General features: G+C 43.7%; 2 protein-coding genes across 4 annotated transcripts; both read left to right on the top strand.

Annotated features, from left to right (window-relative positions):
- Nucleotides 1–29,933: 29,933 nt before the first annotated feature.
- On the top strand, nt 29,934–35,240 carry LOC125540314 (uncharacterized). 3 transcript variants are annotated; one of them, XM_048703920.2, is made up of 12 exons: nt 29,934–30,084; nt 30,905–30,997; nt 31,113–31,290; nt 31,405–31,596; nt 32,269–32,346; nt 32,756–33,156; nt 33,277–33,387; nt 33,469–33,959; nt 34,042–34,210; nt 34,393–34,632; nt 34,725–34,859; nt 34,947–35,240. In XM_048703920.2, exons 2-12 carry the CDS (start codon nt 30,995–30,997, stop codon nt 35,097–35,099), a joined length of 2,151 nt encoding a protein of 716 aa, XP_048559877.1. In that variant the 5' UTR covers nt 29,934–30,084; nt 30,905–30,994; the 3' UTR covers nt 35,100–35,240. The 3 variants fall into 3 exon arrangements, with proteins under 3 accessions (XP_048559877.1, XP_087401541.1, XP_087401542.1); XM_087545415.1 differs by having other exon boundaries at nt 34,725–35,240; XM_087545416.1 differs by lacking the exons at nt 29,934–30,084; nt 30,905–30,997; nt 31,113–31,290 and having other exon boundaries at nt 31,458–31,596; nt 32,221–32,346; nt 34,725–35,240.
- A 1,191-nt stretch (nt 35,241–36,431) lies between these two features.
- On the top strand, nt 36,432–36,812 carry LOC147987644 (ethylene-responsive transcription factor ERF056-like). Its single transcript, XM_087542465.1, has one exon. The coding sequence runs from the start codon at nt 36,432–36,434 to the stop codon at nt 36,810–36,812; it is 381 nt and encodes a 126-aa protein (XP_087398591.1).
- The last annotated feature ends 35,277 nt before the right edge of the window (nt 36,813–72,089 follow it).

The following is a 72,089-nucleotide window of genomic DNA, read 5'->3' as shown; positions in this document are numbered from 1 at the left end:
TCTCGGTAATGCACATCACATAAGCCTTGCAAGCATTGCAATTAATGAGTTAGTTGTGAGATGATGTATTACGGAACGAGTAAAGAGACTTGCCGGTAACGAGATCGAACTAGGTATTAAGATACCGACGATCGAATCTCGGGCAAGTAACATACCAATGACAAAGGGAACAACGTATGTTGTTATGTGGTCTGACCGATAAAGATCTTCGTAGAATATGTGGGAGCCAATATGAGCATCCAGGTTCCGCTATTGGTTATTGACCGGAGATGTGTCTCGGTCATGTCTACATTGTTCTCGAACCCGTAGGGTCCGCACGCTTAAGGTTTCGATGACAATTATACTATGAGTTTATGAGTTTTGATGTACCGAAGTTAGTTCGGAGTCCCGGATGTGATCACGGACATGACGAGGAGTCTCGAAATGGTCGAGACATAAAGATTGATATATTGGAAGCCTATGTTTGGACATCGGAAGTGTTCCGGGTGAAATCGGCATTTTACCGGAGTACCGGGAGGTTACCGGAACCCCCCTGTAACCTAATGGGCCTTAATGGGCCTAGTGGAGGAAGAGGAGAGGAGGCCTAGGGGCTGCCACGCGCCCCTCCCCCCCCCCAAGTCCGAATTGGACAAGGAGGGGGGCGGCGCCCCCCCCCCTTTCCTTTCTTCCCTCTCCTCCTTCCCCCCCAAGTCCTAATCCAACTAGGGAAAGGGAGGGGAGTCCTACTCCCGGTAGGAGTAGGACTCCTCCTGCGCGCCTCCTCCTAGGGCCGGCCTCACCCCCCTTGGCTCCTTTATATACGGGGGCAGGGGCACCCCTAGACACACAAGTTGATCTCTAAGATCGTTCTCTTAACCGTGTGCGATGCCCCCTTCCACCATAGTCCTCGATAATATTGTAGTGGTGCTTAGGCGAAGCCCTGCAACAGTTGAACATCAAGATCGTCACCACGCCGTCGTGGTGACGGAACTCTTCCCCGACACTTTGCTGGATCGGAGTCCGGGGATCATCATCGAGCTGAACGTGTGCTAGAACTCGGAGGTGTCGTAGTTTCGATGCTTGATCGGTCGGGCCGTGAAGACGTACGACTACATCAACCGCGTTGTCACAACGCTTCCGCTGTCAGTCTACGAGGGTACGTAGATTATACTCTCCCCTCTCGTTGCTATGCATCACCATGATCTTGCGTGTGCGTAGGAAAATTTTGAAATTACTACGTTCCCCAACATGCAACACAACAACGGTAAGGTATTTTCCTTAGTGATGACACCAAGGTTATCGAACCAGTAGGAGAACCATGCAACACTAAGTAAACGGTACCTACACACAAATAACAACCACTTGCAACATGACGCGTTAAAGGGGTTGTCAATCCCTTTCGGGTAGCGATGCCAAAAAGTAACGTAAGGATAGGATAAAATTGTAGTAGAGTGATAGATGCAAATAAAAGCAAATAAAACGCACCAAGGTATTTTTGGGTTTTTGATAATATAGATCTGAAAATAAAAGAAGCAAATAAAAGAAATGGCAAATGGAAATATAGATCTGAAAGTATATGATACGAAATAGACCCGAGGGCCGTAGATTTCACTAGTGGCTTCTCTCGAGAAAATAGAAAAGCAAATAATTATGACGACATCCAAGACAATGATCATGTGTATAGGCATCACGTCCAAGATTAGTAGACCGACTCCTGCCTGCATCTACTACTATTACTCCACACATCGACTGCTATCCAACATGCATCTAGTGTATTAAGTTCATGGAAAACGGAGTAATGCAATAAGAATGGTGACATGATGTAGACAAGATCTATTCATGTAGGAACAGACCCCATCTTTTTATCCTTAATAGCAACGATACATGCGTGCCTTGCTGCCCCTTTTGTCACTGGGGAAGGACACCGCAAGATCGAACCCATTACAAAGCACCTCTTCACATTGCAAGATAAATAGATAAAGTTAGCCAAACAAAAACCCAAATATCGGAGAATAAATACGGGGATATAATAATCAAGATTGGATATAAAATCAAGGCAAATCTGATCATAAACTCACAATTCATCAGATCCCAACAAACACACTGCAAAAAGTCATTACATCAAATAGATCTCCAAGTGACCGTTGTATTGAGATAATAAGAGAGAAGAAGCCATCTAGCTACTGCCTAGGGACCCATAGGTCTGTGGTAAACTACTCACGCATCATCAGAGAGGCACCAATGAGGATGATGAACCCCTCCGATCGTGTTCCCCTCCGACAGAGTGCCGGAAAAGGGCTATAGCTTGGATCTCGTGGTTCTGTAACTTGCAGTGGCCGGAACAAAATTTCGTCGACTCCCCTAGGGTTTCTGGAGGTAGGAGGTATTTATAGAGCGAAGAGGCAGTGCGGAAGGCCACCGAGGTGGGCACAACCCACCTGGGCGCACCTGGGGGCCCAGGCGCGCCCTGGTGGGTTGTGCCCCCCTCGGGGCACCCCCTAGGTGCTTCTCTGGCCCATCTGATGTCTTCTGGTCCAAAAAATTCCACAAAAAGTTTTGCTGCATTTGGACTCCGTTTGATATTGATTTTCTGCGATGTAAAAAACAAGCAGAAAACAACAAATGGCACTTGGCACTATGTCAATAGGTTAGTCCCAAAAAATGATGTAAAATGACTATAAAATGATTGAAAAACATCCAAGAATGATAATATAACAACACGGAACAATCAAAAATTATAGATACGTTGGAGATGTATCAGCATCCCTGAGCTTAATTCCTCCCTGTCCTTGAGTAGGTAAATGATAAAAACAGAATTTTTGATGTGGAATGCTGCCTATCATGTTCATCACATATTCCTTTCTTTATAACATGGACAATTGGACTTTTATATGGTTCAAAGCAATAGTCTACTTTTGACATGAGGACTTTAATACTCGAGCATATCAACAAACAACTATGTCTTTTCAAAATATCAATACTAATGCAAGTTATCTCTAGCCCATCATGCTCAATCATTGATCCACTCATGCAACAGATCCAAATATTAGCTACATACAATGCTCAAGTGTGATAATAGTGTTCCGTAGTTGGTGCTTTATAAGAGAAGATGGAGACTCAAAATAAAAATTGCATAAAGTAAAACATAGGCCCTTCGCAGAGAGAAGTAGGGATTTGTAGAGGTGCCAGAGTTCAAAGTTTAAATTGAGAGATAAAATTATTTTGGGTGGCATGCTTTTCCTGTCAATGAGAATGACTTAGAGTTCCCAACACTTTCCATGCTAGATATATCATAGGCGGTTCCCAAACATAAAATAAAGTTTATTCCTTTTTTCCACCAAACTTTCACAAGCCATGGCTAGCCGTATCCACGGTTGCCCTCCATACCAACACTTTCCAAGGAATTTATTATTTAACAACATAAAGTAAATTTCCTTTTTCATTTGGGGACTGGGAATCCCTATTATCCACATACTCCCGTGCGATGACAAGTGAATAAACACTCATCTTGAGAATAACACATCTAGCATGAAAAATATTAGCCACCCCTCGCTGCTTCATGAGCGGTACATGCACACAAAAGAGAAATTTATTTTGAATACAAATTTTCTTAGAACGGCATGGAAATACCGAATATAGGTAGGTATGTGATAAGTCTCCGTCGTATCTATAATTTTTGATTGTTCCATGCCAATATTATACAACTTTCATATACTTTTGGCAACTTTTTATACTATTTTTGGGACTAACATATTAATCAAGTGCCCAGTGCCAGTTCCTGTTTATTGCACGTTTTTTGTTTCGCAGAAAATCCATATCAAATGGAGTCCAAACGGGATAAAAATTGACGGAGATTTTTTTTGGAATATATATGAATTTTGGGAAGTGAAATCAATGCGAGTCGATGCTCGAGGGGCCCATGAGGCAGGGGGCATGCCCCAGGGGGCAGGCGCACCCCTGACCCTCGTGGCCACCCCGTAAGGCGGTTGGTGCCCTTCTTTCGCCGCAAGAAAGCTAATATCCGGATAAAAATCGTGTCCAAAATTCAGCCCAATCGGAGTTACGGATCTCCGGAAATATAAGAAATGGTGAAAGGGCAGAATCTGAAGCGCAGAAACAGAGAGAGACAGAGAGACAGATCCAATGTCGGAGGGGCTCTCGCCCCTCCGCCGCCATGGAGGCCATGGACCAGAGGGGAAACCCTTCTCCCATCTAGGGGGAAGGTCAAGGAAGAAGAAGAAGGGGGGCTCTCTCCCCCTCTCTCCCGGTGGCGCCGGAACGCCGCCGGGGCCATCATCGCAACAACGATCTACACCAACAACTTCACCACCGTCATCACCAACTCTTTCCCCCTCTATGCAGCGGTGTAACCCCTCTTTTACCCGCTGTAATCTCTACTTAAACATGGTGCTCAATGCTGTATATTATTTCTCAATGATGTGTGGCTATCCTATGATGTTTGAGTAGATCCATTTTGTCCTATGGGTTAATTGATGATCGTGATTGGTTTGATTTGCATGTTTTATTATTGGTGTTGTCCTATGGTGCTCTCCGTGTCACGCAAGCGTGAGGGATCCCCACTGTAGGGTTTTCAATATGTTCATGATTTGCTTATGGTGGGTAGCGTGAGTGATAGAAACACAGACCCGAGTAAGTAGGTTGTTTGCGTATGGGAATAAAGAGGACTTGGTGCCTTATAATGCTATGGTTGGGTTTTACCTTAATGATCTTTAGTAGTTGTGGATGCTTGCTAGAGTTCCAATCATAAGTGCATATGATCCAAGAATAGAAAGTATGTTAGCTTATGCCTCTCCCTCAAATAAAATTGCAATAATGATTACCGGTCTAGTTATCGATTGCCTGGGGACAAATAACTTTCTTGTGACAAAAAGCTCTCTACTGAAACTAATTTAGTTGTGTCTTTATCTAAACAGCCCCTACTTTTTATTTACGTGCTCTTTATATTCTTGCAAACCTATCCCTTTACACCTACAAAGTACTTCTAGTTTTTTTGAAAACTGATGACATTGAGTTTCTCTCACTGCCTAGTACTTCTAGTTTTATACTTGTTCTAGGTAAAGCGAACGTTAAGCGTGCGTAGAGTTGTATCGGTGGTCGATAGAACTTGAGGGAATATTTTTTTCTACCTTTAGCTCCTCGTTGGGTTTGACACTCTTACTTATCAAAAGAGGCTACAATTGATCCCCTATACTTGTGGGTTATCAAGACCTTTTTTTGGCGCCGTTGCCGGGGAGTTATAGCGTGGGGTGAATATTCTCATGTGTGCTTGTTTTCTTTATCACTAAGTAATTTTTATTTGTTGTTCTAAGTTGTTCTCTATCTTTAGTTATGGATATGGAACACGAAATACCAAAAAAATTAGGTTTACTTGCTACTCATGGAGATGGGGAACCTCCTAAAACCCTCGATGCTCATTATGTGAAAGATATTATGTACTACTTTGATAATCCTGAGAAAACCCCATTCAACTTTATAATGGGAGTAACGTTGGATCAACGTGAATACTTTAGGGATTATCTCTTGACTCAAAAAGGGAAACTATTATGGGATCAAATTTATATGTTGCATTGGTATGCTCGGCAACTATGCTTGAGACATGATTATACTTGTTGCTCTAGGATGAAGGCTCCTCACCTTCCCTTTTCATGTGAATTTAATGATGATGAAACCTTGGCTTCTTATGCTAATGGTATATATGATTATTATTATGTGGAACAAATAGAAGAATTCGTTGCTTTTATGGGTGCTTATGAAATTGAATCTTTGTTTAAAGAGTTTGAAGATTTTGATGATTCAGTTTATAGACCTGAAAATTTAGCTATCCTTAAATATTTCTATGAGAATTATAAATACAATTATGATATTGATGAATTTATTGAGAAAGTCTCCGCTATCCGAGAAGAGACTAATATTTTGCAGGACTCTATGGAGGAAGAAATTGATGAAACTGTGAGCTCATTGGATGGAAAAGATGATGAGGAGAGCGAAGAACAAAAGGAGGAAGAGCGTATTAGCTACCCGTGCCCACCTTCTAATGAGAGTAACTCGTCAACTCATACATTGTTTAATTTCCCTTCGTGCTTACCGAATGATGATTGCTATGATGATTGTTATGATCCCATTGATTCTTTTGAAATATCCCTTTTTGATGATGCTTGATATGCTTGTGGCCAAGATGCCAATATGAATTATGCTTATGGAGATGAACTTGCTATAGTTCCTTATGTTGAACATGAAATTGTTGCTATTGCACCCACGCATGATAGTCCTATTATTTTTTTGAATTCTCCCGACTACACTATATCGGAGAAGTTTGCCCTTATTAAGGATTATATTAATGGGTTGCGTTTTACTACTACACATGATGATTTTGATAGATATAATATGCATGTGCTTTCTGCTCCTACTTGCAATTATTATGAGAGAGGAACTACATCTCCGCATCTTTATGTTTCCAACATGATAGAATTGCAAGAAACTGCTTATGCTATGCATTGGTCTTTACTTGATGTGCATGAATTGTTCTTGTATGACATGCCGATGCATAGGAAGAGAGTTAGACTTCGTCATTACATGATATATGTTGCTTTGTGCTCACTACTAAATCAAAAATCATTGTTAATTAAAATTGGCTTTGATATACCTTGGGATCCGGGTGGATCCATTACTTGAGCACTATATGCCTAGCTTAATGGCTTTAAAGAAAGCGCTGCCAGGGAGACAACCCAGAAGTTTTAGAGAGTCATTTATTTCTATTATGTGCTTTTATAAAGTTTAAAAATAAAAATAATGTGCCAGAATTTGCCTTTAGGATGTTTACATTGCTTGTTGGTTTGTGCGGTGCAAAACAGAAACTTTGGCTGTAGTGCGCAATTTTACATTTTTTTCCTGGAACATCAAACGGTTCTGAAACTTTTTGGACTGTCTTTCTATACAAAATTTTTATTTTTCCTAATTTTTTCAGAATTTTTGGAGTACCAGAAATATGGTGAATGTTCAGATTACTACAGACTGTCCTGTTTAAGACAGGTTCTGTTTTTGATGCATAGTTTGCTTGTTTTGATGAAACTATCGATTTATATCAGTGGATTAAGCCATGGAAAAGTTATATTACAGTAGCTACAATGCAAAAACAAAATATGAATTGGTTTGCAATAGTACTTAGAGTAGTGATTTGCTTTATTATTCTAATGGATCTTACCGAACTTTCCGTTAAGTTTTGTGTGATTGAAGTTTTTAAGTTTTGGGAGAGATCATGATGGATGAAGGAATAAGGAGTGGCAAGAGCCTAAGCTTGGGGATGCCCGAGGCACCCCAAGGAAATATTCAAGGACTCCCAAGCAACCAAGCTTGGGGATGCCCCGGAAGGCATCCCCTCTTTCTTCTAACGATCATCGGTAATTTCACTTGGAGCTATATTTTTATTCGTCACATGATATGCGTAAATCTTGGAGTGTCTTTTGCATTTAGTTTTCACTTTTCTTTGATGCACCATGCTGGTATGAGATAGTACTTGGTTGATTTATAGAATGCTCATTACACTTCACTTATATCTTTTGAGTATGGCTTTATAGAATGCTTCATGTGCTTCACTTATATCTTTTGAGGTTTGGATTGCCTGTTTCTCTCCACATAGAAAACCGCCATTTGTAGAATGCTCTTTTGCTTCACTTATATTTGTTAGAGCGTGGGCATATCTTTTGTAGAAAGGATTAAACTCTCTTGCTTCACTTATATCTATTTATAGATGACAGGAACTGGTCATTCACATGGTTAGTCATAAAATCCTACATAAAACTTGTAGATCACTGAATATGGTATGTTTGATTCCTTGCAATAGTTTTGTGATATAAATATGGTGATATTAGAGTCATGCTAGTGGTTAGTTGTGGATTGTAGAAATACTTGTGTTGAAGTTTGTGATCCCCGTAGCATGCACGTATGGTGAACCGTTATGTAACGAGGTTGGGCATGAGGTATTTATTGATTGTTTTCCTTATGAGTGGCGGTCGGGGACGAGCGATGGTCTTTTCCTACCAATCTATCCCCCTAGGAGCATGCGCGTAGTACTTTATTTCAATGACTAATAGATTTTTGCAATAAGTATGTGAGTTCTTTATGACTAATGTTGAGTCCATGGATTATACGCACACTCACCCTTCCATCATTGATAGCCTATTCGGTATCGTGCATTGCCCTTTCTCACCTCGAGAGTTGGTGCAAACTTCGCCGGTGCATCCAAACCTCGTGATACGATATGCTCTATCACACATAACCCTCCTTATATCTTCCTCAAAACAGCCACCATACCTACCTATCATGGCATTTCCATAGCCATTCCGAGATATATTGCCATGCAACTTCCATCATCATCATATACATAACTTGAGCATTCATTTTTATATTGCTTTGCATGATCGTAAGATAGCTAGCATGATGTTTTCATGGCTTGTCCATTTTTTGATGACATTGCTACGCTAGATCATTGCACATCCCGGTACACCGCCGGAGGCATTCATATAGAGTCATATCTTTGTTCTAGTATCAAGTTGTAATATTTGATAACGGGAAAATGGCGGGCGTGAGAACACGCGTCCACGTTATTGATACAGACTGAAATTTAAATGCATACAATAAAAATAGGATCAAACATTGCAGGTACTTTATTTCCAGAACTCTTACATTTACATAAAAATTCTGTTAATTACATCTCCGAAGAGAAAACCCCTGATTAAGAATTCCAACATATCTATTACATAAGATTGCAACACATTCCTATTACAATATGCTACAAGAAAAATCCTCCTCGCGATCTTCGATGCACTCCTGCTTGGGTACTTGAAGTTTGCTTTCATGCAAGTACTTCTCCATGATTTCATGTTTGATATGTTGGAGTATATATTTTCCTAACATGCAACAAATTTATTTGTGTTCAACCTCATTTATATGATGGTGCAGAATGAAGGTTGGTTTTGGCTAGGCTTAGTTTTATCCTACGTTTGGCACATAGGATATGGGTATGTATTTTCCTTTAGGATTTTTATATGACCTCTTTGGTTTTGGTGGCATGCATATATCTGACATGCCAATTTTAATAAGTTTTGCATCATCACATTACTACTATCACCGCGCGACACTGATGTGGTGCCCGCGTGTAGCGTAACGGACTGAAGCTTTCTGACACAATATTGATGATTTTTATGGTGCATGTGATTTTAGGATTTTTATATGACCTCTTTGGTTTTGGTGGCATGTATATATGTGACATGCCAATTTTAATAAGTTTTGCGTCATCACATTACTACTATCACCACGCGACACTGATGTGGTCCCCGCGTGTAGCGTAACAGACTGAAGCTTTCTGACACAATATTGATGCTTTTTATGGTGCATATGATATGTGCCATATTTTGTTGACTCTGAATCCGCCCAGTATCAAGCCTAACCTGAGTAGAATTTGCTTATGATATTTTTTGTTTGTTTAAAGCCTATGTGGGCTACATGGAATATGCCTTATCATGTATTTTGCATGAATTTTGTATGCATATGTAGATGTGGAGTGAACTTATTTTTTATTAAGTTCTGTTTTACTCGTATTACTGCTAACACCGCGTAGCACTAAGATAATGCCCGCGTGTAGCGTAACCAAGCAAAGGTTTGTGGATCAATTATGGTGTTGCATGAGTCATCTGACATTTATCATTTTTGTTTATGTTTGTACCTCACATGGTATTAGCACTAACTCCACATAGCATCATTTCATTGGCGCTAGTGTGTAGCATAACCCAAGTAAAGTGAGTTTGTGATATCCATTTATGATGATGCTAATAGTTTAGGCTCTTATAGCATTGGAGCATTTCATGCCATATTTTATTTAACTTTGGACCAAATATGTGGCCTGAATATTTTATTTAATTTTCTCTCACTTGTATTACTACTAGCACCGTGTGGCATTAAGATAATGCCCGCGTGCAGCATAACCAAGTAAGATTGGTTTTTATGATGCAACATGTTTTATAATTCATCTTGCATGATTTTGATTTCTAGGTGTGTATCATGAACACATGTTTTAATTAAGTTTTGCCCTGCTCGTATTACTACTAACACCACGTGGCATTAAGATAATGCCCGTGTGCAGCGTAAGCAAGTGAGGGAATATATTTTTATGCTCTTTTTTGTATTGCAACTAGTGTGACACATAATGCCCATAGCGCAACCAAACAAAAGGTTATCATGAGTTCAGTTTAGCGTGTTCGTAGTTTCATTCCAACTTAGTCATATCCATTTTTTTATGATGACCAAATTAGTGCAATTTTTATGAGGTATTCGCACTTATGACACTCTCTTGGTTTGTATCCACGTATAGAGACCAAACCAAGGAACGAGGCGTTCATCTTGGTTTGTATCGCTAAGGGGACTGAACCAAGACGGAGATCAATAGGACGAAGCGCACGCAACATTTAAAGGAACCGTGCTTACAAGAACCATGCATGCTCCTTGACTCTTACCGCGATGGTCGAGCCGAAGGTGAAAGTTTGGGGTAGATATAACATGCTCCTTGGTTTGTACCGTGATGGCCGAACCAAGGACAAAAATTTGGGATGAATGCAACATGCTCTTTAGTCTGTACCAAAATGGCCAAACCAAAGACAAAATTTTGAGATAGATTAAACCATGCACCTTAGTCTATACCGCAATGGCCGAATTAAGGGCAAGAATTCTAGGAAGATGAAACATGCTCCTTGATTTGTACCATGATGGCCAAACCAAGGGTTAGAGGTTTGGGAGAGGAGGAAGAAGAAAGCTCCCTGATCTGTACCACAATGGCCAAATCAGGGGCTAGGGGAGAACCATGAATCTCACCTTCAAACTCCTAGCAAGCACGGCGCCTTCCTGCTTCTTTCTCTTCTTTTCTTTGTGTGTGTATTCTAGCAGCAAATGGGAGACAAAATATGAAGAACCCAGAGATGAAAATGAGACCCACCTGTTTGTGCGCTTGGTGACCATGTATTTATAGCGAGGGAGAGCAGCGGAGAGATGTGGCTGCATGCGCGCGCCCACGTCCTGTGATCGTGCGATCGTGAGATCGTGCGAACGTGGCGCTGCTCCTTTCCTTTTCTCTATTTCTTTATTGCTAATTAACCGGCAACGTCCCATCACCCCGTATGGGCTTAATTAGGCTATGTTTTAGTCCCATTTACTTGTATGTGTGAGTGGGCTGATGGCTGAGGCTACACATGCATATGTACGTGTGTAAGTGAAGTACGTGGCCAATTTGTTTAAAAAGGCTAAGCCTAATTAGTTGAAATGGCTAACTAAGGCTTTTACTTCCTTAGCGTGGCACAAAATAAATGAATGAAAATATATTATTTCAATCAAAATTATATGCCAATATTTCAATAACAGTATGACATTTTTTATATGTCGTCGCACCGGACATTTTTCCCTTTTTATATGTGTTGTGTGATATTATGTTAACAGTGCTGGAATAATGTCCAATTTTACTCTGTGATCCAATATTTTAGTAATATCAACACTGCCTTTGAAAATTTAAATTTATATGAACATTAGAATTCCGCCGCTGGTGATGGCGTATATGTAGGCGAGCCATGTGTTGGTGCGCGTACCTATAAACCCTACGTCCTCCATTTTTCCATAGGAGAAAACTTAACAATTGTTTATTTGTTTCGTCATATCTTATAATTGTCGGTTTAATGCGTGCATAATCGACATTCAGAAATATATCATATGCCTATCTTTTCAATCCTCAATTTGAGCGGTCAATTATATTTTTAATTAATATTTTTTCTTCATGATAAAACAGATTTTTTGCCGTTTTGTATTTATATTTTAATATTTTATATGGTTTATGCATTTCATTTTATCTTGGTCAAAATCCATGTCAACAGATGCCCCTCGAGGTCTGGGTTCGAAGAGAATTTTTTTTTGACTCGGGCCCAGAGCTCGAAACTTGATTATACTTATTTCTTGTGTTTATAGCATTGCCCGTGAGTATATGGGCTCGTGATTTTTTAGTCAATCGTGTGCCAGCTAAGTGGTTGTGCAATTTTATCCACACAATGCATTTTTTAATTTCAATTTAGTCTCGGAACTTTTTTTGGAGCGCACAACTTAACACTTCGGAGTTTAAACCCATGATGGTTTAATCAAATTTAATATTATTAAAACATGCTTACAATTTAGCATCATATAGCATTAGTGCATTTTTATGTGTGTTCAAAGTTTCACACGACGCTTGTAGTTTAGGCTCATGTAGCATTGGAGCATTATATCTCTTTCTTTTTATATATGGCTACTAGTTTATACTCGTATAGCCTGTGAGCTTATAGTTTCCATATGAAGGATACACATATCATGCTTTTGTAGTCATGTTGCCAGCGAATCATGCTTTGTGTAACATCAAAGTATTTTTTTGTCTATGTGTTTGCATGGTGCCAATAATTTATGTTGGAGTATCTTTTTTTGTTCATTTTTGTTGTAACTCTGACTGTTTGTAGTCATGGCTCATTCAATGGAATGATTTCGATGAGCAACTTTTTCTTCATCGTTTCCTATGTCGGTGGCTTTCAGGGCCAAGTCCTCAAAAGCGATTGGTCACACCCCTTGTAAGTGCCAACACACTTGGTAGGAGACTATCCACCGACATCCATATTGTGGAAACCTCAATGAATTGTTGTTCACACTAAGGCTTAAATTTTCCACCTAATAATAACTTAGAAAGCAATTTTGTTCAGCTTTTTCTTTGTATAGGCCAATTTGGGGAAACATGCGAAAAAAAAATTGTGTTACAAAATATCAGAGAAGGAAATCTTGCATTTTTTCGAGTCCTGATCGAGCATGGTTGTAACTATTTTTTTGTTCCAAGGAGACAATTAGTCCCGATGAAATTTGAACAATTGTCGAAAGAATATAGCTTTGCTACATGTCGAATCTTGGTACGACAACTATATGAGCTATATGATAACATTCGATTGGAAAAGGAGTCAAACCACCATATGGAGGGTATGGTTTGCCATACCTTGGCCAGTTGGCATGCTATGTCTCCATATATTGAGTCTTGGCTTGCTGGGAAATCACCTATTTTATTATCTCAAGAGTGACACAAGGAGATACATAATTTTCTTTGCTTGAGGATGTGTTATTTATTACCAAGGTATGGATATTCCTCCTAGTTTTAATGGAATAAAACATTTAACTGAGATAACTGCTCCTCAACAGAAGTCACTCCTCAACCCGCAGAATTTGTTCTGCATGAAAATTGGCATAACTATATGTAACCTGAAGCTCACTGGGTTTGATGTCTGGTTGCACTACAATGCACCATTAGCATTCTATACCACATGAAAGATCATGGTATGAGCTCAGCCACAACTTTTTCGTTGAGAAATTCAGAAGCATGTGTGTTGACATATATATAATTATTTTCCAGAATTTTTGAGGGGTTTGCCTCCAGTATTTTAGGATATGGCAAGATTGGATTTATCGTCAACTTGTTGGGAGGAATTTTGTTTTGCACTAGAGATGGGTTTGCCTCCAGTATTTTAGGATATGGCAAGATTGGATTTATCGTCAACTTGTTGGGAGGAATTTTGTTTTGCACTAGAGATGGGTTTGCCTCCAGTATTTTAGGATATGGCAACATTGGATTTATCGCCAACCTGTTGGGAAGAATTTTGTTTTGCACTAGATATTGAGTGTGCATTTTCCTTATGTGCCATTGGATACACATGTAGCATCCTTGGATGATGGTGCCCCTGTTCCAATGCTCTTGATTTACCACCATATTTTAATGGTATCCCTTTTGTATGTATTTGTTAATTTGATCATATTTATTGACTATTATTTTTTGTTAATTCACGCCACCTTTTTTGAAAAGATGATGCTATTAGTTTGGTTTGTCGCAAGACTCATGAAAGAGTGGGATTTTTTCTATAAAGAGAATATCCATGCTTATACTTTTATCTTGTTAAGCATTAGAGAGTTATTTTGATGACCTTGCTTATGTTGATATGGCATTGGATCATATGTTTGAAATTGACTGTTCTTCGACTTACTACGATTTCACAGAAGATATTGTTTATTGTTAACATATTTCCGTTCAAAAAAACAAAGGAGCGTAATTGACCCTTTTTCTGTTTCGGTGGTACTCCCGGGTGGGCTTTAGCCACTTGATTATGAGTGCTTCTGCTATTTTCTAGAAACACTTCTGAAATTTAGATCAATCATTATGTAGGCTGACAATACAATGATTTTTTACGCATAATTGCATTTCCAGTTTGAGCCTGTGAGGCAAGTTTTGGCGAAATATGATTGATCTTGCACCTTTTGCTCGAGAGAACAATGTATGCTCGCAGTTTTGTCTCTTGCAGCATTGGAGCCGTTTTAGACATATGGTTATTTAATATGATGTTAGGAGTATTTACTCCCAGATGCACACATTGGAACTTCAATTTTTTGATGAATATTTGATTTCCGTCGATTTATTGCAGCACAGTTTATACTCTTAAGATGTTGGAGTATTTTTTTTGTCTTCCCTAGTTTATACTCATGAGGATGTGGAGTAGATATTTTTTTTGGGTGCCCCAGTTTAAACTCGTGAAGCTATGGAGTATTTTTTATTTTATTTGCCCCAGTTTATACTCGTGAGGGTATGGAGTAGATATATTTTTTGGGGTGCCCCAGTTTAGACTCATGAGGGTATGGAGTATTTTTATTTTATGTGCCTCAATTTATATTCATGAGGGTATGGAGTAATTTTTTTTCTATCACAGATTAGATTCGTAAGTTTATTGGAGTGTATTTTTTTCGGTGCCCCAGTTTAGACTCGTGAGGGTATGGAGTGCACTTGATGATTTCTTTTCTTTGCATCACAGTTTATAATCGTAAGTCGTTGGAGTAATTAATTGTTTTGTGCCCCAGTTTAGACTCCTGAGGGTATGGAGTAATATTTTTGGGAGCCCTAGTTTATACTTATGAGGGTATGGAGTAATATTTTTTATCACAGTTTAGACTCGCAAGTTTATTGGAGTGTTTTTTTTGGGTGCCCCAGTTTAGACTCGTGAGGCTATGGAGTGATTTTTTGTGAGCCCCATTTTATACTCATGAGGGTATGGAGTATGTTTGATGATTTTTTTGCATCGCAGTTTATACTCGTAAGTTCTTGGAGTAATATATGTTTTATACCACAGTTTATACTCGTGAGGTATTGGAGTATGTTTGATGATTTTTTTGCATCACGGTTTATACTCATAAGTTCTTGGAGTAATATATGTTTTATACCACAATTTATACTTGTGAGGTATTGGAGTATGTTCCCTTTTTCTGCATCACAATTTAGACTCATAAGTTGTTGGAGTAATATATGTTTTATACCACAGTTTATACTTGTGAGGTATTGGAGTATGTTCCCTTTTTCTGCATCACAGTTTAGACTCATAAGTTGTTGGAGTAATATATGTTTCATACCACAGTTTATACTCGTGAGGTATTGGAGTATGTTCCCTTTTTCTGCATCACAGTTTAGACTCATAAGTTGTTGGAGTAATATATGTTTTATACCACAGTTTATACTCGTGAGGTATTGGAGTATGTTCCCTTTTTCTGCATCACAGTTTAGACTCATAAGTTGTTGGAGTATTTTTGTGTGTGATTTTTTTTAATTAGGTGCACATAATGAAGCAACATTTGTATTGCAGGCATTAATGCAAAATATATGTCATTTCCCTTCAGATTCACTTGTCTTCTATGAGAACAGAATTATGATGATACAACATTTTCTTCCCTGCATCATCGTATTAAAAAATGGACCTAGTGAAATAGTCGTAACCATAATATAAAGAAACAATGGTCATGTACATCCTTTTCGTTGATAAAGACTGAACAACCTTTTTCTTACATATTTCACCTAGGAACAAACATTTCAACATGCACTAAGATAACCGGTTACATATTTCACTCAGGAACAAACATTTTAGCGGGTCCTAAGATAACCAGTTATGTTGGAATGTCGCCTATAAACCTCGAAGCTCGCATAGGCATCCAGGCATGCATACTTGATCTGGTCATGGTCCAGGTTGGACTTTTCCCACTGACTAACAGTGATGCTTTTGTCCTTGTTAAGACTTATGTTTGCAACCTTCTTTGCTAGCTTCTCCAATGAAGCCAAATTGCCTGCTTTTTGGTTAGGAACCTTGATACCCAGTCCCTGAACATCGACAGGTTTTTTGATACCCAAGTTATAGAACTTGAGTTTTTCTATGTCATTGCCAATGGCGGCACCCGCAAATTCGACTGTTTCATTGTCAAGGAAGTTGCGCAGAAGTAGAGGGATAAAACTCCTGGCACGAGCCTGGTATAGCTGGTAAATTAGGCAATGCTTGCCCACACAAAGCTGCAAGACAGCAGCACCTTGTGGATCTTGATTAGAGAGAGAAAGTTGTTGCTCAACTGGAAGCTTCTTACACTCTTTGCTGTGGACATATCTAGTGTATTCACCGTCGAGGCCGACAACACGGCACTTGGCATGATTAAGATACTTTTTCCAGATGAACCTGATGAAGGCAACAACTGTTGAAGGGTTTCTAGTCACCATAGTATGAATTCTTATACCACCCTTGCTGATATGAAAAAGGCGGTCTGGATGGTTGTTGTCCACGCTCTTTGGGAATTGGATACGGACTTTCCCGACCTTAACATTGTGAAGGTTGACCTGGCGAACATTTCTTTGTTGAGGTTGATGGCACACCGAATCCAACAAAATCAGAGAGGAATCATATGCAACGGGTGTTGATGACGACAAGGAACTTGACAATGTTGATGTTGGGTTCACATGACATGTTTCATAGCCATGGGAATTTGGGTGATTTTTATTGCATTCAAGGGGAGAGTTGAGAACTGTCTCAGAGCATTCTCCAATGGATTTATCGGCCAGCGGAAGAATAGCCTCTGAAGCATCAACTTGACCTTTATTCTGAACCTCTGACGTCCTTCCATGCAGAAACGATGAGGAGGGAAATATAACCATGGTATTGCCCCCATTCATAGGTTGCTCATAGTGGAGTTTGTCCATTGTCTTCCCTTTTCCTTCTTTGTCTGCCCTCATACTTCCCCCAAACTTGAGTGGAGAGAAGACTTCCATTCCTTGGTCACGTTCAGTTGGTGATGCAGTCATATTATCCAGATGCTGATTTGTTGAATCCACACATGGACCAACTGGCACATCAAGCCAAATGTCTCCAATGCGGAGCGTGACTGACCGCGGCACTTGACCATCCATACCTTCGAATAAAGAAAACTTTATATCAGTTTTCTTTGAGTATATTTACCATACTAAATGTTTATATACTTCATGTAATTCATATGTTGCAATCCTATGTTGGAATTTGAAGATGAGGGGAGAAATATGTCCCACTGGGCGTGCCAGAATCTGATGATGGGAAAATGGCGGGCGTGAGAACACGCGTCCACGTCATTGATACAGAATGAAATTTAAATGCATACAATAAAAATAGGATCAAACATTGCAGGTACTTTATTTCCAGAACTCTTACATTTACATAAAAATTCTGTTAATTACATCTCCGAAGAGAAAACCCCTGATTAAGAATTCCAATATATCTATTACATAAGATTGCAACACATTCCTATTACAATATGCTACAAGAAAAATCCTCCTCGCGATCTTCGATGCACTCCTGCTTGGGTACTTGAAGTTTGCTTTCATGCAAGTACTTCTCCATGATTTCATGTTTGATATGTTGGAGTATATATTTTCCTAACATGCAACAAATTTATTTGTGTTCAACCTCATTTATATGATGGTGCAGAATGAAGGTTGGTTTTGGCTAGGCTTAGTTTTATCCTACGTTTGACACATAGGATATGGGTATGTATTTTCCTTTAGGATTTTTATATGACCTCTTTGGTTTTGGTGGCATGCATATATGTGACATGCCAATTTTAATAAGTTTTGCATCATCACATTACTACTATCACCGCGCGACACTGATGTGGTGTCCGCGTGTAGCGTAACGGACTGAAGCTTTCTGACACAATATTGATGATTTTTATGGTGCATATGATTTTAGGATTTTTATATGACCTCTTTGGTTTTGGTGGCATGTATATATGTGACATGCCAATTTTAATAAGTTTTGCGTCTTCACATTACTACTATCACCGCGCGACACTGATGTGGTGCCCGCGTGTAGCGTAACAGACTGAAGCTTTCTGACACAATATTGATGCTTTTTATGGTGCATATGATATGTGCCATATTTTGTTGACTCTGAATCCGCCCAGTATCAAGCCTAACCTGAGTAGAATTTGCTTATGATATTTTTTGTTTGTTTAAAGCCTATGTGGGCTACATGGAATATGCCTTATCATGTATTTTGCATGAATTTTGTATGCATATGTAGATGTGGAGTGAACTTATTTTTTATTAAGTTCTGTTTTACTCGTATTACTGCTAACACCGCGTAGCACTAAGATAATGCCCGCGTGTAGCGTAACCAAGCAAAGGTTTGTGGAGCAATTATGGTGTTGCATGAATCATCTGACATTTATCATTTTTGTTTATGTTTGTACCTCACATGGTATTAGCACTAACTCCACATAGCGTCATTTCATTGGCGCTAGTGTATAGCATAACCCAAGTAAAGTGAGTTTGTGATATCCATTTATGATGATGCTAATAGTTTAGGCTCTTATAGCATTGGAGCATTTCATGCCATATTTTATTTAACTTTGGACCAAATATATGGCCTGAATATTTTATTTAATTTTCTCTCACTTGTATTACTACTAGCACCGTGTGGCATTAAGATAATGCCCGCGTGCAGCATAACCAAGTAAGATTGGTTTTTATGATGCAACATGTTTTATAATTCATCTTGCATGATTTTGATTTCTAGGTGTGTATCATGAACACATGTTTTAATTAAGTTTTGCCCTGCTCGTATTACTACTAACACCACGTGGCATTAAGATAATGCCCGTGTGCAGCGTAAGCAAGTGAGGGAATATATTTTTATGCTCTTGTTTGTATTGCAACTAGTGTGACACATAATGCCCATAGCGCAACCAAACAAAAGGTTATCATGAGTTCAGTTTAACGTGTTCGTAGTTTCATTCCAACTTAGTCATATCCATTTTTTTATGATGACCAAATTAGTGCAATTTTTATGAGGTTTTCGCACTTATCACACTCTCTTGGTTTGTATCCACGTATAGAGACCAAACCAAGGAACGGGGCGTTCATCTTGGTTTGTATCGCTAAGGGGACTGAACCAAGACGGAGATCAATAGGACGAAGCGCACGCAACATTTAAAGGAACCGTGCTTACAAGAACCATGCATGCTCCTTGACTCTTACCGCGATGGCCGAGCCGAAGGCGAAAGTTTGGGGTAGATATAACATGCTCCTTGGTTTGTACCGTGATGGCCGAACCAAGGACAAAAATTTGGGATGAATGCAACATGCTCTTTAGTCTGTACCAAAATGGCCAAACCAAAGACAAAATTTTGAGATAGATCAAACCATGCACCTTAGTCTATACCGCAATGGCCGGATTAAAGGCAAGAATTCTGGGAAGATGAAACATGCTCCTTGATTTGTACAATGATGGCCAAACCAAGGGTCAGAGGTTTGGAAGAGGAGGAAGAAGAAAGCTCCCTGATCTGTACCACAATAGCCAAATCAGGGGCTAGGGGAGAACCATGAATCTCACCTTCAAACTCCTAGCAAGCACGGCGCCTGCCTGCTTCTTTCTCTTCTTTCCTTTGTGTGTGTATTCTAGCAGCAGATGGGAGACAAAATATGAAGAACCGAGAGATGAAAATGAGACCCACCTCTTTGTGCGCTTGGTGACCATGTATTTATAGCGAGGGAGAGCAGCGGAGAGATGTGGCTGCATGCGCGCGCCCACGTCATGTGATCGTGCGATCGTGAGATCGTGCGAACGTGGCGCTGCTCCTTTCCTTTTCTCTATTTCTTTATTGCTAATTAACCGGCAACGTCCCATCACCCCGTATGGGCTTAATTAGGCTATGTTTTAGTCCCATTTACTTGTATGTGTGAGTGGGCTGATGGCTGAGGCTACACATGCATATGTACGTGTGTAAGTGAAGTACGTGGCCAATTTGTTTAAAAAGGCTAAGCCTAATTAGTTGAAATGGCTAACTAAGGCTTTTACTTCCTTAGCGTGGCACAAAATAAATGAATGAAAATATATTATTTCAATCAAAATTATATGCCAATATTTCGATAACAGTATGACATTTTTATATGTCGTCGCACCGGACATTTTTCCCTTTTTATATGTGTCGTGTGATATTATGTTAACAGTGCTGGAATAATGTCCAATTTTACTCTGTGATCCAATATTTTAGTAATATCAACACTGCCTTTGAAAATTTAAATTTATATGAACATTAGAATTCCGCCGCTGGTGATGGCGTATATGTAGGCGAGCCATGTGTCGGTGCGCGTACATATAAACCATGCGTCCTCCATTTTTTCATAGGAGAAAACTTAACAACTATTTATTTGTTTCGTCATATCTTATAATTGTCGGTTTAATGTGTGCATAATCGACATTCAGAAATATATCATATGCCTATCTTTTCAGTCCTCAATTTGAGCGGTCAATTATATTTTTAATTAATATTTTTTCTTCATGATAAAACAGATTTTTTGCCGTTTTGTATTTATATTTTAATATTTTATATGGTTTATGCATTTCATTTTATCTTGGTCAAAATCCCTGTCAACAATATTGAGTTGTAAGTAAATAAAAGTGTGATGATCATCATTATTAAATCATTGTCCCATGATAAAAGTGGCCAAAGAAGCCCCCCCCCCACACCCAAAAAAAAGATACAGGCCAAAGAAGCCTACAAAAAAGAGAAAAAAAGAAGAAAGAGAGAGAGAGAGAAGGGACAATGATTCAGACTAGCACCATGTTCTTCATATAAAGAGTCTCTTGAGTTATCACTTTCATATACTAGTGGAAATTTTTATTATAGAACTTGGCTTGTATATTTCAACGATGGGCTTCCTCAAATGTCCTAAGTCTTCATGAGCAAGCAAGTTGGATGCACACCCACTTAGTTTCAGTTTGAGCTTTCATACACTTATAGCTCTTAGTGCATCCGTTGCATGGCAATCCCTACTCCTCGCATTGACATCAATTGATGGGCATCTCCATAGCCCGTTGATTAGTCGTGTCGATGTGAGACTTTCTTCTTTTTTGTCTTCTCCACACAACCTTCACCATCATATTCTATTCCACCTATAGTGTTATGTCCATGGCTCACGCTCATGTATTGTGTGAAAGTTGAAAAGGTTTGAGAACGTCAAAAATATGAAACAATTGCTTGGCTTGTCATCGGGGTTGTGCATGATTTGAATATTTTGTGTGGTGAAGATGGAGCATAGCTAGACCATATGATCTTGTAGGGATAACTTTCTTTGGCCATGTTATTTTGAAAAGACATGATTGCTTTATTAGTATGCTTGAAGTATTATTGTCTTAATGTCAAAAGATAGACTATTGCTTTGAATCACTCGTATCTTAATATTCATGTCATGATTAGATTACATGATCAAGGTTATGCTAGATAGCATTCCACATCAAAAATTATCTTTTTTATCATTTACCTACTCGAGGACGAGCAGGAATTAAGCTTGGGGATGCTGATACGTCTCCGTCGTATCTATAATTTTTGATTGTTCCATGTCAATATTATACAATTTTGATATACTTTTGACAACTTTTTATACTATTTTTGGGAATAACAAATTGATCAAGTACCTAGCGCCAGTTCCTGTTTGTTGCATGTTTTTTGTTTCGCAGAAAATCCATATCAACCGGAGTCCAAACGGGATAAAAACTAACGGATTTTTTTTTGGAATATATGTGAATTTTGGGAAGTGAAGAAGCCCAAGTCTGGACCTAATCCTAAAATTGAGTGCTTCTACTGCAAAGGGACTGGTCACTGGAAGCGGAACTGCCCCACGTATTTGGCGGATAAGAAGGATGGCAAAATGAAAGGTATATTTGATATACATGTTATTGATGTGTACTTTACTAATGCTCGTAGTAGCGCCTATGTATTTGATACTGGTTTTGTTGCTCATATTTGCAACTCTAAATAGGGGCTACGGATTAAACGAAGATTGATTAGTCATGAAAATCTAACCCAGATGAACGCCTCAAACGAACCTCAAATGCCCGGGCTGATCGGTACCCCTCATATCCAGCCCAAATATGGGGCGGATATAGGGCGCCTGGGCACGCCCGTCACGTCGGACTAATAGCAGGGTCCCACGTGGAGACGCACGGAACCTCTCCGAACCGCATGAGGTAGTTGCCCATCATACGGCTCACCAACTTCACTTGCCTCTAAGGGGGGCTCGCTCCAGGCAGGTTCGGATCACTTACTATACACGGCCCTACGAAGGGGTTAGGAGCATTTTCAACATGATTCTTTCTTTGTCGAGATGAAAAAGGTACCCATCTTTTCGATTGAAAAATGTGAGTCTGTTTTGCCCACTTTATCCATCCCCTCTATCAAAATGATCAAAAAGGCATTTCAAATGCTTCTTATTCCCGTGTTTGATCTTATCCATCTCTGCCCCGCTTCCATGTGGGCAGAGACCCCTGTAGAGAATGAAGAGGGGCCAAGGATCTTACTCTCAAGAGTGCTTCGATAGGCTCCACTCTCTCCCTTGAATAAGTCAGGCTCCGTTAGCCTAGGCTAAGATGGGGATAACGAGTCAATGATTGAAGCCCCCAACGTTCTGCCAGACACTGGATAGGGGTAAGCTCTGTAAATGTGTAGAGCCAAGTGTAGTGTGGTGTAGTAGTAGGCACTTCTAGGCCCCTTCCCGGCTACTGGATCACTCCAGTGCTTCGGGTACTACGGACCCTCTGCCATCCATTGCAGCAGAGCCGTTTCATGAGTGGGGGGGGGGGGGGCTAAGCGCAATTCTTTGAATCAAAGGTTTCATGAAATCGAAATCGATTCTTTTTTAGATATCTGGATAGATGGATGGATCTATCTTTCTATTCAGATATCTTTTGCAATCAGCCCCAAATCCTTGATTTGGCCAGGAAACAAAGCACTGCTTTGGGCCCAGGAAGGGAAGGGAATGAGCTCGGCTGCTTCTCCCCCACACTTCTTTATTTCTCCGTGCCCCTTCCGCATGCGCTTCGCGCGCCATTGGCGCTTTGATCTCCTCTTATTTCTTCATTGGAGGGTTCGGATGGACTTCACCGTTCTTTCCCAACGAAAATGGAAAGGGATGTATCACATCGAGATGTCGATTTGTTTTCCGCCCCAAATGAGATGGGGAATTAGTCACCTCTGTCCCTTCATCTTTTTGAAAGGAATCGAGGCCCGGCCCGGCTCGCGTCGTTCCAACAACCGACGGGGAGCACCTCAGTATACGATCGCGCGCAGTAACTGGGAGTCCTATTACACCTAAGGCCAACTTCCATTCACCAAACCCAGGTTCATCTCGTGTAGTGATTGTGGACTCGTACAAGGATATCACTACTAGGGAAAAGCCTATACACAGAATCTTACCAACAGCGCGCTATAAAATCAGGCGCTGCTGCTAAGTAGCAGGAGCGCGGGCTGTGGAAACTCGCTGCTGAAACAAGTTTATCAGTAGCGCGCGCACTCCAAGCGGCGCTACTGCTAAAATTCCCACGACGCCGCCACGAGGCCAGTTATAGCAGCAGCGCATTAAAATAGACATCGCTACTGCTACGTAACGTAGTAGCAGCGCATTCAGGCAATAATCGCTACTGCTAAATTAACTACAGATCTCACTAGCCTCATCCACAGATCACACTCACACACACTCACGGTCTCCTCCTCACCCCCCGCGCCGCCGGTCCTCCCCCGTCGCCCCTTCCCTGTCGCCCCTCCCCCGATCTGCGCCGCTGTCGCCTCATCCTCCTCGCTAGACTCGGTACCGGCCTCCTCCTCCGTCCTCCCTCCACTCGCCGCTGGCCGCCCCCTCCTTGCTCCGCCTTCCTCCTCAATCCGTCCTCCCTCCACTCGCCGCCGGCCGGCCCCTCCTCGCTCCGCCTTCCTCCTCCGTCCTACTATCTTCTCCCTCCTCGAGTCACCCCTCCTTGTCCCTCCTCCCTGATACATTTTGATTTAGTAGGCTTTCATATGTAACATTTTGATTTAGTTGATTTAGTATGCTAGTGGATTTAGTATGCTAGTTGATTTAGTATGCTAGTTGATTTAGTCGATTTAGTTGATATGATTCAGTTGATTTAGTAGGCTAGTTGATTTAGTTGATTTAGAACATTTTGATTTAGTTTATTTAGTAGGCTAATTGATTTAGTTGATTTAGTAGGCTAGTTGATTTAGAACATTTTGATTTAGTTGATTTAGTAAAATGGCGCCACCACCAGCACCACTATGTCGACTGTGCAAGTCAAGGTGCGCCAGCAGCCTTGCAACTGGCAAGCTGTTCGGCATCTACTTCCATCCGAGTTTTCGTCATGCGGCGGTAAGAAATTAGATGAAATGTAACAACTATTTTATTTTTAGTGTTGGCATTACTGCATTGTGTCATTTTGCTTTTCTTACACAGATCGTCCCATGCAATGTGAGGTTGAAATTCAACAAGCTGACAGGAGACACTGTGACATTTGAGGCTCCTGGGGGGCCGTATACTATGGAGGTCGAGAAAGGACGCAATATGTCGCAGATTGGAGGAGATGGATGGGCCCGTTTCCTCGCTCGCATGCGTCTTACTGGTGGTGAGTTGATCAGATTCTCCTTCAAAACAGAAAGACCCAAGCTGGTTGTCATTTATATCAACCTGGTGGAAGATGATGAAGATGACGAAGATGATGAAGATAATGAGGACCCACTCAATGAAGATGATGAGAACCCACTTCATGAAGCCATCATAGCTCAAAGAATGAGGCTGAGCGAGGAGGAGGTGTGCAACCTATGGGACATAATTCCGCCACGTGATGACTTTGTCGGGGTGCCATTCGTGACCCGCCTGACAAGTACCATGGTCGATCGGCATGAAATGGTATGTTATACGTACTACATGTAGTAATTTGATGATATATATATGCTTTATTGTTATACTTACAAATGCAAATTATCCGATTATATGCTTAGTGAATCCGATGATATGCTTAGTGTAGAGTCCAATGATATGCTTTGTGGAATCTAGTCGATGATATACTTTAGTGTAGAGTCTGATCACATGCTTAGGCTATTTATTAATTGATATGTTTTTCTTATTCGGAGATTGCCAAAAAACCTATCTGTGAGTTGTGGTATCGGGCCTGATGAAGAAGGCTTAGTTGGACTACGCCTTACCGCAAGGGGCTCCGTCACCACATGTACTTACTGCATGGGCACAGATGGTCGCACACACTTGAACTCGGTTGGGTGAAAGAGATTCCTCGTTGGCAAGAATCTTCGTGCTGGACAGGCCATCCTAATTACTATCAGGAACACCCACCGCCCAGGCTTGAGGATGATGATCGTCGTCGATATCATCTAGAACTACATATGTGTATGTGGCTATATCATCTGGAACTACATATGATGATCGTCGTCGATATCATGTAGAACTACATATGATGATCGTCGTCGATATCATCTAGAACTAAATATGATGATTGTCGTCGATGTCACCTTGTACTGCTTGAGGATGCATGTTGAGTATATATGAAATTGTTATCTAGTACTCCCTCGGTTCCAAATTACTCGTCGTGGTTTGAGTTCAAATTTGAACTAAAACCACGACGAGTAATTTCGAACCGAGGGAGTACTACCTAGTACCTATAATGCTTTATGAAATTGATATCTAGTAGTACCTAGTATCTGGAAATTGCAGTTTATCGAAGCCGGAATGGGGAAATGGTGAAAGATATAACAGTAGCGCTGGACCGGGAAATCGCTACAGCTAAGTAATAGCAGCGCGTTCCTGAAAAGCGATGCTGCTATAGTCAATAGTGGTAGCGCAGGTACAGGCAGCACTACTACTAAGAGTTAGCTGTAACGCCTTATTGGTAGCGCGGGCACCCGCGCTGCTGATAGGCCTAAAACCCGCGCTGCTGCTAGCCTTTTCCCTAGTAGTGTATGGAGTCGACGGTTGATGTATCAGACTCGACCCTGTCTTTCGTAGCGGAGAAGGAGTTGGAAGAGGAGGAGGAGGTGGTGGTGGAGGACGAGGATGAGGACGAGGAGGAGGTGGAGGACGAGGATGAAGACGAGGAGGAGGAGGTGGAGGACGAGGAGGAGGATGTGAGGGACGCTGGCGAATCGGATCTGCAGCCGTCCTTGACTCTCTCTGGTCGGAATCGGCTGAGGAGGCCAGACGCTGTCGCCGGTAAGAGATTGAGGCGTAACAGGTCGTGAAGGAGGCGGAGAGCCGGAGACGGTCGCCTACATGGATGAGCAAGAGAACGAGGAGCTGGAGCCCTCCTACCAGCCCGTCCAGCCGGCGCCCGGCACCGTTGTCATGGACATCTCCGATGACGAAGATTAGTTAGGGTACTACGTAGTATGTAATACATAGGACTTTTTTGTATGCTTTCTATAGATCTAGGGGTTAAAATATAAGAGACTCAGATGCAGAGTGGCCAATTTAAGGCGTGATCGGTCACTGTCTGCGGACCTGGTCGCATCAGCGGCATTTGAGGGGCCGGATTTGCAAAGTCTGGCTGTAGATGCTCTAAGAAACTACTTGTATTCTGATTGCAAGGTTGCTTGAGACCTTCTACAAATTGATAAACTTTATGTCATCCTGGTGAAGAAAATTGACGTTGTTCTACAATCATCTGCGCTTGGAGGCCTGACAAAATTACAAGAATAGAAGTGCAGTAGACATCAGTTGTCATTACGATGTTCTCCCACGGTTTTGGATAATTAACTAGGTAGCTCTACATCTTCTTAATTAATGAATTCTAAAACATTTTTGTCTTCGTCTCAAAATAATTATAATACGCAGGCTGCACACCGAGCTGCCTGGTGTCTAGAGAATTCGATGTCCAAGTCGTAGAACCTAACTTTAAGCAGACGTCGTTTTGGACACGTGACATGACTATTCATGGAGCTGTAGGAGGCCCTACTGGCGTCCGGGTCGAGCTTTACCGTGTTGGCCCTTCCCTTAGGTAGTTAGGTTCGCCCTCAGCCTGATTTCCATGGCCATCGGCTCCATCACAGTCGTGGCGACGTCCCCGGCGTCGTCATCATAATAAGACACAGTCCTCGCTAATCAGTAATCACTCAGGAGCACTTTGTGGGAAGCCTAGAGCATTTTTTGTGTATTGGAACACACACGTACAAAGATGTGGCAGTCGCTTTGGTTTACTCCAACCTCTCAACTACAACCGCGAAAGTTTTCTCCAGGAGATTGGGTTCCCATGGCAAGAACCAGAGGAAAATACCTGTTGAGATTATATAGAGGGAGCATGCAAGCGTAAAATGCATGACATGCAAACTGCTTCACTTCCCATCTACTCTTGGATTCATCTTATTACCATGATTAAGGGGTGCTCATCTTTTCCATGCTAAGAGCATCTACAGCCGGACTTAGCAAATCCGGTCCCACAAACGCCCGCGGACACTGAGCGGACACCCCTTAAATGTTGCGACGTACATCCACATACCACAAATTTTGATCCTCAAATCTATGCAATCCATGCACGCCGATCAAACGGTACAAACTGTCTGAATGCCAAAGTTTGAAACAAATCAAAGCAAATCATAGTTCAACAAACCGGACATGGCAAAATGAAATAAATGTCCGAGCGTCACGGATGGCCTCGGATCACTAGCTCAGCGCATGCTCCGAGCGGAATGCGTCCTCCTCTAGGCGGAATGCGGCCTGCTCGTCCTGCTCCGCCTGCAGCCAGGCTGCCTCCTCCTCCTGCTTCCTGGCCGTAGTTTCCCTCGCCGTCTCGTACTCTCTACGGTTGTTGATCCCCGTCCTCTTGCTCGCGAGCCACTTTTTGGCATGCTCATCCAAATGGGTTTCGTCCGCCAACATGATTCTCACATCATCCGCGGCCCGTGCAAGATGCAATCTCTCCTTCTCAAGCTCAATATCCTCAAATGTCTTCGCCTTCTCGAGTTCCCATTTTATTGCCGCTTGTTGCTTCTCCAACTCAATATTCTCGAGTTCAATTGTGAGCTTCTTCTCCGCCCTCTTCCGATCCAATTCCATCCTCTCCTTTTGCGCATCCAACATGAGCATGTACCTCTCCTCCTTGTTCTCCCTCACCGAAAAAATGCCTGTCCATGTTGACGACATTTTGGTAGTCGCGGCATCATGCGCGGCACGTGCCTTCTCCCACTTGTTTCCGATGACTTGACGGTTGTCCTTTGGCAATGTAGTTTTTCCATTCTAGACGACAACATCGTCCTCTTCGTCGAACCCAATTGATTGGTTGGAGCTTGAGCCATCATTCCTCTTCTTTGTGCCCTTGAGCTCGGCCACAACTTGGTTCCACTTTGGCTTGCCATTCAGTAAGAGCCAACAATGGCTAAAAGAAAATGGCTTCTTCTCCAGCTCGTGATACATAGTGGCCGCCACCGCCATCTAGCAAACAACATATGCATGAGCACGAGAATGCAAACACAAAAAACATATGCAATGGACAACAAGATGGGGCAATTGATCCTACATGAGTTGCGACTCCCATCCCACTTTGAGGGTGTTTGGTCAGTTGTGAGTAGTAGCCGACGTCTTGTTCACTCCCATCCCATTTGAGGGCACTCGCAGGGAAGGGGTGCGGGGATCCGGGCGCGGCGGAGGAGATAGCTGCTCCACCCCGTCCGAACCTCCCTGCGACGCCGCCAGCCCCTCCCTCTCTCGCTATCGGCGCCGACGCAACTTGCGGGCGACGTTCTCCGCCTTGCAAGTCGCCGCCGACGAAATCTTGCCTCCGACGGACGAGGCGGACTGCGTCTCCATCGTGAAGGTGTGGCTCGGGCTGGACGCCATCTCCGGTGGTGGATCGGGACCGGAGGTGAGGATTGGGAGCAAGGATGGAGGCCGGCGAGGGTCCGGGCGTGGGAATGGTTGGAGGACGGCAGGAGGAGGAGGAATGGTTTGGTGGATTTGATGCAATTTAGGGTGGGGTCGGGCTGTCGGATCCGACGTGGCGGGCGTGCCCGAGCTCCCCCTTATCTGCCCTATATTTGGGTTGGATATGGGCGGTGCCGGTCAGCCCGGATGTTTGAGGGCCGTTTGAGAGACCCGTTTGGATCAAAAAATCATGACGGGGCAGTGACCAGGCGGCCCGCCTGAGCGTATGAGGCGGGTTTGAGATGTCCGGTTGTAGATGCTCTAAACAGCGTGCATTGGTGAATCAGCTGCACACTCATCTTCGAAGCATGAGGGGAGGACTATTTTGTGTAATAGACCATTCTTAACTAATGTGTTATCCCTACAAAATGTTATACTACCTAGAGTGACCAACATATAAAACCCCATCAAAAGCTTACTGCATTGATGATAACGCATGCTATAAGGTGTGCACCATTACCTGTGGTGTGCTCATCACCCACTCACATTACTGAGATGTGTTGTCTAAAATCTATACATACCGTAAGGTCACGAAACCGGAAAGGCTCTGTTTGCGGGTATGTGGTTAGTGAAATGTGTGGTGTTAAATTTATTTTTTAATCAGATGAGAAAGAAGACTTTACAACTGATTGATTTAGCAAAATGGTAAATAGACAAAGGCAAATAGGTGGACACTTTATTTTTTCTCGAAAAAGGCAACATGGGCCAAACTTGTTTTTCTGGGGAACGCGCCAAGCTTGGGCTCAGCGGGTGGCATGGCTGTGGGCTGGGCCAACGGGTCGCTTCGGCTTCGGGATTGCCCAGTCAGATCCAACAGAGAGCACCGAGCGAGCAAAAAAAAAAACGATCCCTTCGTCTCTTCTCTTCCCCACTCTCCTCAAGCACCCAACCTCCCCCGCAAAAAAAAAAAAAGCACCCAACCTCGGATTCGGCGCCCTGCCGCCCCGGCGGACCCTGCTCGGCCGGAGCCGGTAAGCGCCCCGCTCCCCGGAAACCCCTTCCGTCACCATTCCTCTCGTATCGTGCGCGGGATGCTGCGTGGGGGCTCCGGTTAGCGGGGCGTGCGACGGAGACGCCCCGCCGATTCGGGCTCAGACGCGTGGTTTTGTGGTGGCTGTGAACGGAGCTCGCGGGGCAGGAGGGGGGCGCCGCGGTTATTAGCTCTGGGTTAGGTTTTGGCTTGGCGCTGGGCTCCTGGGCAGCGGCGTCTGGGCGAGTTCCTCTGGAGCAGTTTGCGATGATGCTCGGAGGCTGGCTGTTTGGGCGTGGCCAGGCCAGTTTCGACGCTCGGTTCTCGTGCCACCTTCGCTCCATTTTGTCAATTTTGGTTTCAACACCCACGATAGCTATTGGGCTCACTGTCTGACAGTGTTCATTCTTCAGTCATCCATGTTAACAGTAGTTCCTGACTTCTGATTTCTGAGTCCCCTGTGACCCATTCAGCCAATCTTTTCTAGGGCTGCTGCATATAACTATGGGCTATTTGGCTCATTGTCCGATAGTGTTTCATTCATTCTTCAGCTATCGATGTTAACGGTAGTTCCGGGTCGTGACCCCCTTTTTTGCCAATATGTTTGGACATTGGAAGGGCTGTTGGTGGATGGTGCATTTGTGTGTTGTTTGATCATAAGGCAGAACTGTTAGCATTATCGTGGTTGCTTTCCTTGGGACTGATTCGGTCCCCCGGGAGCAAATTATTAGCTTACTGTTTATAATCTATCATTTATCACATTGTGTTTCTGCATTTATAAGCTGTGGTTAGGCTTATGTTTCTTGCTGTTTCCTAACCAGGACGTGCCTCGTGTGGTTGTATAAACCCGCACTCTGATGGTACGTGTGGCGACCATAGCGACAGTAGCATCGTCCTTCTGGAAATAAGAGATGGTAAGTTACCACATTGCCTGATTGGCTTTTTTTTCACAACAATGAAAAGTATTTTCATATAAACAGCTTGTCAGGGGATTGGTAGTTACTCACTAACTTGGTAGCTCCTCTTCAGTTTGTTCCTAAAACAGATAACCAATCTGACCTTGAGGGGCCACATAGAAATTCTGGGCCATGGCTGTGCTCCATTTGCTCTCAGCAAAATGATACGAGTTGTATATCTTGTGAGGTATGCGGCGTTCTTCGGGATTTGTCGCTGTATTTCAGTAACGCCAATGAAGCTGAAAGTGGAGGTACGTAATGTAGTTCTCATTACATTGTCTGCCTTCCTGTTTTGTTCCTGTGGTACAGTATAACTGTTGTTGTTTAGCCTGTTAATTTAGTTGAGTTTCTCTCCTGAAATCTAGCCAAGCGCAGAAACAAGCATTCTGGTGTATCTGTACTGGCAAGATCTCTTTTCACACCATCCGGTCCAAAATTGAAAGCTGTTGTTTTTCCGGATGGATTTCAAGGCAACAAAAACGCAGCAGGGCACATGCAGGCTTCCTTGGGTACTCTGCACAAGACATACATGGCATGTAAGCAGCGCCGTGACATAGGTACATTGCACCTCCACACCAAGCAAGTATTTACTCTGCACAGCTTGTCATCCATATTCTTGCAGCTTTATGTTCCATCTAATATGTACAGGAATCGATGTGTATTCATCACCAGACATGTCATTAGCTAGTTTAATCCTCAATGTAGGCAATATAACTTGCCAGACAGTTAGTTTGCTTCACCATATCTTATAATGGTAAACAAATGTTACCATCATTATGGTTTTAGTCAACCTATCTTATAGCTAGCAGCTTAAGCCAGACTTTCTTACTTGTTTTACACATGAGTCATCGCAAGAAAGTGGGTTTTGGATATGGGTCTTTTAAGTCTTTTGATTTGGATTTGCTAACACTTTTTCGAAGGGTACACAGTAACTTGGCAGATTGAACGTACGAGCTTTATGTCTAATACACAGCTTATGAAATATGCTTCATCTAGGCCTTAAGAATACAAATTTCAACATCAATGTGGATGTTTAGTTCTGTTGCTTGGAATTTTAAACATTCATATAATGGACTAGCTGTTCTTTCATAGGACGTCCATATCTTATAGTTCTATAATGTGTGCTAGGATATACTTAATTATTATCCTGTTTGCTTCATATTGTTCTATTTCCTGGTTAGATTAGTGGAGACACCTGGAACATGACTACATTATGTTGATGATGACAGTGCCTTTCAAGTTTGATGTACCATCTCCTGATGACATGGTCTCTGCAGGCTTAAAATCGTCCAGACATTTGAGAAAAGGTAGTCTTTATAGCATTTCCTCTTATTCATTGAACTACTTAGAAGGGATGCGTCTGAACATTTAGTTCGAGCGGAACTTTATTTTGTATCTTTTTGTTTGCAAGGTCATGTGGAAGTTTCTAAGTTAACAAGGATTTGATTAATCTTACGTCTTTAAGCATAACCAGCTTTATCATATAGCGAACAACTGTGTGCCAGTGTTATTAAAGAACCTTGGACTGATCCATGGACCTTGGTACAAATACTGTTTGATCCAATGTTTCTATCAGCGTGTCAATGAAAGTTATGCTACAGTTGTGAATCTGCTTTTAATATTCTTCTAAATTGAACTTAATTTCCACAGTGCAATTTTTTGTGTTTATTTTTATTACTTGGCAGTGTTGCATATTGACTCGTTTCATACCCGCAGCTGCTCCATCTGTAGATTTCACCCGGAAGGAGGTGATGGGTGATGATGATCATGTAGCTGTGAAGGATACAAGTACAGACCCAAGTTCATCAGTTAAGTTGGGTGGAATTGGTGGAACTAGTAGCGGATTTGCCACTGATTACTGCATCATGGGAAAGAAGGTGATGGATGATAATGATATTTTAGTTGAGAAGGACACAAGTACAGACCCAAGTTCTTCAGTGAAGTTGGATGAGACTCTTATTTTGGACAATGAGCTACAACATTTGAGTATAGAAAGGAAGCCAAAAAACAGTAAAGCAAAGATTAAGAAGCCAGTACCTGTTTTGCAGTACAAGCCAGAACCGTGGATGCTACAGGGCAAAGATCTAGAAATGCCTAGACAACTAAATCTTGCTATTGTAAGTGACCATCTATGTATTACATACTTGCTGTTCCAGTGTTTTTTTTTCTAAAGGTATTTAGTTGGTCTTTGCCCTGTGCTTTCTTTTTGAACGCGCTAAATTGGAATTTATTGCTAGGTTGGTCATGTTGATTCTGGCAAATCAACATTATGTGGTCGTTTACTGCATGCCCTGGGGAGAATTTCAAAAAAGCAAATGCATAAGAATGAGAAAGAAGCGAAAGAAAAGGTCAGTTTAATGATCAATATTTCCAGCCTTTGTTTTCTAATGCATCTTGACACATGTGTGTTTATTACCTTTCTTTTTCAGGGAAAAGGGTCATTTGCATATGCTTGGGCTATGGATGAGAGTGCTGACGAAAGGGCACGTGGCATTACAATGAATGTTGGCGTAGCATACTTTGACACCAAAAATTACCAAGTTGTTATGCTCGACTCCCCTGGTCACAAAGATTTCGTTCCTAACATGATATCTGGAGTGACGCAAGCTGATGCAGCTGTCCTAGTTGTTGATGCCTCTCTAGGATCATTCGAGTCGGGTATGGGCGTTAATGGGGTTGGACAGACAAAGGAGCACTCACAGCTTATTCGAAGCTTTGGTGTTGAGAACTTGATAGTTGCTGTTAATAAGATGGATTCAGTGGAATATTCGGTGGAGCGCTTCAATTATGTGAAATCACAACTTGGCATTTTTCTCCGATCATGTGGCTATAAAGAGTCGGCGATAACCTGGGTTCCTTTGAGTGCAATGGAAAATGAAAATCTGGTGACAGCAGCTTCAGATACTCGTCTCTCATCATGGTAATAAAATATTCCGCATGGAAGCAATTATCTCTAATTCGCCAACTTATGGTCATCAGTATAATCAATATATGTTTGTCAGGTTTCATGGGACTTGCCTTCTGGAAGCAATTGACTCGTCAGCAGCACCTCATCGTGATGTTTCGAAGCCGCTACGGCTTCCAATTTGTGATGTCATTTCATCCCATGTGCTGGGGCAAGTGGCGGTTTGTGGTAAAGTAGTGTGTGGAGCAATCCGAAGTGATTCCAAGGTAAAACTCTGTTTTATGACCTTGCTGTTATGATTTCCATCACTTTTGTTTCGAAGCAGAATACCTGCTAGACAATATCAATATGCGCTGCCAAACGAAACTACTGTTCTTAATAATTGCAGTTAGTTATCTTGCTTTGTCTGCTTGAGCTGTTGTGTGAGCTGAAAAGACTCTTGTTTCAGGTTCTTGTGATGCCTTCTGGAGAGCTAGCTACGGTGAAAATCATCGAGCGGGACTCCTCTCGTCTCAGCTCGGCAAGAGCCGGCGACAACGTTGCGATTGGGCTGCAAGGGATCGACCCCATCCATGTGATGTCTGGTGGAGTTCTCTGTCATCCAGATTATCCCGTGTCAGTGGCGTCTTCCCTGGAACTCAAAATCCTGGTACTAGACATCATCGTGCCTATACTGCCTGGCCTTCAGGTTAGTAGCGAGTGACCATACATTGTGAGAGATATTGCAGAGTTACCAATCCCATCACACAAAACGTTGACGATGTATTGGTTGGTACCCAGTTTGAGCTCCACGCACACCATGCGAAGGTGTCGGCGTCCCTGGTGAGGATCGTGTCGCTGCTGGACCAGAAGACCGGCAAGGCCTCGGCGAAGAAGCCGCGGATGCTGACCGCGAGACAGGCCGCCATCATCGAGGTACATTATGTTTCTTATGAGCTCTTACAGCAGATGAGATTGAATATGTGCCTAGTGGTGATCGTCCCTGGTGTCTGTTTTGTTCAGGTGAAGCTGGAGAGGGAGGTGTGCGTGGAGGAGTTTGGAACACTCAAGGCCCTGGGCCGGGCGTTCCTGCGGTCGCAGGGGAGCACCGTCGCCGTGGGCGTCGTGACCCGCGTCGTGCAGGCACCGGAGGAGCGAGCAGAGCAGGCTTCTTAGGGCGCGTTGGTTAGGTCCATCCTGTAGGAGCAGAGTTGTACATACAGACATATACATACTCGTCGTCGTTATGTCAGGGGTGCGTGGCGTGAACCTGAATGTTTTTGGCGGAGCAGACCAGTTTACTTGGTTGGAGGATCTGGTCGAACTCGTAGCAGCGGCATCGTCCACTCGCTCACTGTTCGCGCACTGCCGCTCCCGTGAGCGCGCGCGCGCGTGGACGGCGGCGGATTTATGGGCGCCACGCGCGGGAGGTGACCCTCGCCCGACGGGCCGGCGCCGTGGCCCGTGCGGCTTGCTTTTGGGTCGGTGTTTCTGCCGGACGCGGCCGTGCGGTGCGGCCGGACGAGGTGGTGGTTGGCGCGTCGCAATCGGGGAATCCGATGTGCCTCCGTCCGCGTCGCCGCACTGATGAGTTGGGCGTTGGCGCTGCCGCCGCGTCCGCATCTCCTGTAGGCAGGCGCTGATGAATTCCTCCTGTTGCTGTTGGGCGTGGACCGCGTGGCAGGTCGCGCGTTGCGATCCTCCTCGGCGGCTGCGCGCGCACCGACACACGTCGCCGTACGTGCACTACAGTACCAGCGCGACGCAGTGCAATGCAAACGATTCTTCCGTCCCTGTAACATGATTCAGTCAGTGGATGATTCAACGACATGTCTTCTTTCTTCACAAGCGTATGGCACTTGTGACTTGTGACTGCTGAACGATTGAGCGCTGGACTGAGGATATTTATGTTTGTCGGAGGGCCATGGCTCACATGGGTTTTCACGACAGACACAATCATGGGTAACCGTCGCCGGGCATGTGACGCAGCCACCATTATGCAGCTAAGCTTAGCTGCTGCTACATCCATATACTTATCTATCTCTATCTCTAATCTCTATATACATTTAATAAAGGGTCGATGAGAGCTAGAGCTCCAAATAATTGACCCGTACCAGTGGCGGAGCCAGCATTTTTGTGAAGCCTAGGCGAGTTTAAGCCTAAGAGCAACTCCAATGGGTCGACCCAAACGGACGGCGTTTTTGTCCGTTTTTTGTTCGTTTGAGTCGGCCGCTTGCCCGCCGTCCGCCCTCTTTTAGTTTTGGGTCGGAAGTGCGCCCAACGGGCCGACCCATTTCATGACCGCGCGCGTTTAAGATCATGCCGTCGCCCTGGTTTTGGCGCTCCAGCGCGCGGGAAAGGTTCGCGCGCGCGGGGAAAGCGGCCGCTGGTTTTGGCGCTCCACCGCGCGGGAAAGGTTCGCGCGTGCGCCGCAGCCGGCGCTCGGTATAAAAAAGGCGCTCCCTCTACACTCTGTCCGCCGCCCACTCTCGCCGCCTCTGCGCCACCATGTCGATCCGCCGTCTGGGCGCTTCGGATTTTCGCGGAGTCCGCGAGTGCCGCTCCGGCGCCTTCTCCTCCGAGATCTGGTTTCGCGAGAAACGTCTCGTCCTTGGCACCTTCGACACCGCAGAGGAGGCGGCCCGCGCGCATGACGCGGCAGCGTGGAGCCTCCTGAGGCCTCGTCGGGATATGAATTTTCTCAACATGCCGAGCCAGCGGGCGCAGGATCTGACGCCTCTCCCACGGCTTTTCACCAACGAGGATCGTCGTGTCCACCGGAGGCGGCAGCGTCGCCTCGCCATCGCAGAGAAGGACGTGGAAGCCTTGGTGGTGTGGCGAGGAGGCTTCCGGCAGGACATCGTCGACGAGCGCCAGTTCTACAAGTAATTGAGGTTGGAGAGGGACGCGAGGAGGAGGGAGCGAACCACCTAATGGGAGGACAAGCGTTCGCGGAAGCAGGCAGTTCAATTGAAACTGAAGCTACACAAACGTCGGGTTGGGACTTTGAAGACGAGCAGCTTGCTGACGCCTACATTCAGACGTCGGAGAAGGACACTACCGAGTCGGAGTCAGAAAGCAACGAGTAGTTGTCTTTTTCTTTTATCTGTGTACGCTAGAACTATCTATGTATCCATTTTAATCTGAAAATATGGTCGGAGGCGTCAGCGACGTAGCAGGCGGGCGATTGTATGAATCCAATGTGCCACCGACCAGCGGGCCCGGTGAGGAAAGAGGGCGAGTGCGCGTGCGTCCGTCTTGTGTCCGCGCCGAGACAAATCAGGCTCAAAAATGGACCAGGAATGGGTCGGCAGGCGGATGAAAGCGGACGCGCGTCCGTTTGGGTCGGTGCGTTGGGCCGACTTTTTTGTCCACGCTGACCCAAACGGACGGCCGCGGACGAAATGGATCGCCCCATTGAAGTTGCTCTAAGTGTCTAATAAAAAACCAGAAACGAGTGTTCAGATACATAATATATGAAATAGCATCAAACTTTCAAATCACAAATCCACATTAATAATGTAGTGAAAATATAACCATATTAATCACACAAATGTAATTTGACAGTGAAATAATATATAATATACCAAAATTTAGTTTCATGAACCAAAATATACTTGATACTTGATATCTTAAGTGATAGAACCGGGGCCACATAGAACCAAACTCATCATATTACTCACAAAAGTATAGCTGTCCAAATTATCATCCAAACATCCTAGCAGAGACAAGATGACAAAAAAATGGATTTTAATATTCACATAAATCAAGTGTTGTGATTTGCGAATATATTCAAGAAAAACACGAGGCAATACGAGACGGTGGTTGTGGCTCTACTTCTATTTGTGGTTGCACACCATGCACACTTTCTGGCCAAACCTCCTCATCTCTCAAATTTAATGATTTAAAATTTGGATTTAATATTTATATGTAGAACAAATCCCTAAACAAGAACTAAACTCATAAATTGGTAATCATCCCTGATGACCAATTTTCCTTGCCGTGACCTCAAAATTTAAGCCCTAATAAGTCTATGAATCTCACCTAATTCTGAAGAAGGGGACAAGTAGGCCATGATGCAAAGCATTCCTCAGAGTCTCGGATGGATTAGCTCCAGCTCCGCCCGCTGCCGGCCGCGCGCCTAGGCTGCCGGTCTGTCTCCGTCTCCGATGAACCGAGGATGCGACCGTCTCGAGCGAACAGAAATTAACCGAACGGAGCGGGGAGGTGGAGGCGTGGAGCGATGGACCGATCGTTTCCTTCTCATCTCTAGTAAAAAAATAAGATCAAACGAGTAGGCTTATCTCACGTAGGTACGTAGCCCATTAGCCTGTACGTACGTTTTTTTTTGCTTAATAATTAATTAATAGTGTTTGACCAGAGAGGATCGAAACGGAAGCCCATTGGCCCAGCTACCTACTGCCCGGGTAAACCACCATACGAGGAGTAATTTGCCCCGTTATGACAGTGCAATCGTAGTATGTCGCGTATCTTGTGAGCCCAGGCAAGCGGCCGACTCAAACGAACAAAAAGCGGACAAAAACGCCGTCCGTTTGGATCGACCCATTGGAGTTGCTCTTAGGCTTAAACTCGCCCAGGCTTCACAAAAATTCTGGCTCCGCCACTGAACACAAGGGTTAGAATTCTCACATGTCTGCTCCAATTGTTAATGAGAGGAGGCGGGATTGGCTTGCGCTTTTGATGGACGGATCTTTCACATTCGAAGATTGCTCGGCAGGGGCAAGAATGATCCAAAGAAACAACAAGGGTGAGGTTGTCTTTGCTGCCTAACAATTTCTATTTTATTGCAATGACACTTTGGAAGCTGAGATTCAAGTAATAATGACGGGAAGGTTGCTAGTGAAGGAAATATGGCCTAGAGGCAATAATAAAGTTATTATTTATTTCCTTATTTCATGATAAATGTTTATTATTCATGCTAGAATTGTATTAACCGGAAACATAATACATGTGTGAATACATAGACAAACATAGTGTCACCAGTATGCCTCTACTTGACTAGCTCGTTGAATCAATGATGGTTATGTTTCCTAACCATAGACATGAATTGTCATTTGATTAACGGGATCACATCATTAGAGAATGATGTGATTGACTTGACCCATCCGTTAGCTTAGCACGATGATCGTTTAGTTTGTTGCTATTGCTTTCTTCATGACTTATACATGTTCCTATGACTATGAGATTATGCAACTCCCGTTTACCGGAGGAACACTTCATGTGCTACCAAACGTCACAATGTAACTGGGCGGTTATAAAGGTGCTCTACAGGTGTCTCCGAAGGTACTTGTTGAGTTGGCGTATTTCGAGATTAGGATTTGTCACTCCGATTGTCGGAGAGGTATCTCTGGGCCCACTCGGTAATGCACATCACTATAAGCCTTGCAAGCATTGCAACTAATGAGTTAGTTGCGTGATGATGTATTACGGAACGAGTAAAGAGACTTGCCGGTAACGATATTGAACTAGGTATTGAGATACCGATGATCGAATCTCGGGCAAGTAACATACCGATGACAAAGGGAACAACGTATGTTGTTATGCGGTTTGACCGATAAAGATCTTCGTAGAATATGTGGGAGCCAATATGAGCATCCAGGTTCCGCTATTGGTTATTGCCGGAGACGTGTCTCGGTCATGTCTACATAGTTCTCGAACCCGTAGGGTCCGCACGCTTAAAGTTCGATGACGGTTATATTATGAGTTTATGTGTTTTGATGTACCGAAGGTAGTTCGGAGTCCCGGATGAGATCGGGGACATGACGAGGAGTCTCGAAATGGTCGAGACGTAAAGATCGATATATTGGATGACTATATTCGGACATCGGAAAGGTTCCGAGTGGTTTGGGTATTTTTCAGAGTACCGGGGAGTTACGGGAATACGGGGGAAGAAGTATATGTGCCTTATTGGGCTTTAGGGGGGAGAGAGAGAGAGAGAGGCAGGCCGCCCCCCCCCCCCCCCAATGACTAGTCCGAATTGGACTAGGGGGAGGGGCGGCGCCCCCTCCTTCCTTCTCTTCCCTCTTCCCCTTCCTTGTCTCCTACTCCTACTACTTGGAAGGGGAGGAATCCTACTCCTGGTGGGAGTAGGACTCCTCCAGGGCGCGCCATAGGGGCCGGCCCTCTCCCCCTCCTCCACTCCTTTATATACGTGGCCAGGGGGCACCCCATAGACACAATAATTGATCTCTCGGATCTTTTAGCCGTGTGCGGTGCCCCTCTCCACCATAGTCCACCTTGATAATATTGTGGTGGTGCTTAGGCGAAGCCCTGCGACAGTAGAACATCAACATCGTCACCACGTCGTCGTGCTGACGAAACTCTCCCTCAAAGCTCGGCTGGATCGGAGTTCGAGGGACATCATTGAGTTGAACATGTGCAGAACTCGGAGGTGCCGTGCGTTAGGTACTTGATCGGTCGGATCGTGAAGACGTACGACTATATCAACCGCGTTGTGCTAACGCTTCCGCTTTCGGTCTACGAGGGTACGTGGACACACTCTCCCCTCTCATTTCTATGCATCACCATGATCTCGCGTGTGCGTAGGAATTTTTTTGAAATTACTACGTTCCCCAACAGTGGCATCCGAGCCTGCTTATGTGCGTTGATGTTATATGCACGAGTAGAACACAAGTGAGTTGTGGGCGATACAAGTCATGTTGCTTACCAGCATGTCATACTTTGGTTCGGCGGTATTGTTAGATGAAGCGGCCCGGACCGACATTACGCGTACGCTTACGCGAGACTGGTTCTACTGACGTGCTTTGCACACAGATGGCTGGCGGGTGTCAGTTTCTCCAACTTTAATTGAACCGAGTGTGGCTACGCCCGGTCCATAAGAAGGCACTAACTTGACAAATTATCATTGTGGTTTTGATGCGTAGGTAAGAACGGTTCTTGCTCAGCCCGTAGCAGCCACGTAAAACTTGCAACAACAAAGTAGAGGACATCTAACTTGTTTTTGCAGGGAATGTTGTGATGTGATATGGTCAAGACATGATGCTATATTTTGTTGTATGAGATGATCATGTTTTGTAACCGAGTTATCGGCAACTGGCAGGAGCCATATGGTTGTCGCTTTATTGTATGCAATGCAATCACCCTGTAATTGCTTTACTTTATCACTAAGCGGTAGCGATAGTCATAGAAGCAATAGTTGGCGAGACGACAACGATGCTACGATGGAGATCAAGGTGTCGCGCCAGTGACGATGGTGATCATGACGGTGCTTCGGAGATGGAGATCACAAGCACAAGATGATGATGGCCATATCATATCACTTATATTGATTGCATGTGATGTTTATCTTTTATGCATTTTATTTTGCTTTGATTGACGGTAGCATTATAAGATGATCTCTCACTAAATTTCAAGATAAAAGTGTTCTCCCTGAGTATGCACCGTTGCCAAAGTTCATCGTGCCCAGACACCATGTGATGATCGGGTGTGATAAGCTCTACGTCCATCTACAACGGGTGCAAGACAGTTTTGCACACGCAGAATACTCAGGTTAAACTTGACGAGCCTAGCATATGCAGATATGGCCTCAGAACACTGAGACCGAAAGGTCGAGCGTGAATCATATAGTAGATATGATCAACATAGTGATGTTCACCATTGAAAACTACTCCATTTCACGTGATGATCGGTTATGGTTTAGTTGATTTGGATCACGTGATCACTTAGATGATTAGAGGGTTGTCTATCTAAGTGGGAGTTCTTAAGTAATATGATTAATTGAACTTTAATTTTTCATGAACTTATTCCTGGTAGTATTAGCATATCTATGTTGTAGATCAATAGCTCGCGTTTAGCTCCTCTGTTTTATTTTTGATATGTTCCTAGAGAAAACTAAGTTGAAAGATGTTAGTAGCAATGATGCGGATTGGACCCGTGATCTGAGGATTATCCTCATTGCTGCACAGAAGAATTATGTCCTTGATGCACCGCTAGGTGACAGACCTATTGCAGGAGCAGATGCAGACGTTCGGCTAGCTCAATATGATGACTACTTCATAGTTTAGTGCACCATGCTTAAAAGCTTAGAATCGGGACTTCAAATACGATTTGAACGTCATGGATCATATGAGATGTTCCAGGAGTTGAAGTTAATATTTCAAGCAAATACCCGAGTTGAGAGATATGAAGTCTCCAACAAGTTCTATAGCTAAAAGATGGAGGAGAATAGCTCAAGCAGTGAGCATGTGTTCAGATTGTCTGGGTACTACAATCGCTTGAATCAAGTGGGAGTTAATCTTCCAGATAAAATAGTGATTGACAGAATTCTCTAGTCACCATCACCAAGTTAGTATAACTTCGTGATGAACTACAGTATGCAAGGGATGACGAAAACGATTCCCGAGCTTTTCATGATGATGAAATTGATGAAGGTAGAAATCAAGAAAGAGCATCAAGTGTTGATGATTAACAAAACTACTAGTTTCAAGAAAGGGGTAAAGGGAAAGAAAGGGAACTTCAAGAAGAACGGCAAGCAAGTTGCTGCTCAAGTGAAGAAACCCAAGTCTGGACCTAAGCCTGAGACTAAGTGCTTCTACTGCAAAGGGACTGGTCACTGGAAGCGTAACTGCCCCAAGTATTTGTCAGATAAGAAGGATGGCAAAGTGAACAAATGCTATATTTGATATACATGTTATTGATGTGTACTTTACTAGTTTTTATAGCAACCCGTCGGTATTTGATACTGATTCAGTTGCTAAGAGTAGTAACTCGAAACGGGAGTTGCATAATGAACAGAGACTAGTTAAGGGTGAAGTGACGATGTGTGTTGGAAGTGGTTCCAAGATTGGTATGATCATCGTCGCACACTCCCTGTACTTTCGGGATTAGTGTTAAACCTAAATAAATGTTATTTGGTGTTTGCGTTGAGCATGGATATGATTTGATCATGTTTATTGCAATACGGTTATTCATTGAAGTTAGAGAATAATTGTTGTTCTGTTTACATGAATAAAACCTTCTATGGTTATACACCCAATGAAAATGGTTCGTTGGATCTCGATCGTAGTGATACACATATTCATAATATTGAAGCCAAAAGATGCAAAGTTAATAATGATAGTGCAACTTATTTGTGGCACTGCCGTTTAGGTCATATTGGTGTAAAGCGCATGAAGAAACTCCATGCTGATGGGCTTTTAGAATCACTTGATTATGAATCATTTTGATGCTTGCGAACCATGCCTCATGGGAAAGATGACTAAGACTCCATTCTCCGGAACAATGGAGCGAGCCACTGACTTATTGGAAATAAGACATACCGATCTATGCGGTCCAATGAGTGTTGAGACTCAGGGCGGGTATCATTGTTTTCTTACCTTCACAGATGATTTGAGCAGATATGTGTATATCTACTTGATGAAACATAAGTCTGAAACATTTGAAATGTTCATATAATTTCAGAGTGAAGTGGAAAATCATCGTAACAAGAAAATAAAGTTTTTACGATCTGATCGTGGAGGAGAATATTTGAGTTACGAGTTTGGTCTTCATTTGAAACAATGCGAAATAGTTTCGCAACTCACGCCACCTGGAACACCACATCATAATGGTGTGTCCGAACATCATAACCGTACTTTATTAGATATGGTACAACCTATGATGTCTCTTACCGATCTACCACTATCGTTTTGGGGTTATGCATTAGAGACAACTGCATTAACGTTAAAAAGGGCACCATCTAAATCCGTTGAGACGACACTGTATGAACTGTGGTTTAGCAAGAAACCTAAGCTGTCGTTTCTTAAAGTTTGGGGTTGCGATTCTTATGTGAAAAAGTTTCATCTTGATAAGCTCAAACCCAAGTCAGAGAAGTGCGTCTTCATAGGATACCCAAAAATAACTGTTGTGTACACCTTCTATCATAGATCCGAAGGCAAGATATTTGTTGCTGAGAATGGATCCTTTCTAGAGAAGGAGTTTCTCTCGAAAGAAGTGAGTGGGAGGAAAGTAGAACTTGATGAGGTAACTGTACCTGCTCCCTTATTGGAAAGTAGTTCATCACAGAAATCTGTTTATGTGACTCCTACACCAATTAGTGAGGAAGCTAATGATGATGATCATATAACTTCAGATCAAGTTACTACCGAACCTCGTATGTCAACTAGAGTGAGATCCGCACCAGAGTGGTAAGGTAATCATGTTCTGGAGGTCATGTTAATTGACCATGACGAACCTACGAACTATAAGGAAGCGATGATGAGCCCAGATTCCGCGAAATGGCTTGAGGCCATGAAATCTGAGATGGGATCCATGTATGAGAACAAAGTGTGGACTTTGGTTGACTTGCCCGATGATCGGCAAGACATAAAGAATAAATGGATCTTCAGGAGGAAGACGGACGCTGATAGTAGTGTTACTATCTACAAAGCTCGAATTGTCGCAAAGTGTTTTCGACAAGTTCAAGGTGTTGACTACGATGAGATTTTCTCACTCGTATCAATGCTTAAAAGTCTGTCTGAATCATGTTAGCAGTTGCCGCATTTTATGAAATCTGGCAAATGGATGTCAAAACTGTATTCCTTCATGGATTTCTTAAAAAGAAGAGTTGTATATGATGCAACCAGAAGGTTTTGTCGACCCTAAATGTGCTAACAAAATGAGCAAGCTCCAGTGATCCATCTATGGACTGGTGCAAGCATCTCGGAGTTGGAATATATGCCTTGATAAAGTGATCAAAGTATATGATTTTATACAGACTTGCCGTGAAGCCTGTATTTATAAGAAAGTGAGTGGGAGCACTACAACATTTCTGATAAGTATATGTGTATAACATATTGTTGATCGGAAAGAATGTAGAATTTTCTGGAAAGCATAAAAGAGTATTTGAAAGGAGTTTTTCAAAGAAAGACCTCGATAAAGCTGCTTACACATTGAGCATCAAGATCTATAGAGATAGATCAAGACGCTTGATAAGTTATTTCAATTAGTACATACCTTGACAAGATTTTGAAGTAGTTCAAAATGGAACAGTCAAAGAAGGAGTTCTTGCCTGTGTTGCAAGGTGTGAAGTTGAGTAAAGACTCAAAACCCGACCACAGCAGAAAATAGAAAGAGAATGATAAGTCATTCCCTATGCCTCAGTCATAGGTTCTATAAAGTATGCTATGCTGTTTACCAGTCCTATTGTATACCTTAGCATCTTTCTGCCAAGGGAGTACAATAGTGATCTAGGAGTAGATCACTGGACAACAGTCAAAATTATCCTTAGTGGAATAAGGATATGTTTCTCGATTATGGAGGTGACAAAAGGTTCGTCATAAAGGGTTACATCGATGCAAATTTTGACACTGATCCAGATGACTCTAAGTCTCAATCTGGATACATTTTGAAAGTGGGAGCAATTAGCTAGAGTAGCTCCGTGCAGAGCATTGTTGACATAGAAATTTGCAAAAATACATACAGATCTGAATGTGGCAGGCCCGTAGACTAAACTTCTCTCACAAGCAAAACATGATGACACCTTAGTACTCTTTGGGTTTAATCACATAACGATGTGAACTAGATTATGACTCTAGTAAACCCTTTGGGTGTTGGTCACATGACGATGTGAACTATGGGTGTTAATCACATGGTGATGTGAACTACTGGTGTTAAATCACATGGCGATGTGAACTAGATTATTGACTCTAGTGCAAGTGGGAGACTGAAGGAAATATGCCCTAGAGGCAATAATAAAGTTATTATTTATTTCCTTATTTCATGATAAATGTTTATTATTCATGCTAGAATTATATTAACCGGAAACATAATACATGTGTGAATACATAGACAAACATAGTGTCACTAGTATGCCTCTACTTGACTAGCTCGTTGAATCAATGATGGTTATGTTTCCTAACCATAGACATGAGTTGTCATTTGATTAACGGGATCACATCATTAGAGAATGATGTGATTGACTTGACCCATCTGTTAGCTTAGCACGATGATCGTTTAGTTTGTTGCTATTGCTTTCTTCATGACTTATACATGTTCCTATGACTATGAGATTATGCAACTCCCGTTTACCGGAGGAACACTTTGTGTGCTACCAAACGTCACAACGTAACTGGGTGATTATAAAGGTGCTCTACAGGTGTCTCTGAAGGTACTTGTTGAGTTGGCGTATTTCGAGATTAGGATTTGTCACTCTGATACGTCTCCAATGTATCTAATTTTCCAAACACTTTTGCCCTTGTTTTGGACTCTAACTTGTATGATTTGAATGGAACTAACCCAGACTGACGCTGTTTTCAGCAGAATTGCCATGATGTTGTTTTATGTGCAGAAAACAAAAGTTTTCGGAATGACCTGAAACTCCACGCCAAAGATGAAGACCAGGGGGCCCACTCCCTTCTCACGAGGGTGGGGGCGCCCCCCCCTAGGGCGCGCCCCTACCTCGTGGGCCCCCTGGAAACCCTCCGACTCCAACTCCAACTCTATATAACTGCTTTCGGGGAGAAAAAAAATAAGAGAGAAGAAATCATCGCGTTTTACGATACGGAGCCGTCGCCAAGCCCTAAAACCTCTCGGGAGGGCTGATCTGGAGTCCGTTAGGGGCTCCGGAGAGGGGGATTCATCGCCGTCGTCATCATCAACCATCCTCCATCACCAATTTCATGATGCTCACCGTCGTGCATGAGTAATTCCATCGTAGGCTTGCTGGACGGTGATGGGTTGGATGAGATTCACCATGCAATCGAGTTAGTTTTGTTAGGGTTTGATCCCTAGTATCCACTATGTTCTGAGATTGATGTTGCTATGACTTTGCTATGCTTAATGCTTGTCACTAGGGCCCGAGTGCCATGATTTCAGATCTGAACCTATTATGTTTTCATCAATATATGAGAGTTCTTGATCCTATCTTGCAAGTCTATAGTCACCTATTATGTGTTATGATCCGTTAACCCCGAAGTGACAATAATCGGGATACTTACCGGTGATGACCGTAGTTTGAGGAGTTCATGTATTCACTATGTGCTAATGCTTTGTTCCGGTTCTCTATTAAAAGGAGGCCTTAATATCCCTTAGTTTCCATTAGGACCCTGCTTCCACGGGAGGGTAGGACAAAAGATGTCATGCAAGTTCTTTTCCATAAGCACGTATGACTATATTCGGAATACATGCCTACATTACATTGACGAATTGGAGCTAGTTCTGTGTCACCCTATGTTATGACTGTTACATGATGAACCACATCCGGCATAATTATCCATCATTGATCCAATGCCTACGAGCTTTCCATATACTGGTTTACGCTTATTTACTTTCCCGTTGCTATTGTTATAATCACTACAAAATACCAAAAACATTACTTTGCTTTCATTACTCTTTTGTTACCGTTACCATCACTATCATATTACTTTGCTACAAAACACTTTGCTGCAGATACTAAGTTTTCAGGTGTGGTTGAATTGACAACTCAGCTGCTAATACTTGAGAATATTCTTTGGCTCCCCTTGTGTCGAATCAATAAATTTGGGTTGAATACTCTACCCTCGAAAGTTGTTGCGACCCCCTATACTTGTGGGTTATCAAGACTAATTTTTGGCGCCGTTGCCGGGGAGCATAGCTCTATTCTTTGAGTCACTTGGGATTTATATCTGCTGGACACTATGAAGAACTTGAGAGATCCAAAAACCAAGATCTATCCCTCAACTACAAGGGGAGGTAAGGAACTGCCATCTAGCTCTGCACTTGATTCACCTTCTGTTATGAGTAAGCTTGCGACACCTAAACCTGCTTCTGCTATTCGTTCTGATATGTCGCATGTTATTGATGATTCTACTTCTGCTATACATGATACTTATGATGGAACTACCTCTATGCCTGATACTACTATGCCACTTAGTGATTTTCTCGAGGAACGACTTGCTAGGGCTAGAGAGATTGAAAATATTGAATCTGATTATGAAGATGAAAGTGATGATGAAGAATCACTTGTTATTCCTGAGGGTTATTTATTTGATCAAGATGCTTCTTTAGCTATTTTAGCTTGCAAAGATAGATATGAACTCAAAAGGTTATTAGCTAAATGGAATAAGCAATCTCTAAATGCTAGGATGAGACCTGACCCTGCTTTTGCTACTTCACCAATCTAGGTTGCTGATAAGGATTATGAATTCTCTGTTGATCCCGATATAATTACTTTGGTTGAATCTGATCCTTTTCATGGCTATGAATCTGAAACTGTTGTAGCACATCTTACTAAATTAAATGATATAGCCACCCTGTTCACTAATGATGAGAGATCTCGCTACTTTTATATCCTTAAAATATTTCCGTTCTCATTAAAAGGTGATGCTAAGATATGGTTTAATTCCCTTGATCCTGGTTGTGTGCGTAGTCCCCAGGATATGATTTATTACTTCTCTGCTAAATATTTCCCTTCTCATAAGAAACAAGCTACTTTAAAGGAAATATACAACTTTGTGCAAATTAAAGAAGAGAGTCTCCCACAAGCTTGGGGGAGGCTTCTCAAGTTACTTAATGCTTTGCCTGATCATCCTCTTAAGAAAAATGAAATACTTGATATCTTTTATAATGGACTAACTGATGCTTCCAGAGATTACCTGGATAGTTGTGCTGGTTCTCTTTTCAGGGAAAGAACACCGGATGAAGCTGAAATTCTATTGAATAATATGTTGACAAATGAAAATAATTGGGCACCTCCTGAGCCAGCTTCGGAGCCAGCTCCTGCTCCAATTAATGATCCTATTCCTAAACCAACTCCGAAGAAGAGAGGTATTCTATTTCTCAGTCCTGAAGATATGCAAGAGGCAAAGAAATCTATGAAAGAAAAAGGTATTAAAGCTGAAGATGTTAAGAATTTACCTCCTATTAAAGAAATACATGATCTTAATTTACCGCCTATTGAAGAAACATATGATCTTAATCCTTTATTTATTGAAGAACCTCCAGACCCCGATAACCTGGCACAGGTAGTAAAGGTAAATTCTATGTATAGATATGATAAAGCTGAAATCCCGCCTGCTAAAATTGCTAGTCAATGCTTGGATGAGTTTGATAATTTTATGTTTAAGCAAGAAGACTTCAATGCTTATTTTGGTAGACAATTAAAACAAGATGCTGATATGATTAAATACTTGGGTGATTATATGGCTAATATTAGAGGTGAACTTAAACTTGTTAGCAAACATGCTTCCATGGTTACCACTCAAGTAGAACAAGTACTTAAACCTCAAAAGGAATTGCTCAATGAGATGAATAGTAAGAAAAATGATTATGTTGTTAAAGTGGCTACTAGAACTGGTAGAATATCTCAGGAACCTTTGTATCCTGAAGCCCACCCAAAGAGAATTGAGCAAGATTCTTAGAGAAATAAAATTGATGCACCTAGTTCTTCTAAAAAGAAGAAAAAGAAAAAAAATGATAGAACTGTGCAAACTTCTAGTGAACTTATTGCTGAACCACCTGATAATCCAAATGAAATTTCTATTTCTGATGCTGAAACTCAATCTGGCAATGAACATGAACCTAATAAAAATGTTAATGATGATGTTCATAATGATGCTCAACCTAGTAATGATAATGATGTGGAAATTGAACCTGATGTTGATCTTGATAACCCACAATCAAAGAATCAACGTTATGATAAGAAAGATTTTGTTGCTAGGAAACATGGTAAAGAAAGAGAACCTTGGGCTCAGAAACCCATTGTCGGACATTTCGTCCCGCGCCGCCGGACATGTTCCATTCGGAGAATTCTTTTCACCCATCCGGAGCATTTCATGAGTTGTTTTCCATTTCTTTCCTCCAAAGGCCATCTTCTCAAATATTATTCATTTCAGCGGGCAGCTCACATTCTACAAATCTAACCGGTGCATCATTCAAGTATTCTCTTATCAGCTCGTGATCTCTTCGTTCTCAGGTATCTAAATTCTCTCAAGCATCTTCATTCATTTGCTAATTCTTCCCGGGGTTTCTTTATTTTTTTTCTTCATTCATTTTCAATTCTTATGGTGGTTCTTCCAAGATTCTTCTTCTTTCGTTTATCATATCAATGTATTCGTTGTTTTCAATCCTACCGGTGGTTCGTTGAAGTCTTTTCTCAAGTTTGTGTTATATCTATCTTAATCCTTTCTACGAGAATAAGTAGTATGTCAAATCCGCTGCTCGTCATCAATTTAAATTGGTGAAGGATGAGCATAACATAATTCTTATTCTTGATTCACCCAAATGATTATTTCTTTATTCTGGAGGCTCATCAAATTCTCGGTTCCAATTGTTTCATCTTTATTTTCCGGATTTCCAAGTTTTTCCGCATTATCTCGCCTCAAAGCTCCATCTAAATCATTGCAAGGCTTCAACCTTATTCTTTTCATCCTTCATTTTGCTTGTTCGTTCTTTTCTTACCGGAGTTCTTCATGGAGGCTCTACATGATGGTTCATAAAGGATTTATTCCCTTCTCAAGTTTTCATCGAGATTCTTTTCTAAGGAGCTCAAGCATTCTTAATCTTGCAATCCGGAGTGCAATTCTTTCTACCGTATCATTGGGGGTGGTATTATGTCATTCTTGATTATTTGAGTTCATGTTTCATGATTCACATGTTGTTAAGAATGAGGTATTTTAAATCCATCAACCTCTTCGTTGGAGTTATCTTGGGTTATATTTCACCTAAAGCCTTCCCGGAGGATTGTTGCTATTTATGGTGATAATATATGACCCAAGTTCTTCATCTTTCCTCCCGACGAAATAGTTTCTCGTCTCCTTGTCATATAAATCCAATCAAATCTTTTCCGTGAGTGGCAAGTGGTCACCTCATAATGTTGAAGATGTATTCCATAAGACCATACCAAGCTTATTCTTTTCGTTGTTGGTTTTTTTCCAATAACTCCGTTCGACCCTTCTCCTAAGGATGCCTTTTCAAACTCTTTTGTGACAGAAGTTGGCATTTTCTTCTCAATTCTTTTATTCCAATGTTCTATCTTCTATTATTTTCTTCCGGAGGCATTGTGATGTTGTTGTCTTCGTTCCATCAACCCATTTTGCCAAGTTCATATTCTTTTCCTTGCTTATCCCATTTTACCGAAGCATTGTGACCTGTTGCTCAAGTTCTTTTCGCCTTATCAAGCCTTGCATCTCTTTTCAACCGGCGTGCTGTCTGAGATCTTTATTACCCCTTGTTCCATTCATTCAATAGTTCCAGAGGCAGTATGTGGTGATTTCATCAAGTATCTTCTCATCTTACCAAGTTATTATTCAATTCTTTTTCTTTTCAATCGGAGTGCTGCCCGAAGTTGTTCTTCCTTGTTCCTCTTGTCTAACGGAGTGTTTTCAACTTCGTTCATCTCCGTTGTATTCTTTTCTCGAAATGGCTTAACCTTTTCAAGGTTCTTTGGTCTCACTCGTTTGTCAAAGAAGCAACTTAGTTTTTACCTCTTCTCTTTCTCTTCCGTTTTCCCTCCGGTGCCATTCTAGATCTTGGGACGAGATCCTCTCGTAGTGGTGGAGTGTTGTAGCGCCCCGAGACCGATGTGCCAGGTGTCTTCCAGTTTTTCGCTGTGGTTGCCTTGTCATTGCTTGCATGTCATGCATCTCATATCATGTCATCATGTGCATTTCATTTGCATACATGTTCGTCTCATGCATCCGAGCATTTTCCCTGTTGTCCATTTTGCAATCCGGCGCTCCTATGTCACCCGGTGTCCCTTTCTACCTCTTTTCATGTGCGGGTGTTAAACGTTTTCGTATTGGACCAAGACTTGTCATGCGGCCTTGGTTTACTACTGGTAGACCGCCTGTCAAGTTTCGTGCCATTTGGACTTCGTTTGATACTTCAACGGTTAACCGAGGGACCGAAAAGGCCTCGTGTGTGGCTTTTAGTGGCCCAAAACCTCTCCAAAGTGGCCCAAAACCCACCAAAACCCCTTCTATCACCTAGGCCATTCGATCACGATCGTGTGGCCGCAAACCGCACCTCATTTGGACTCTCCAAGCTCCCTCTACCTATAAATATGTGTCCTTCCCGGAATTTTCGCGCAGATGAACCCTAACCTCCTCCTCCGCGCGCCGCCGGACATTTCGTCCCGCGCCGCCGGACATGTCCACCACGCCTTCCACCTCACTCCGCCCAATGAGGGCTTGCCACGTCATCTCCGCCGCCGCTCCAGACCAACCGGCTGTCAGGACCCCGATTCCAAGTCACATCGATCTAGCCGGTAACACCTCATATCACATTGCAGCCTCACGCACAGTATCCCCACGGGTGTCGCCTTACCATGGCCCGGGACCGTTTGCGCCTTTTGGCTCACGTATATGATAGTGTCGCTAGCATCCATATGACGGAGAACCCGGGCCGACATGGCTAGTCGTGAACCCAAAGCAGCACAGGCCTATGGAGACAAGCATACATGAATCACATCGAGCATGTCGGTCATCAGCAAATGAATCCGGGCTGTAGCACTGGGCTAACAGGACTCCAGGGAACCCGGGCTGTAGCAGGCTAGGCAGGACTCCGGATGTCACCGCGTGACATTTCCCCGGAGGGACAGACATAGGAACGAAGTGAAACACATGCCGGCCAGTCAAGTGTCCTGAGCAGTAGTGCTGGGCTAGCAGGACTCCGGTGAACCGGGCTGTAGCGGACTTCTATGGCTCGAGGAACACTAGAATACATTTCCCCATAAGAAAGGCTGCCAAGTATAAACAACTAGATTGTCGGATCCCACACATACCAAGCATTTCAATCATACACACAATATGCTCGATATGTGCAAATACAACATGGCATCACAACAAAACTCTACAACTCAAGTACTTTATTTAAAGGCTCCAGAGAGCCATACATAACAAGTTCATACAGGTAGGGTCACATGACCCGACACTCAAGTCATACAAGCATACAAGCACATGCGGAAGAAAATAGTCTGAGTACAGACACTAGAAAGAAGAAGGCTTCTCGAAGCCTGTCTATCTACATAGGGCCCCCCATGGCCAGGATCACCACCTGGGTGGCAAGTCACTCATCAACGTCGAGATCTACATAAAACCCATCGAAGGGGGTGGTGTTGTTGTCTGAAAACAGTAAATAAGCAAACATGAGTACAAAGGTACTCAGCAAGTCTTACATCAGAACCTACTATACATGCTCATTCTCAAGAAGGTGGTGGAGTTATTGCAGCAAGCCAGCTTTGACTCTTGGCTAAGCTATCCTACGAGACTCCACTAGTAAAATAGTTTTCACACACGAGTCCACTAATCACCAACACAATACTCCACCGGGGATCCTCCCTCGTCATCCTACGAGAGGGCCATCCTCGGTACTCACACTTATCTTGAGTCTTTTAGTAGTATCCATTAACTTGTCTATGAACTGTATAGGCAACCAAGTAGTCCTTTACCGCGGACACGGCTATTCGAATAGATGATGTTAACCCTGCAGGGATGTACTTCTTCATACACGCTCTCACCACTTACCGCCGTTTACACGACATGTACTTGGCAACCTTCAAGCGGAAGCCCAACGAGGGTGTCGGCCACGGCCTACCTAAACACTCAAGTCTCTAGTCCAGGTTTATCGCCTATCCAGGTTCCATCCGCAGGGAGTCCGCCCGAGGTTTCCACATACGGCCCCGAACGATGTGAACAGGGTCCCGAGACGCCAAACGGGCGCCCGGCATACCCGGCCACGGTGTATCTACCGCAACATAGCCCACCCCTAGGGTCAGCGCTACGCACCGCCACCAACACATAACCTACAAACACCAGAAACTATTTGCAACTCCTGGACAGAGTACTAGGGTGATTAAGAAGCCGAGAGGGTCAATTAAGGATCCCAATGCATGGTAGTAGCTGATTCTTAAAATCACACATACATATCTCAGTTCTTAGGGACGTCCTCAATGAAACAACCCACCATGTACTCCTACATGGCCTCTCATCGATACCTTTACCAAACGTTCAACACATCCCTCACATTACCAACATAATCATTTCACTCTAGCCCATCACCCAGATGAACCAGACCTGAGACAAGTCTAAGCATAGCAGGCATAGCAAGGTAGGAAACACAAACATGGCTCACTCAACTCCTACACATGCTAGTGGGTTTCATCTAGTTACTGTGGCAATGACAGGTCATGAAGAGGATAAGGGTTCAACTACCATAGCACACAGCAGTTTGAAACGTTGTTGTCTTAATGCAGTAAATGAGAGCAGAGGCGAGAACATGGGATTGTATCGATATGATCAATGGGGCTGCTTGCCTCATGTAGTGGTAGTAGGGTACTGCTCTTCAGACGGATATTCGGGGTTATCCTCGGAGGCAGAACCTACCACGAAAGACACACCGAACATAATCAACACATGACAATATGCAACAATATGATGAATGCTATGACATGGCAAAATGAATGTGTCTTGGCCTAATGCAAGCTAAAACAGAAAGGAATGAACCCATTTGAATCAAAGATTCAAAGGTTAGTTCATTTAACATAGCCATATTAGTGCATTATCTTATTTTGCTTAAACAGCAAGGTTAACTTGTTTTGTCATGCATGAAACCATTACCAATGGATAGATTGAATTTTTCTGATCAAAATTCATATATAAATCTTTTCATTTGGAGTTACAGATTAATTTCTATGATTTTTTAAAGTTTGCAACAATTTCTGGAATTCTCTATATAAAAATAAATCCAGAAATTAGTTAGTACGTCAGCAGTGCGTCAGGGTGACGTCAGTGGTCAACGGGGACGCCCAGGTCAACCTGACCAGTGGGTCCCGTGTGTCAGCAGTTATTTAAACTAACTAAATTTAGTTAAAACTAATCTGGGTTAGTTAGCAGAGGGGGGCCCACTTGTCATAGACTCAGGGGAGTCAACCTAGGCCCACCCAGTCAAGGTCAACGGGTCAAACCCGCCGGCGAGGCCAGACGCGGTGGTGGAAGTGCATTAGTGCGTTCCAGCGACCAAATGAGCGGCGGAGGGCATCTACGCGTAGCTGGGAGCAAGCCGCAGCATTTGGTGGTGGTGGTGGTTGAGCTCGGGGTGACCAGAAACATCGCCGACGACCACCTTGGTGGTTGCCGGAGTCGGGTGAAGATGAGCGCGAGGCTACAGGGCACGGCGAGGCGCGTGGTGAGGTGCGTTGGGCTTCTGGGGATGCAGTGAGTGTGTTGGACACGGTGGTGTGGCCGGTGGTTGGTCGGAGACACGTCGGCGACGAGCTCGGCGGTGGCGCGTGCGGTGAAGCTTCGTGCAGTTGCTATGGTGCACGAGAAGGCAAACAGACAGGATGGGGAGGTAGCTGAGCTCACGGCGGTCACGTAGGAATGGACGGCGCGGTCGGGGACGAGCTGATGCGGTGGCGATGTCGAAGGGGATCTCCGGCAATGGTGGAGTCGGGCAGGGTTGTTGCAGAGGCTGAGGGGCAAGCGAGCGCTCGGGGCTCGGCTTGCTCGAAGGAGTGGAGGGTGGCGGAGCTTCTGGACACGGTGGCTCGGCGCGGGGACGACGGAGGGCGCAACTACGGCGGCGGTGCGGTGGCAGGTGCGTCGGCCATGGTGCGGGAGAGCGAGGGAGAGAGGCAGGGGGCGAGTGAGGTGTCCACGGGGTCGGGGCGGCGACGTGGAGCCTATCCAGTGTCTAGGCACGCGAAGCGGCAAGCTGCTGGTGCCGTGGCAAGCTCGCGCTCGCCGGCGTCAGCTCTCTGCCTGCCTGGCGGGGACGGAGCAGCTGGCTGGCATGGGCCAGCACAGCGCTGGGCTGCCAGGTGGGCCGGCTGATGGGCTGCGGCCAGGTAAGTTCTCTCCCTCTCTTTTAATTTTTGTTTTTTATTTTTCTGTAGGTTTGTGGCTTTATTAAAAATGGCTAGGCACTTCTGAAAATCCTGAAAATAATCATAGGCTCTGTTTAGAATATTTCCAACAGCCCACACTTATCTTCAGAATTATTTGAGCATTTAAAATATTTACTAGCATTCAAATGCCCAAATGCAAATTACATATGATTTAATTCAATGACCTTCTATTGACCTAGAAAATTGTGCACCAATTTTGCCAGAGGTTCTAACCCAAGACAAAGAGGGTGAACTTTTTAGAAGGGCATTTCAGGTTCATTGAAAATAATTTTAGTAAACCTTAGTTGATTCCAGAGGGGGTGCTGGGGGTTCTGTCTTCCCCAATTCAACTCGACCCAACATCTTTGCCTGAGATTCAAATCCGGTTGGGTGAAGATATATTTCAAACTTTGGTGATCGGTGAAGATCTCGCAATGATTACCAAGAAGGTAATGTCGCCAAGTTTTGAGTGCATGGACTACAGCTGCAAGCTCTAGATCATGTGTGGGATAGTTTTCCTCATGTGGGTGTAATTGCCGTGAGGCATAGGCAATTACCTGATGATCTTGCATGAGTATGCAACCTAGTCCTTGTCGCGAGGCGTCGCAATAGATAATAAAGTCCTTGGAGAAATCTGGTGGTACCAGTACGGGAGCAGATGTCAGGCGTCTTTTCAGTTCCTGAAAGCTGAACTCGCACTGTGGGGTCCACTCGAACTTTTTATCTTTCTTGAGGAGTTCAGTTATAGGTTTAGCAACCTTGGAGAAATTCTCAACGAAGCGGCGGCAGTAGCTCGCTAAGCCAAGGAAGCTCCAAACTTGCTTGACCGTCTCAGGTGGAGTCCAATCAAGGACGGCTTGAACTCGCTCGGGATTGACAGCAATACCCTTACCAGAGATTGCATGGCCTAGATAGGTCACTTCTGGCAACCAAAATCCACACTTGCAGAATTTGGCATAAAGATGATGCTCTCGAAGTTTCGTCAATACCAGCCTTATATGTGCGGCATGTTCCTCTTCATTCTTGGAGTAGATGAGTATGTCATCGAGGTATACTATGACGAATTTATCCAAATACTCCATGAAGACCGAGTTCATTAACCGAGAGAAGGTGGCTCGGGCATTGGTTAGACCGAAGGATATAACGGTGTACTCGTATTGGCCATAACGAGTAACAAAGACCGTTTTCGGAATGTCCCCGTTTCTGATTTTGATTTGATGGTAGCCCAACCTCAAATCCATCTTGGAAAAGACTGAGGATCCAGCGAGCTGGTCATACATATCGTTGATCCTGGGAAGCGGATACTTGTTCTTGATAGTTACCAAGTTGACAGGTCGGTAATCTACAACCATCCAATCCGTTCCATCCTTCTTTTTGACGAAGAGGACGGGGCAAGCCCAAGGAGAGGAACTAGGACGGATGAAACCCTTTTTCAATGACTCATCGAGTTGGTTCTTAAGCTCGGCTAGTTCTAAGGGTGCCGTCTTATAGGGTCTTCTAGAAATTGGAACGGTTCCTGGAACAAGATCTATCACAAACTCGACATCCCTGTCAGGTGGAACACCTGGCAGTTCTTCTGGAAAGACATCCGGAAAGTCCCGGACTACCGGAATATCTTCAAGGTCTGGAAGGGGGTTGGCATTTAGGGAGTAAAGCTGGCGCTTGGCCACTCGAGTTAAGACATTGACTGTCTTGCCCGATGGGTGAGTAAGTTGAACGGTTCTAGTGGCACAATCAATCTTAGCATAATGAGCTGACATCCAGTCCATACCCAAGATGATGTTTATGTCCGAGGACTTGAGAGCTATTAAAGATGCAAGGAAGACAAGTCTATCGACAAGAATTTCATTCCCATGGCTTACTCTAGAAGTTTGCCATCTAGAGCCAGGGGTTTGAATTTCCATGGTAGTGGGCATGTCACAGAATGTTGTGTTATGCAATCGAGCATAGCTCTTAGATATGAATGAATGAGATGCTCCAGTATCGAAAAGAACAGATGCCGGATGGCAATTAACAAGGAGCGTACCAAGGACGGCATTAGGATCCTCATGAGCCTCCTCGGCTGAGACATAGTTGACATGCCCACGTGCAGCGGAGACCGGCTTGGCGTAGAATGTCTTTCCCGCTGGCTTACCACGACCAACGGACTTTCCAGACTGATTGGGGTTGTTGTTCTGGGGACACTCTCGACTATAGTGACCCGGCTCTCCACACTTGAAACATGTCACAACATTGGGGCGTGGAGCAGCATTAGCAGCGGGGCCACCATAGGGCTTGGACGGTGCAAACTGCTGGTTGGGACGAGGTGCCTCAAAGGATGGCCTCGGAATGAACCTGGGTGGCAGTGCCGTGCTTGGAATCCACACCCGGCGCTTCTGAGATCCAGAGCCGGATGAAGAGCCAAAATCACATGAGTGCTTGCATGAAGCGTCATAGTCAGACTGACCTGTCTCAGCACTGATGGCTTTATTGACCAACTTCTGAAAGGAGGTGCACTCGTGCAGACGAAGATCGCGGCGAAGCTCAAGGCTAAGTCCCTTGCGGAACCTTGCCTGCTTCTTAGCATCGGTGGATACCTCTTCAGGAGCATATCGTGCAAGATTCCCAAATTCACAACTATATGCATCCACAGTCAGTCTTCCTTGGGTGAAATTGCAGAACTCTTCCCTCTTGCGATCTATGAGACCTTCCGGGATGTGATGCTCACAGAAAGCCTCACTGAATTCAGCCCAAGTAGTGATTTGGCCGACCGGGCGCATAGCTTCAAAATTTTCCCACCAAAGGCTACCAGGGCCTTCGAGGTGATAGGCAGCATAAGTAACCTTATCAGCTTCGGCTACGTTGGCAGAACATAGCTTGTGGGTGATGCTGCGAAGCCAGTCATCCGCGTCGAGGGGCTCGACGGAATGGTTAAACTTTGGTGGGTACAACTTGATGAAGTCATTGATTGACACCAAGTCATTTCGCTGATGGCGTGCAGTGTTCTGCTCAATCCGCTCCAGCAAGCGGTTAGTCTCACGCTTGTTTCTTTCCGCCTCCAGCATCACTTCGGCTAGAGAAGGCGGTTGAGGCAGATTTTCACCCCTAACTGCACTGGCTTCCCCCTGGTCCGGGGCAGCAGGGTTGCTGCGGGTGTTGACCATCCTAGGAGAAAACAAGACAACGGTTTAGATAAGGATGGCACAAACTTAGCAAGGAAGTGCAGAATGTAATGGATAACACGGAATGCAGAGATGTTCATCCGTATGACATGGTAATATAGAAATGCCATATATATACCAACGGTCATGCACACCATACATAGTTTAGTACAAGCCCAGGCTACAGTACAACTATGATGAAAGACGTTACATCTCATCGGAGGCATTCCAAGCTCCATACATTATTTTTCTACACCTCCGGAATTGATTACACACTAAGTCATATTCCACAAGTCACGCAGGAAAGTGGAAATACAACTATTACAATACTAGTGATACTACTACTAACTCAGACAGCTCCGTAGTAGTCCTCATAGAAGTCACCTCCATAGCCTGGAAGTTCAACGTGATCATCCGGGAACAGACGGTCCTGAGGAGCTTGTGGACCATAGGGGCTAGGATAGGTCTTGGACCAACAAATGGTGGCCTGCGGGGACCACGGGGTGGGGTGATGCCTCCCACATCACGCCAATCCACCATGTCTGGCAGAGCAGATCTCACAGGATACAGATCCCTCGTATCCATACATCCAGCTTGCACAGCAGGTGCAAACCGAGTCAAAGTGGCCCAATGATCAGCATGGGTGTTGAAAAGCTCCAGTCTCAAGGCCCGATTCTCTCGGTCCTTATCCTCGAGCATCTCGGTAGTGGTGCGAGTTAGTGAGTCCTCGCGTGTGGAGTCAGCATAGATAGCCTGGAGATACCCTTGCGCTCCCGGGAGTGAAGCTGGCATATAACGGAAGTCGGTGTTCCAAAGCAGGCCAGTGCGGACTCGCATGATGGTCATCATGGAATAGGCAGCATCCTGCACATCCATCTCAACAGTAACCCCGAGTCCATAGGAACAGTGGAGGGGCTCGGTAGATCCAGGATAAGAAGGAAATATCCTGACGGTGCAGAAATATTGGCTTTGATTAAAGTCTCGGAATTGTTCTTCGACAGTGTATTCGGGATACCAACGGTAACCCGCCTCGATCATTACCCGGACTAACATAGCAGTATGACCGGGCACATCGAGACACCGGGTCAGGCGAACCACTTGGTTTTGAGCACGAGTGGCCATCTGAAAGCACAACCACAATGCAAAGACATTAGAATTTCTAGGGAAAATTGGACAGCATAACAGCTGTAAATGCTCAGAAAAAGATTTGAGACATCCACAACAATTTGCAATACCACTCAACAACATCATATCAAGGTTCTGATTCAACTGGCAACATACTCAAAGTGGTAGAAACTGAACTGAGGCTGGTAACCAACAATCCTATAAGTTACTACGGATTAGAAACACGTGAACCTGATAGAAGAAGAGAGCCTAGTCCTTAACCCACGTTGAATGAGAAGAGAATGACTCAGATCAGAGGGTATAAGGTAAAGGAGTAAAAGAGCCATACATTCCCTCCCACAATCAATTCCCCTACATATAACTAAAGCATTTCTAGACTCGACATCGACCAGTTTGGCTCAACGAACCTACAGGCAGTCCGGCTCTGATGCCAACCCTGTCAGGACCCCGATTCCAAGTCACATCGATATAGCCGGTAACACCTCATATCACATTGCGGCCTCACGCACGGTATCCCCACGGGTGTCGCCTTACCATGGCCCGGGACCATTTACGCCTTTTGGCTCACGTATATGATAGTGTCGCTAGCATCCATATGACGGAGAACCCGGGCCGACATGGCTAGTCGTGAACCCAAAGCGGCACAGACCTATGGAGACAGGCATACATGAATCACATCGAGCATGTCGGTCATCAGCGAATGAATCCGAGCCGTAGCACTGGGCTTACAGGACTCCGGGGAACCCGGGCTGTAGCAGGCTAGGCAGGACTCCGGATGTCACCGCGTGACATTTCCCCGGAGGGACAGACATAGGAACGAAGTGAAACACATGCCGGCCAGTCAAGTGTCCTGAGCAGTAGTGCTAGGCTAGCAGGACTCCGGTGAACCGGGCTGTAGCGGACTACTATGGCTCGAGGAACACTAGACTACATTTCCCCATAAGAAAGGCTGCCAAGGATAAACAACTAGATTGTCGGATCCCACACATACCAAGCATTTCAATCATACACACAATATGCTCGATATGTGCAAATACAACATGGCATCACAACAAAACTCTACAACTCAAGTACTTTATTTAAAGGCTCCAGAGAGCCATACATAACAAGTTCATACAGGTAGGGTCACATGACCCGACACTCAAGTCATACAAGCATACAAGCACATGCGGAAGAAAATAGTCTGAGTACAGACACTAGAAAGAAGAAGGCTTCTCGAAGCCTGTCTATCTACATAGGGCCCTCCATTGCCAGGATCACCACCTGGGTGGCAAGTCACTCATCGACGTCGAGATCTACATAAAACCCATTGGAGGGGGCGGTGTTGTTGTCTGAAAACAGTAAATAAGCAAACATGAGTACAAAGGTACTCAGCAAGTCTTACATCAGAACCTACTATACATGCTCATTCTCAAGAAGGTGGTGGAGTTATTGCAGCAAGCCAGCTTTGACTCTTGGCTAAGCTATCCTACGAGACTCCACTAGTAAAATAGTTTTCGCACACGAGTCCACTAATCACCAACACAATACCCCACCGGGGATCCTCCCTCGTCATCCTACGAGAGGGCCACCTCGGTACTCACACTTATCTTGAGTCTTTTAGTAGTATCCATTAACTTGTCTATGAACTGTATAGGCAACCAAGTAGTCCTTTACCGCGGACGCGGCTATTCGAATAGATGATGTTAACCCTGCAGGGGTGTACTTCTTCATACATGCTCTCACCAGTTACCGCCGTTTACACGACATGTACTCGGCAACCTTCAAGTGGAAGCCCAACGAGGGTGTCGGCCACGACCTACCTAAACACTCAAGTCTCTAGTCCAGGATTATCGCCTATCCAGGTTCCATCCGCAGGGAGTCCGAGGTTTCCACATACGGCCCCGAACGAGGTGAACAGGGTCCCGAGACGCCAAACGGGCGCCCGGCATACCCGGCCACGGTGTATCTACCGCAACATAGCCGACCCCTTGGGTCAGCGCTACGCACGGCCGCCAACACATAACCTACAAACACCAGAAACTATTTGCAACTCCTGGACAGAGTACTAGGGTGATTAATAAGCCGAGAGGGTCAATTAAGGATCCCAATGCATGGTAGTAGCTGATTCTTAAAATCACACATATAGATCTCAGTTCTTAGGGACGGCCTCAATGAAACAACTGTTGGGGAACGTAGTAATTTCAAAAAATTTCCTACGCACACGCAAGATCATGGTGATGCATAGCAACGATAGGGGAGAGTATGATCTACATACCCTTGTAGATCGCAACGGAAGCGTTGACACAACGTAGAGGAAGTAGTCGTACGTCTTCTTCTCGATCCGACCGATCCAGGCACCGTTACTCCGGCACCTCCAAGTTCTTAGCACACGTTCAGCTCGATGACGATCCCCGGGCTCCGATCCAGCAAAGCTTCGGGGAGGAGTTCTGTCAGCACGACGGCGTGGTGACGATCTTGATGTTCTACCGTCGCAGGGCTTCGCCTAAGCACCGCTACGATATGACCGAGGTGGAATATGGTGGAGGGGGGCACCGCACACGGCTAAGGAACGATCACGAAGATCAACTTGTGTGTCTATGGGGTGCCCACTGCCTCAGTATATAAAGGATGGAGGAGGAGGAGGCCGGCCAAGGCTATTGGTGCGGCCAGGATGGGAGTCCTACTAGGACTCCAAGTCCTAGTAGGAGTCCATCAAGAGGGGAGGAAGGGAGAAGGAAGTGGAGGAGAAGGAGAGGTGGCCGGCCCCCTTTTCCCTAGTCCAATTCGGACCAAAGGGGAGGGGGGGGCGCAGCAGCCCCTTGGCCCTTTCTCCTCTTCCCACTAAAGCCCATCAAGGCCCATTGCTTCTCCCGTAACTACCCGGTACTCCGAAAAATACCCGAATCACTCGGAACCTTTCCGATGTCCGAATATAGTCGTCCAATATATCGATCTTTACGTCTCGACCATTTCGAGACTCCTCGTCATGTCTCCGATCTCATCCGGGACTCCGAACTCCTTCGGTACATCAAAACTCATAAACTCATAATATAACTGTCATCGAAACCTTAAGCGTGCGGAACCTACGGTTCGAGAACAATGTAGACATGACCGAGACACGTCTCCAGTCAATAACCAATAGCGGGACCTGGATGCCCATATTGGCTCCTACATATTCTACGAAGATCTTTATCGGTCAGACCGCACAACAGTATACGTTGTTCCCTTTGTCATCGGTATGTTACTTGCCCGAGATTCGATCGTCGGTATCCAATACCTAGTTCAATCTCGTTACCGGCAAGTCTCTTTACTCGTTCCGTAATACATCATCTCACAACTAACATATTAGTTGTAATGCTTGCAAGGCTTTATGTGATGTGCATTACCGAGAGGGCCCAGAGATACCTCTCCGACAATTGGAGTGACAAATCCTAATCTCGAAATACGCCAACCCAACATGTACCTTTGGAGACACCTGTAGTGCTCCTTTATAATCACCCAGTTACGTTGTGATGTTTGGTAGCACCCAAAGTGTTCCTCCGGCAAACGGGAGTTGCATAATCTCATAGTCATAGGAACATGTATAAGTCATGAAGAAAGCAATAGCAACATACTAAACGATCGGGTGCTAAGCTAATGGAATGGGTCATGTCAATTAGATCATTCAACTAATGATGTGATCCCGTTAATCAAATAACAACTCCTTTGTCAATGGTTAGGAAACATAACCATCTTTGATTAACAAGCTAGTCAAGTAGAGGCATACTAGTGACACTCTGTTTGTCTATGTATTCACACATGTATTATGTTTCCGGTTAATACAATTCTAGCATGAATAACAAACATTTATCATGATATGAGGAAATAAATAATAACTTTATTATTGCCTCTAGGACATATTTCCTTCAGTCTCCCACTTGCACTAGAGTCAATAATCTAGATCACATCACCATGTGATTAACATCGATAGTTCACATCATCATGTGATTAACACCCATAGTTCACATCGCCATGTGACCAACACCCAAAGGGTTTACTAGATTTGGTAATCTAGTTCACGTCGCTATGCGATTAACACCCAAAGAGTACTAAGGTGTGATCATGTTTTGCTTGTGAGAGAATCTTAGTCAACGGTCTTTCACATTCAGATCCGTTATGTATTTTGCAATTTTCTATGTCTACAATGCTCTGCACGGAGCTACTCTAGCTAATTGCTCCTACTTTCAATATGTATCTAGATCGAGACTTGGAGTCATCTAGATCAGTGTCAAAACTTGCATCGACGTAACCCTTTATGGCGAACCTTTTTTTCACGTCCATAATCGAGAAACATATCCTTATTTCACTAAGGATAATTCTGACCGATGTCCAGTGATCTACTCCTAGATCACTATTGTACTCCCTTGCCAAATCAGTGCAGGGTACACAATAGATCTGGTATACAGCATGACATACTTTATAGAACCTATGGCCAAGGCATAGGGAATGACTTTCATTCTCTTTCTATCTTCTGCCATAGTCGGGCTTTGAGTCTTACTCAACTTCACACCTTGTAATACAGGCAAGAACTCTTTCTTTGACTGCTCCATTTTGAACTACTTCAAAATCTTGTCTAGGTATGTACTCATTGAAAAAACTTATCAAGCGTCTTGATCTATCTCTATAGATCTTGAAGCTCAATATGTAAGAAGCTTCACCGAAGTCTTTCTTTGAAAAACTCCTTTCAAACACTCCTTTATGCTTTACAAAATAATTCTACATTATTTCCGATCGACAATATGTCATTCACATATACTTATCAGAAATGTTGTAGTGCTCCCACTCACTTTCTCGTAAATACAGGCTTCACCGCAAGTCTGTATAAAACTATATGCTTTGATCAACTCATCAAAGCGTATATTCCAACTCCGAGATGCTTGCACCAGTCCATAGACGGATCGCTGGAGTTTGCACATTTTGTTAGCACCTTTAGGATTGACAAAACCTTCTGGTTGTATCATATACAACTCTTCTTTAATAAATCCATTAAGGAATGCAGTTTTGTTTATCCATTTGCCGAATTTCATAAAATGCGGCAATTGCTAACATGATTCAGACAGACTTAGGCATAGATACGAGTGAGAAACTCTCATCGTAGTCAACACCTTGAACTTGTCGAAAACCTTTTGCGACAATTCTAGCTTTGTAGATAGTAACACTACTATCAGCGTCCGTCTTCCTCTTGAAGATCCATTTATTTTCTATGGCTTGCCGATCATCGGGCAAATCCATCAAAGTCCATACTTTGTTCTCATCCATGGATCATATCTCAGATTTCATGGCTTCAAACCATTTTGCGGAATCTGGGCTCATCATCGCTTCCTCATAGCTCGCAAGTTCGTCATGGTCTAGTAACATGACTTCCAGAACAGGATTACCGTACCACTCTGGTGCAGATCTCACTCTGGTTTACCTACGAGATTCAGTAGTAACTTGATTTGAAGTTACATGATCATCATCATTAGCTTCCTCACTAATTGGTGTAGTAGTCACAAGAACAGATTTCTGTGATGAACTACTTTCCAATAAGGGACAAGGTACAATTACCTTATCAAGTTTTCTACTTTCCTCCCACTCACTTCTTTCGAGAGAAACTCCTTCTCCAGAAAGTTTCCGAATTTAGCAACAAAAGTCTTGCCTTCGGATCTGTGATAGAAGGTGTATCCAATAGTTTCCTTTGGATATCCTATGAAGACATATTTCTCCGATTTGGGTTCGAGCTTATCAGGTTGAAGCTTTTTCACATAAGCATCGCAGCCCCAAACTTTCAGAAATGACAACTTTGGTTTCTTGCCAAACCACAGTTCATAAGGCGTCGTCTCAACGGATTTTTGATGGTGCCCTTTTAACGTGAATGTAGCTGTCTTTAATGCATAACCCCAAAACGATAGTGGTAGATCGGTAAGAGACATCATAGATCGCACCATATCTAATAAAGTACGGTTATGACGTTCGGACACACCATTACATTGTGGTGTTCCAGGTGGCATGAGTAGTGAAACTATTTCACATTGTTTTTAACTGAAGGCCAAACTCGTAACTCAAATACTCTTCTCTACGATCAGATCGTAGAAACTTTATTTTCTTGTTACGATGATTTTTCACTTCACTCTGAAATTCTTTGAACTTTTCAAATGTTTCAGACTTATGTTTCATCAAGTAGATATACTCATATCTGCTGAAATCATCTATGAAGATCAGAAAATAATGATACCTGTCGCGAGCTTCAATATTCATCGGACCAGATACATCAGTAGCTATGATTTCCAACACATCTGTTGTTCGCTCCATTGTTCCGAAGAACAGAGTCTTAGTCATCTTGCCTATGAGGCATGGTTCGCAAGCATCAACTGATTCATAATCAAGTGATTCCAAAAGCCCATCAGCATGGAGTTTCTTCATGCGCTTTATACCAATATGACCTAAACGGCAGTGCTACAAATAAGTTGCACTATCATTATTAACTTTGCATATTTTGGTTTCAATATTATGATTATGTGTATCACTACGATCGAGATCCAACGAACTATTTTCATTGGGTGTGTGACCATATAAGGTTTTATTCATGTAAACAGAACAACAATTTATTCTCTTACTTAAATGAATAACCATATTACAATAAACATGATCAAATCATATTCATGCTCAACGCAAACACCAAATAACACTTATTTAGGTTCAACACTAAACCCGAAATTATAGGGAGTGTGCGATGATGATCATATCAATCTTGGAACCAGTTCCAACACACATCGTCACTTCACCCTTAACTAGTCTCTGTTTATTCTGCAACTCCCGTTTCGAGTTACTAATCTTAGTAACTGAACTAGTATCAAATACTGAGGGTTTGCTATAAACACTAGTAAAGTACACATCAATAACATGTATATCAAATATACTTATGTTCACTTTGCCATCCTTCTTATCCGCCAATCACTTGGGGTAGTTCCGCTTCCAGTGACCAGTCCCTTTGCAGTAGAAGCACTTAGTCTCAGGCTTAGGACCAGACTTGGGCTTCTTCACTTGAGCAGCAACTTGCTTGCTGTTCTTCTTGAAGTTCCCCTTCTTCCCTCTGCCCCTTTTCTTGAAACTAGTGATCTTGTCAACCATCAACACTTGATGTTTTTCTTGATTTCTACCTTCGTTGATTTCAGCATCACGAAGAGCTTGGGAGTTGTTTCCGTTATCCCTTGCATATTATAGTTCATCATGAAGTTCTACTAACTTGGTGATGGTGACTAGAGAATTCTGTCAATCACTATCTTATCTGGAAGATAAACTCCCACTTGATTCAAGCGATTGTAGTACTCAGACAATCTGAGCACATGCTCACTAGTTGAGCGATTCTCCTCCATCTTTTAGATATAGAACTTGTTGGAGACTTCATATCTCTCAACTCGGGTATTTGTTTGAAATATTAACTTCAACTCCTGGAACATCTCATATGCTCCATGACGTTCAAAACGTCTTTGAAGTCCCGATTCTAAGCCGTTAAGCATGGTGCACTTAAACTATCAAGTAGTCATCATATTAAGCTAGCCAAACATTCATAACGTCTGCATCTGCTCCTGCAATAGGTCTGTCACCTAGCGGTGCATCAAGGACATAATTCTTCTGTGCAGCAATGAGGACAAACCTCAGATCACGGATCCAATCCGCATTATTGCTACTAACATCTTTCAACACAATTTTCTCTAGGAACATATCAAAATAAACATATGAAAGCAACAACGTGAGCTATTGATCTACAACATAGATATGCTAATACTACCAGGACTAAGTTCATGATAAATTAAAGTTCAATTAATCATATTACTTAAGAACTCCCACTTAGATAGACATCCCTCTAATGCTCTAAGTGATCACGTGATCCAAATCAACTAAACCATGTCCGATCATCACGTGAGATGGAGTAGTTTCATTGGTGAACATCACTATGTTGATCATATCTACTATATGATTCACGCTCGACCTTTCGGTCTCCGTGTTCCGAGGCCATATCTGTATATGCTTGGCTCGTCAAGTATAACCTGAGTATTTCGCGTGTGCAACTGTTTTGCACCCGTTGTATTTGAACGTAGAGCCTATCACACCCGATCATCACGTGGTGTCTCAGCACGAAGAACTTTCGCAACGGTGCATACTCAGGGAGAACACTTCTTGATAATTAGTGAGAGATCATCTTATAATGCTACCGTCAATCAAAGCAAGATAAGATGCATAAAAGATAAACATCACATGCAATCAATATAAGTGATATGATATGGCCATCATCATCTTGTGCTTGTGATCTCCATCTTCGAAGCACCGTCGTGATCACCATCGTCACCGGCGCGACACCTTGATCTCCATCGTAGCATCGTTGTCGTCTCGCCAATCTTATGCTTCCATGACTATCACTACCGCTTAGTAATAAAGTAAAGCATTACATCGCGATTGCATTGCATACAATAAAGCGACAACCATATGGCTCCTGCCAGTTGCCGATAACTCGGTTATAAAACATGATCATCTCATACAATAAAATTTAGCATCATGTCTTGACCATATCACATCACAACATGCCCTGCAAAAACAAGTTAGACGTCCTCTACTTTGTTGTTGCAAGTTTTACGTGGCTGCTACGGGCTTAAGCAAGAACCAATCTCACCTACGCATCAAAACCACAACGATAGTTTGTCAATTTGACTCCGTTTTAACCTTCGCAAGGACCGGGCGTAGCCAAACTCGGTTCAACTAAAGTTGGAGAGACAGTCGCCCGCAAGCCACTTATGTGCAAAGCACGTCGGGGGAACCGGTCTCGCGTAAGCGTACGCGTAATGTTGGTCCGGGTCGTCTCGTCCAACAATATCGCCGAACCAAAGTATGACATGCTGGTAGGCAGTATGACTTATATCGTCCACAACTCACTTGTGTTCTACTCGTGCAAATAACATCAAACCATAAAACCTAGGCTCGGATGCCACTGTTGGGGAACGTAGTAATTTCAAAAAAATTCCTACGCACACGCAAGATCATGGTGATGCATAGCAACGAGAGGGGAGAGTATGATCTACGTACCCCTGTAGATCGCAACGGAAGCGTTGACACAACGTAGAGGAAGTAGTCGTATGTCTTCTTCTCGATCCGACCGATCCAAGCACCGTTACTCCGGCACCTCCGAGTTCTTAGCACACGTTCAGCTCGATGACGATCCCCGGGCTCCGATCCAGCAAAGCTTCGGGGAGGAGTTCCGTCAGCACGACGGCGTGGTGACGATCTTGATGTTCTACCGTCGCAGGGCTTCGCCTAAGCACCGCTACGATATGACCGAAGTGGAATATGGTGGAGGGGGGCACCGCACACGGCTAAGGAACGATCACGAAGATCAACTTGTGTGTCTATGGGGTGCCCCCTGCCTCGGTATATAAAGGATGGAGGAGGAGGAGGCCGGCCAAGGCTATTGGTGCGGCCAGGATGGGAGTCCTACTAGGACTCCAAGTCCTAGTAGGAGTCCATCAAGAGGGGAGGAAGGGAGAAGGAAGTGGAGGAGAAGGAGAGGTGGCCGGCCCCCTTTTCCCTAGTCCAATTCGGACCAAAGGGGAGGGGGGGCGCAGCAGCCCCTTGGCCCTTTCTCCTCTTCCCACTAAAGCCCATCAAGGCCCATTGCTTCTCCCGTAACTACCCGGTACTCCGAAAAATACCCGAATCACTCAGAACCTTTCCGATGTCCGAATATAGTCGTCCAATATATCGATCTTTACGTCTCGACCATTTCGAGACTCCTCGTCATGTCTCCGATCTCATCCGGGACTCCGAACTCCTTCGGTACATCAAAACTCATAAACTCATAATATAACTGTCATCGAAACCTTAAGCGTGCGGACCCTACGGTTCGAGAACAATGTAGACATGACCGAGACACGTCTCCGGTCAATAACCAATAGCGGGACCTGGATGCCCATGTTGGCTCCTACATATTCTACGAAGATCTTTATTGGTCAGACCGCATAACAGTATACGTTGTTCCCTTTGTCATCGGTATGTTACTTGCCCGAGATTCGATCGTCGGTATCCAATACCTAGTTCAATCTCGTTACCGGCAAGTCTCTTTACTCGTTCCGTAATACATCATCTCACAACTAACATATTAGTTGTAATGTTTGCATGGCTTTATGTGATGTGCATTACCGAGAGGGCCCAGAGATACCTCTTCGACAATCGGAATGACAAATCCTAATCTCGAAATACGCCAACCCAACATGTACCTTTGGAGACACCTGTAGTGCTCCTTTATAATCACCCAGTTACGTTGTGACGTTTGGTAGCACCCAAAGTGTTCCTCCGGCAAACGGGAGTTGCATAATCTCATAGTCATAGGAACATGTATAAGTCATGAAGAAAGCAATAGCAACATACTAAACGAGTGCTAAGCTAATGGAATGGGTCATGTCAATCAGATCATTCAACTAATGATGTGATCCCGTTAATCAAATAACAAATCATTTGTCTATGGTTAGGAAACATAACCATCTTTGATTAACAAGCTAGTCAAGTAGAGGCATACTAGTGACACTCTGTTTGTCTATGTATTCACACATCTATTATGTTTCCGGTTAATACAATTCTAGCATGAATAATAAACATTTATCATGATATGAGGAAATAAATAATAACTTTATTATTGCCTCTAGGACATATTTCCTTCAACAACCCACCATGTACTCCTACATGGCCTCTCATCGATACCTTTGCCAAACATGTTCAACACATCCCTCACATTACTGACATAATCATTTCACTCTAGCCCATCACCCAAATGAACCAGACCTGACACAACTCTAAGCATAGCAGGCATAGCAAGGTAGGAAACACAAACATGGCTCAATCAACTCCTACACATGCTAGTGGGTTTCATCTAGTTACTGTGGCAATGACAGGTAATGCAGAGGATAAGGGTTCAACTACCGTAGCACACAGCAGTTTGAAACGTTGTTGTCTTAATGCAGTAAATGAGAGCAGAGGCGAGAACATGGGATTGTATCGATATGATCAATGGGGCTGCTTGCCTCATGTAGTGGTAGTAGGTAGCTGAGCTCACGGCGATCACGTAGGAATGGACGGCGCAGTCGGCGACGAGCTGATGCGGTGGCGACGTCGAAGGGGATCTCTGGCGATGGTGGAGTCGGGCGGGGTTGTTGCAGAGGCTGCGGGGCAAGCGAGCGCTCGGGGCTCGGCTTGCTCGAAGGAGTGGAGGGTGGCGGAGCTTCTGGACACGGTGTCTTGGCGCGGGGACGACGAAGGGCGCGACTACGGCGGCGGTGCAGCGGCAGGTGCGTCGGCCATGGTGCGGGAGAGCGAGGGAGAGAGGCAGGGGGGCGAGTGAGGTGTCCACAGGGTCGGGGCGGCGACATGGAGCCTATCCAGTGTCCAGGCACGCGAAGCGGCAAGCTGCTGGCGCCGTGGCGAGCTCGCGCTCGCTGGCGTCAGCTCTATGCCTGCCTGGTGGCGACGAAGCAGCTGGCTGGCATGGGCCAGCACAGCGCTGGGCTACCAGGTGGACCGGCTGATGGGCTGCGGCCAGGTAAGTTCTCTCCCTCTCTTTTAATTTTTGTTTTTCTATTTTTCTGTAGGTTTGTGGCTTTATTAAAAATGGCTAGGCACTTCTAAAAATCCTGAAAATAGTCATAGGCTCTGTTTAGAATATTTCCAATAGCCCACACTTACCTTCAGAATTATTTGAGAATTTAAAATATTTACTAGCATTCAAATGCCCAAATGAAAATTACATATGATTTAATTCAATGACCTTTTGTTGACCTAGAAAATTGTGCACCAATTTTGCCAGAGGTTCTAACCCAAGACAAAGAGGGTGAACTTTTTAGAAGGGCATTTCAGGTTCATTGAAAATAATTTTAGTAAACCTTAGTTGATTCCAGAGGGGGTGTTGGGGGTTCTGTCTTTCCCAATTCAAGTTTCTGATGAAAGGTAGACATGATGCAACACTCTAATGCATGACTAGCTAGGATGTGACAACTCACCCCCACTCAAAAGAATCTCGTCCCGAGATTTTGGATCCTC

The sequence above is a fragment of the Triticum urartu genome, chromosome 2A, assembly GCF_056163025.1.
Source record: "Triticum urartu cultivar PI428250 chromosome 2A, HENAU_Tu73, whole genome shotgun sequence".
NCBI lineage: Eukaryota > Viridiplantae > Streptophyta > Magnoliopsida > Poales > Poaceae > Triticum > Triticum urartu.
The sequence above is the reverse complement of the archived record's forward strand: the minus strand, read 5'-3'. Positions and strand labels throughout refer to the sequence as shown.

Bases quoted from the DNA above. Each gene is read 5' to 3' on its own strand.
- LOC147987644 (XM_087542465.1), top strand. From the start codon at position 36,432: ATGTCGATCCGCCGTCTGGGCGCTTCGGATTTTCGCGGAGTCCGCGAG.
- LOC125540314 (XM_087545415.1), top strand. The intron at 31,291-31,404 runs GTACGTAATGTA...CCTGAAATCTAG, and splicing joins CAATGAAGCTGAAAGTGGAG to CCAAGCGCAGAAACAAGCAT. The intron at 34,633-34,724 runs GTTAGTAGCGAG...GTTGGTACCCAG, and splicing joins CTATACTGCCTGGCCTTCAG to TTTGAGCTCCACGCACACCA.